A 72,089-nucleotide genomic window follows, 5' to 3' on the forward strand; every position below is an offset into this window, starting at 1 on the left:
TTTCAAAATGGGGAATCCCCATCATCGTTCCTGGATATATGCTGCAGCATGGAGGCAGTGCCATTTAAAGGATTTAGGGGGTCACGGGGAAGACATGTTGGTGGCTCCTCTTTGTAATAACTTCAAATGTTATTGCACCGTTCCTAGTAATTCAATGCCTCGTTGCCAAACTATGTTGAGTTACACATTAAACTTCCAAAAATAGTGTCACACAAAAACAGTTGCAATATGTCTTGCCCAGGAACACGAAATTTATTAAGATGAAAATGGGTTGAGGAAGATAGAAAAAGGAAGAGAGGTTTAGATACTGAAATAGAAAGAACAGACAGAAACCCAATAGCGAGAATTTTCCTTATCCAGAGGGCTCCTTGGAAGTCGGGGTCCCTGGTCAATGGTGCACCCTGCCCGTGCCTTAAAACGTCTCTGCATGGAGTGATTACCTCATTCACTAAAGTGAATTATATATTTATACTGGCCACACCTCGGCCAGTGCCTTGCCAAGACGGTGCCCTGCCAAGACGAAGGTCCATTGTGCTCTACTGTTTGTGAGGTATTGTGCACCTCAGTCCTCAGACGTTGCAGGACTCGGAGACCTGACCTGCACCAAGGCCCTCGTGTTCTTTGCACTGACTTCACAACCAGTGTCTCCCCTCGCACAAAGGAGAGTTGGGTTCTCATTTATCACATTATCTGTCAAACCAGCCTCTGTAGCTCTGCTGATGCTCAATATCTAACTCAAAATACTTAAAAAAAAACTGTTTAAAGAAAATATCTTTGAGTATTAAACCTGTGTTTGCTTTTAGACGCAGCCTGAACTTGAAAGACACCCTTGTGCATGCACGCTCCAAAAAGGTGATGACAACCTCCCAAATACTACTCTGGGGCTTACTCAAGGTGATAGATACCACACTACCAGTGTGGCTCAGGCGCAGTGTGTAACCTCACAGAACCTAGGACTCAAATTAATTTGGGCCCCTGAACCCCCTGGGAACCGCTTATCCAACTGCAATAACGAGGGTGTAATCTAAATGATCATTTGTTCTTTCCAGTTATGCTACATAGGTGTGACAATGAGGGAAAGTTGAATGAGGTTCACAGAACACAGGAGCAAATATGGTGTAAGTGTCTCACTATACAACTGACCGACCACTTTATTTTTCAAGGACACTCAGAAGACCACCTTAGTTGGACGGTGATTGCTAAACTGTAATTTAATGACCAGACAAATCTAATTTCCTACTAATGAGGGAACAATGTTGGCTATGCTTAGTACACTAACTTGTCAATGGATTGAATGTGAAATTCCATGGTTGTCCCTATCGCAAATGCGTTGAATAGTGCTATATTTTCATTGCTGCGTGTAATGCTTGGGATTATAAGCAGCTACAGTATGCACACAAATGTATATGATTGCAGCTTTTAGTTATAAAAGACGGTGAATGTTCAACACTTATAACAAGCTTTATAGTTTAGACTTCTGCATTTGTAATGACCAATATGTTTAGAAAGTTCTCCCCCCAACCCCAAACTACATTTTCTTAACATCCCAGAGTCTTGTTCACAAATGCAATCTAAACACTTTCGTGTAAGTTTACATTTTTTTGTCATTCACAAACAAGCAAATTAGTAATAAGTTTAGGACTTCGGAGACTCCTATAGGACATGCCTATCTTTCTATGTACGGAGTTCTCTGCCTCAACTCACTCATATGCTTACTATCAACTCGTAATTTGTGAAAACTAAATAAAACATAATCTTGCGAAAAAGTGTATGTTTATCTTTGGGAGCAGGACCCAAATGTTCGTATGGACACAATGTGTCATGGCATGTCACGTACAGGTGAGCCATGACATGTCACACAGAAACACACTACTACCTGCTATATACAGTCATCCCTGTTTCCTCGCAGCATCAAAAAATATGTATGTTGAAAACAGTCTTTTACAATTTCAAGAAATGTATGATAGTTTAGAACGTTTTTTTAAAGTAAAATTGTTTGTTGCTATTAATATTTGTGTGTTTTGGAGGCTGGATACATGCTGTTTTGAATATAATTATTTTATTTCATAGTTGATTTTGAATGATTTGGATATTAATTTGAAAGCAATTTTTAAAATAAAATGATTATACTTATTGTTATAGTTCGACTCTTTGTGTTAATTTAATTTATTATAATTACTATCTATTGTGCAATTTTCTTGTTGGGTTGAGGGGTTTATTGGTGGATTATATGGTTAGTGTCTTACATAAGATGTTTTAATTTATTAACATTTAATCTCATTTGCCCTAAGAATATTATACAATTCAGGGTTCATCAACAGGGAGGGATGAGGAATTACTGTGTCCGTTTCTTTCCCCGGGGTAGGAGTACAAGTTTATCAAAAAATGAAAAGGGACACTTGTTACACCTTACAACCTTGGTTTCAAGGAAGAAGAGTACCCTCAAAAGACTCAATGCAAATCTGAGTGCGGTATATGTGTTTCATCCGCCCGCATTGAAGTTCTGGCAGTTATCATTGGGATTTCTTCAGTGTGTTGGCTGCCAGCCTCATCCAGAGGCACCTCTGGGTTGTTTGGTGCAGTGCCCAGAGATAGAGGGTTTCCCCACTTGTGATGTGAAAAAAGGAAAAGTGCAAAAAAGTGAATTAAGAATTGAGAAAATAACCCCAAGGATTTATTGGGGGGTAGAATCCCAGTTAGTTTAAAAGAAGGTGGTACTTACTGCAGACCGAGTTACTGGGTCTGTAAGTATTAATGTTATTATAAAATCGTCGACATGTTTCAGCTCCTTAGGCCCGAGGGGTCTGTGAAGCTTTTGTCAGGACTTACAAAAAACACAAAGATATACTCACACTATTTGTGCAGTATCAGATTGATCATTTCGAGTTAGGATCAATTGTCCAATCCGGGGGCAGAGCCAGCACCAGTCAGGAAACCCTCCACACGCGGCTCTGCGCATAATAAGCGACCTCCCCCGCTGAAGCAAGAAGCTGTCCAAACTAAGAAAATTGGACAATTGACACCGTGTACCCCCCCCCACACCTCGCAGGGCCTTTGGAGAGAGGGGGCTCCGGCCCAGCCTCGCGTAGTAATTAGCAGGGAAAGGCCAGGCTGCTGGCTCCCTTTGTGCTGTTGAAGGAGAAGGCCACCAATTCACAGGACTATGGCTGCTGGGTGCAGAAATCTCATCGGGTTATTTCCCTAATTTTTTGGGTATGTTTTAAAAGATAGCAGTAAGAAGGTGTGAACATGGCTTAATTCGAGAAGTTAGAGACAGACATGCTAAATGCACCACACTGTTGGTCAATTTATTTGCGCTGCAGATTTTCCAAAGTAATTTTTTATTTACTACTTCGAAGCAAAGGTAAGCCATACACATTTAGACATGAAAATGCATATGTACAATGCTTATATCAGCTTTGTGATAATATAGCCTCATCTCCTCATTATAAAAAGCAGGAACGGAACTGTCTGTTATATTTACTCACAGTACATGATTTTTTTTCCTATGTTACAAAGAGAACGGTGACCCCGTGTATCTGGAGATAATGCGATATTAACAGTGCAGATTATCACCTACATTAAAGTGGGGGCTGCTCTCTGCACACACAGTGTGCAGAAGAGCTCTCTCCAGGTGACTGCCGCCTCTAGCTGCTGTGCCTGTCGGTGTGATAGTTAGCACCCTCTGTCAAGGCCTCTCTCTCCTGTAGCCTCTGCTTGTCCCTGTGTCTTTCTGTGTCCGCCCCTCAGTCTCACAGTTTCTATGACTTTGTCTGTTTATCTGTCTCGTGCCATGTTCCTCCTCAGCATCTGGCTGTCTTTCACTGTGTCTCTGTTTTTTGTCTCTGTCTATATGTCTGCTTTTCACTGTCTCTGTTAACTTTTCTGTATAGCCTGTCTCACTTCCCTTGTCTCGCTCTGATTCTGTTTATCCCTGTCTATGCTTGCGTATCTATCCATGCCTATCTGTGTCTCGCTCTCTCTGTCTCTATACACAATTTTCTATGTTGCTTATCTGTGTTTGCTTGTCCATGTGTTTTTCCATCTCCATGTGTAGGAAGGTGGCCTTTAGAGACACAGGGGCTAGCATCACCATGGTGGCTGACTGTATAGTCCCCTCTAAGCAACTTTTACCTGGTGCCACATACCAGGTGACAAACATTGATGGAATACAAACCAATCATCCCATGGCAGTAGTAAGTCTCAGCTGGGGAGGTGTCACTGGCCCAGAGAGAGTGGCAGTGTCACCAAACTTGCCTGTAGACTGTCTACTAGGAAATTATTTGGAAATCTCAGCCTGGGCTGAGGTTGAACAGCAAATCCATTCTAAAATGGTAAATGTCACTGAAAAGGTTAGTGGGGCTGTAATGGCTACAGCCCCAACTCAAGATGTCCTTACCCTCTACGCCGGGACTACCTCTAAACTCCAGAAAAAACTCCAACGAATCCAAAACGCCTCTGCCAGGCTCATATTAGACATCCCGCGTAAAGAACATATCTCTGGTCACCTGAAAAACCTCCACTGGCTTCCCGTCAATAAGATAATCACTTTCCGGCTCCTTACCCACGCACACAAAGCACTCTACGAAATCGGACCAGAATGCCTCAACACACGACTGTCCTTCTACGCCCCCTCCCTCCAGCTTCGATCTTCCAACCAAGCCCTTGCCAATGTACCTCGCATCAACAAGACCACCATGGGAGGTAGATCCTTCTCCTACCTGGCAGCTAAAACCTGGAACTCACTTCCCACCTACCTTCGCCTTACCCAGAACCACCTAGCATTCAGAAAGCAACTCAAAACGTGGATATTTGACAAGTGATTCCCTACCCCTCCTTAAGCGCCTTGAGACCCTCTGGGTATGTAGTGCGCTATATAAATTCTCTGACTTGACTTGACTTGACTTCCTGAAAAGGTTGGTAGGGCTGTGCAAGACTCAGCCCCATCTTTAGCTAACTCCCTTCCTGAAAAGAATAGCAGAGCTGTTATGATAACAGCCCATAACAAAACTGAGTCTCCTCCTGAAAAGGTTGGTGGGGCTGTGATGGCCACAGCCCAAACTCAAACTGATACCTGTGTTGTGAAGCCGGAAATGATGGATCACTCCACACAAACAGAGAGCATGGAGGAGGAAGAGAAATCTCCCCCTCACCAGACAGTAGGACAGGATCAGCCTCCTCAGGGAATTGCTCTTACCCCTGATGATGGAACTGTCCCAGAGGTTGTTAGGCCTGGCCTGACAGAGCCTCTGATGGCAGTGGACCCTTCTCAGGTGGGACCCAGTCTGGAGCAGGTAACCTGCCCCTCTCTGCCTTGCCCTAGTCAGCCCAGGTCTGCAGAGGACAAGAATGACAGTGAGCCCCAAAGGGCCCCCTGTCAAATAAAGCACCCCCCTCAACAGGTTAGGGGCACCGAAACTAGTAGCCCTAGTAAGGTGAAAACTTTTAAAACTCCTGAGGGAGACCCCTTAAAAGTAGTTAGGGACCTCCCACAGATGGATTCTGTTGGGCACAGCCAAACCTGGGACCCAAAGGGCCCACACCTGAACTGTCCCTCCAGTAAGCCAAAGCAAGGGACCCAGCCTCCAGCTTTAGGTAGCCAGAGGTTGACCCTGAGAGCACAGTGCAACTCAGTCGAAGAAAGAAAGGCACACATGGTGGAAGATAATTGGAGGAAGCTGAGCACTAAATTAGTGGAGCCTCACTTCAATACTCCATATCAAAACCAGCCTTTTACTTTGCATAAACACACCCAAGGTAGTGATTCCCTATGGTGGAGACCCACTAATACCCCAAAGGCGAGGGACTGCTTAGTGGACCATGAGACAGGGGGTACCCATGCTAGTGCAGGTACTTCCTTATATGGCCACTCAGGCAATATAGGCTTACCTGGCCAAGGATAGCCTTATCTCCTTTCGTTGGGGGGGGGGGGGGGTTGTGTAGGAAGGTGGCTACCTGACTATGGTTACCCCAGATTTTTTGCCCTGTGTTTAGCTGGGTTTCAACTTAGTTGGCCTGGTTCCCTGCTAATCAAGGCCCCAGGCTATCTGCTCTCTCTGTAAAATGGATTCCATGTACTCTAGGTGCGTAACTAAATTGGCTTGGGTCCCCTTATCAGCCCCTGTACAGTGCACTATAGGTGCCCAGGGCATAGGTGCATCCAAGGCCTACCAGGGGCTTCAGCATATCTTTTGCCACCCCTGGCTGGCTATCCAAAATTGACCCAACTGGCTGATCACTCAGCTGGGGCAAGGAGGTGTAATCACCCCTTGCTTAGATGTAGTATGCCTATATCTAAACCTATCTGGACACATATATACCTATCAGTCACTCCTATGGCAGGCCTTAAAAATCCTGGAGGCAGAGTGCTTGGTTTTATGTGAGATGGTGCTCTAGCATGAGCTGAGCCTGTCTGCAGCTGTTGGGACCCATTCCCTAAGCTGTTCCGGGATAATGCCATACCATATACTATTAAGTGCATTATAATCCTCGCGGTTATATGTTAACTTTGGTTTGGCTTTATCAAAACATGTCGTGTAAGGTGTCATACGATTTGGAATACTATCCCCTCGACAGTCCTGTCGACGGGGATAGCATTCCACCCCTCTAGAGGGAGACAACATGCTACTTTGCTAAAACGCGGTTGATTTTAAAAGGAGCCTCAGCACCACAAAATGGATGCTTCTGCCACAGACACGAGTCTGACCTCCTGCAGCTGACTGAAACTCAGCCAAGGAGGCCTGAACAAAGGGTTTCCTGTCACAGGGAGGTGTCACACCACCCTAGACAGGAGATAGTGGATTGTAGCAGGGAGGTTTGAAAGAAACCAGACAGTGCCTGGGGAGCACAAGGCTTCCCCTTGCATAATCCGGTCAAACCGGTTCTGGGGCCCACCAGCCCCAGTCCCAGCGCGACCTGGACAAAGGGAAAGGGGTGTAACCACCCCCTTCCTGGGTCCCACCCATAGGAGGGGACCTAGCAGGTAATCCAGCCCCCTAGATTGGTATAAGAATGGAAGCAGTGCCAAAGCACGCAGATTATCCTGACTGAAACTTATGAAACGAAACTCTGGACCCTTCGACATCCTACTCAACGTAGAAGACTGAAGAATCTCCCTTGTGGTCAAGGAGTGACCACCCTGTGCAAACAGGCACCATCCAGCACCTCAACGTTTGCTTTGTTGCAGTTACCGCCAGAACTCGAGCAACAGAGATCAAAAAGACCAAGCGTGCCTGCTTTCTAACAGCCCGATCCATAGTCCCTGCAGAGCTGAGACCCGTGAAGGCGACCGGAAGCGTGGGGCCCGCCATCTTGGAAAGACCACGAGGCGCTGACCGTGCAGCCCACAAGTGACCCTCGAAGCTGTACATCGGGGTTTGAGAAGCCCCAGCCCTGAGCCTCTTTTGCACCGAAGCTCACCCCTCTACACTCACCGAGTGCTGCGTGGGGCCCTTCTGCTTCTTTTGGCTCAACGCATTGGCCCGGTCACTTGCCTGTTGGCTTGTGGCCCCTGTGCCGATGAACTACGAAATCTAACTTGTGATTCTGGCTGCTCCAGACTTGCACTCGCTCCTCTGAAAAGGAGCACCCGCTCTGACCCTCCTGGTCTGAGTGAGAAGCAATCTTCCAGTCCTGCGTGGATTGCTCTTGCCAATTGTTGTTTGCTCCAATCCTGAAGCCGACACCGCCGACGGCGAGAACCTTTGTGGGACAGCTCGTGATCCACTCCTGGACGTCGCAGATGCCCTAGAGTCCACGTGGCAGCGGAGAGAAGCTCCTCGACAACCACCTGATTGCGCCCGACATTGCCTGGTTCCGTCCTGGTTCCACCCTGGTCACTGCTGAGTGACCCAGACTCTGTCCCCTCTGCTTTCAGGTACTCTACAACTCCGATCCACCCTTGGATCACACCGGACACTTCTCCTTCACACCCCCTGCAGCATCTTCAGCTCCAAGCACCATCAACCAGCGTGACAAAACCCGACACTACTTCGCACCTGTGCACCCGCTTCCTGTGGGTGAGGTAAGTCATCAACGCCGGTGTTCCCACACTGGTACACACCTCTAGTGTATGTGTCTAAAGTTTCATGTTGCTAGGTTAAGCGGAAGTCTCCTTAAACTATAACTTTATAACTTTTACGCACCATTGACTTTGCATTGGTGCATGCTTGTGCTTTAAGCGCTGCACCCGAATCCCGTGGACTTTTCCCGACTTCAGCATTGCTAGTCCCGACTGCTCCCAGCGGAGCACAACCCCTACCGAGAAAATCTCACTCTTTGGCGTCGCTTTATTGACGACATCCTTATCTTCTGGAAAGGGGACCGCCAGAGTTGTGCAGCCTTTTGTGAATGGATCAACCTACAGGACCCCTTCCTGAAATTCACGGGAACCATCTCGGAGACATCAATACCGTTCCTTGATCTGACGATCAAACTAGAATCTGAAGCCATAACCACCTCGCTGTACAAGAAAAACACTGACAGAAACAGTCTTCTCCTCTACCAAAGCCACCACACCAAAGCTCTGAGAGACAATTTGCCCTTCGGGCAATTCCTGAGGATCAGGAGAAACTGTAGCTCTGTCGAGGACTTCAGACAAGAGGCCCAGAACCTACAGCATAAGCTCCAGGATAAAGGGTACCCTACCCGTCTGCTGAAGAAATCATTCAAAAGAGCATTGAACAACCATAGAGATGCTCTTTTAGAGGTACACCCTAAAGAACCAGATGACACCATCACCTGTGTTACCTCCTACACCAGACGTTCTTCCTTCATCAAGAAAGCTGTGATGACACACTGGGGGATTCTTAACTCCACAGGGATGACACTGGCACGACCTCGTTTTGCTTTCAAAAGGACAGCGAACCTCAAGGACACTTTGATCCACACTCGCCCAAAGAAATCACAAACCCGACCAGTCAGGACTCTTTGGGATCTGCCCCCTGTTACGGGACATTACAAATGTGGCTCCTGTGTGGTGTGCCCCCAAACTATTCAAGGCAAAACAATCACACTTCCAGGAGACTTCGTCTGGACTTTTAACAAACATACCAACTGCAACAGCTCGAGATGTATATATATATTGATGTGCCCCTGTGGAATGATGTATGTCGGGATGACGATGCGCCCAGTTAAACACCGTATAATGGAGCACAACAGTAACATTCGATACTCCAAGACACACACCGGGCTCTACGAACACTGTAAAGAACACCAACATACCACCGATGATATACAGTGGACAGTTCTAGAGTGCCAACCAGGGATGAACCAACAATCCCTGTTCAGACTGGAGCAAAGATGGGTACATCGTCTACACACCGACGAACACGGCCTCAATGATGCGGTGCCTTGGACAATGCTCACCAGATAGCTGAGCGTTGGACCTTTTTGTCCTTAATATGCCAGGAATCACTGAAAGTCACAAAACAGAATGATCCTAATAACCAGTGGTACGTAGAATATATCGGTAACTGTGTTCATACAAGCACCCGAGCAGGATAAATACTGTGCTGTCGAATATCCACCACCCCCCTTAAAGATGGCGCTCATCGTGTCACCCTTCCAAGTCTTTCGAGTAAGGGCTTCCATTACTGGTTCGAACATCCACCCCCTTCAAAGATGGCGCCCATCTTCACAACCTTTTAGGTCCTCCAATAAGGGCTTCTTTAATGTTTACTAACCGGCACCCTCCCGCCTGGCCAACATTCATTGGCCACTTACTTTCCCTTCCCTCTACGTCTCCGAGCAAGGGAATCCTTGATATCTACTTCCGGCATCCGAGTGCCTAGCAACGCGCCTCGGCCACTCCCACCCCACCCCATTGGCTACGCAAATCCGCCTATAACAGAGCACCCGGTCGACTTCAGTGTTACCGGCTGACCTGCGGGATCACCCGCAGTGGGAGGGGTAGGTGACTAGACGCCCTTCGCTAGGATTCCTAAGGTAAGGCGCGAATGCTCCGTTTTAAAACTACCGCGTGCGTTCCACTCTGAGCGCTGCAAAGGGACCGAGCTCCAAGCGGCGGTTTGTCATTACTAGCTGCCCGCCTATCCCTAATCCGGCGGAAACGCTTCCTCCTTTCAGGTGATTTTCACCAAATCCTGGCCCCACCAGGTCAGCGCGAGGAAGCCTCCAGAGTCAGAAACACGGGTAAGAACGCTACCTTTTCAATCGGCACCAAAGTAAACCGGTCTCTTGTCTTACTATGGTTATTGTTAAGGGCTAATCACTGGCAAGACACCTACGCCACCTAGTGTCCTCCTTTGAATGTTTCAAAGTATATTTTGATGTTGTTTTTTCTCCCCACGAATGCTGTCTCAACTACTATTTGTAACCACGCATGCAAATTGGCACAGTGATAGCCCCTGATAGTTCATGGGTTTTTATTGCATGAATACCTTTCAGCAAAACCGTTTGGCCATCACTAAACATGCGATCACCTAAGGCAGACCAGAGGCATGCCCACCTACTGTAAAAATGTAAACAGTCACGGAAAAACGCGAGTTTTTCCACGTTCTTCACAACAGCTTGTGGCCTCTCTCTGATATCATCTTTTCTCCCCTTTCTCCCATGCAGTTCTGGGAAGGGCTTTGAGCAAGGATTGCCATACGCCACCTACCAGGTCGTATACTGGGCCCCCTGATCACTGGGGGTTCTTTGCAATTAGATGAGCACTTTTTGGTCCTGACGAATTGCCCCCCTGTGGCAAGAAACATGTTGACCATCCACTCACTTAGGGTCGAATGAGGCTGACTACCTTGAGCGTTCTGCCTCCATTCCCCTGATTAATTTTTAATAAAGCAGTGAGCCATACCAATTAAAAAACTCAATTTTGGACTCTACTGACTTTTTTTATCTCACCCACGCTCACTCTTGCACTTATACACTTCACCCCCTCGCGTAAGGCCCCTTACATCCACACACCCTTTGGCTAAGGAATAGAAGATCCCCGCCAAAGAGCAGCAATTCTTGTTGCCCGACAGGCATTGCACTGCCAGTCTGTCGCAGGGGCAGGGTACCAATGATGACGCTGGACGATCACCGGGTGGGATTACAAATGTAGTCCAACCGGCGACCTGTGTGAGGTACCCCTATAAATTCCGAGAGAGGGTTCACAACACTCACTTATTTCACCTCTTTCTTTGACTTTGTTAGAGAGAAGCCAATAACAGTCTTCTAGTTGACTGGACCCGGGGAACTCTGTATTTCTTCTTTGTTGATAGTGCTCCCAGCGATTCCCAGGCCCTAGGCCTAACCACTGTTTGATTGGTATCTCTTATACCACTTTTTTAATATATGGTTTGCGTGGCCCCCCGGCCTCATCCATAATTGTGCAACTTTCATATGTTTAATGTGCTTTTGTTTAAACGCTTGTGCCTCTGCACTCATAGAGAGTACAGAGGATTATTCTAGTAATAAATACATATATTTTTATAATATATACTTGTGTGGTGTCCTTTCATTTGATATTACAGGATTGTGATTGGTAAAACAGCTTGCTTAACACGACCTCTAGAGTTAAGCCTTTAAGGCTGCTTAGTCCATGCTACCATTAGGATTGCTTGTCTGTAAGGTTGACTTACAACCAGACACCATAAGGGATTGTTTGGACTGATACAAGGTGGTTGCAGAATTGGAAACATCATATATCAGGCCAACTTCTCACACCATGTTTTTCTGTCTCTCTGCCAGCGGTTATGCAAGATTCTTTATACAGAAAGAGAGAAGTGTATTTCTGAAGCAGTTTACGCACAAAGCATGTATACAGTGATTTCCAAAATAACCTTGCATGCCGTACGTGTACTCTGTGCTGTGTTGCAGTTGTGTGCACGTGCTTTGTGCTTGGCATGTTTTCTGTGCAATATACTACTACCTTGTGATTCGTGGCCTGCCTTGTTCTGTGGTCTCAGTGCTGTACATATACCGCCGTCTTACCTGTGTTTTACATGCCCCCTTTCTACCCATCGCTTTGCGCACACTAAGCTCTATGTATGTATTACCACAACAGGGCCCTACTGTGAACTCTGCTGTGCATATATTTTACAACAAATTGCCATGTGCTCCATGTGTGGTGTATATTCTGTGTTCTACACTTACTCTGTGCTATACACACATGCACTCTGCTCAATTTACACCATGTTTCCCGAGTTTTACATGTATTTGTGCTTACTGCAGGGGACTGTGCCTGACCTCATGGTCACAGGTCCAAATCCCGGCAAATTCACTCAGCCTTTCATCCTTTCTCAGGGCGAGAAAATGAGTACTGTTGAATTGGGTAACCAATAGACGTCTGTTATTCAGCGCCAAGATGCCCCTTTGCGGGTAAAAGTGTGCTTTAAAAATACATGTTATGTTATGTTACTATGATGAACTGCCCCCACCTAACAATTAAAACGATAACAAAAAAGCATTAGAACAGACAGGGGAAAATTGACAGCATTGCATAAACAAAAAAAAAACTAGAACACATTTTTGGTGTTAATTCTGGTTTTTATTAGGGTACTTCAGTTGAATTTAACATTTTCTACGTTATATATAAGGTGACAAATGGTTATAACACTTTCTTTATTATAACTTATAACTTTTAAACATGCTGCAGAACATTCACAATGGTCTACAACACATATTAAAAACGTTAACAAATCCAATAGTTCTGTCTAAACACTTATAAGGCCCTAAAGGCGAGACTTGTTGGCTATGCCAATGCTTGTTATTTCTATTGTCCATACCACAGTTTTCCACTCACTTTGGTGTTTGCTACTTGTCTGTCACAGAATTGTTGGCCTGCTCTTGATTTTCTTTCTCCATCACACCATCTCGAGACTTGACATTTAGTTATACTATCTCACACAATCTATTGTACACTCTGGTATCTGTCCCTTTCATCACAGCATCTTTCACACACCTTGTGGTTTGTTTCTCTTCTATGACACCATCTCTTACACAGTGAGCTTTTCATTCTCTATCAGATGATCTCTCATCGACTCTGGTGTTTGTATTTTTGTTACACTATCACTTGCACTCTTAGGTACTTGATCCCAACCAAATAAGCTCTTGCACGCTCTAGTGTTTTGTTCCTTATAACACAAGCTCACACACATAGATATTTGTTTCCTGTCTGTAACACAATCTGTGGTACACGATTTTGATTCTCTCTATGTTACTCGACGGCCCAGAAGGCATGTTGAGGCTTTGTTAAGGGTTGAGAAGGGCTTTACAAATGCTAAAACTCAATATTATTGCTCCCTTTCTAATAAGAAGTATTAATTCTTGCAATTGTTGCAAAGTGCCTCATGCAGGCATACATTTTTTTTCAGCTTGCTTTTGTACCAGTGTAGGGTGAGGCGTTATAGTGGTGTAGGTGTATCTTGTTTCAGTCTGAAGGTACTCTCATACTGATCGGTGTAAAATAATGGTCAGGGCCACTAGAATTATGTGGCAGGGAAGGACCAAATTATGTGGCATGGTTCATTAAGTTATGTGGCAAGAAAAGGCACATTAAGCAGCACCATGCAGCACATTTTGTGATAGCGGTAGGGTATTAGTCATTCCTGCACATTATCACTGTCTGGGCAAAGGTTACACCTCATTAGTACCAGTTTAATGCCTAAAATATAGCAATATCCAACTGAAGGGTGATCTGTGAGCCTTTGCGAAGGGGCTTCCACTGCGCGGCAACACGTTTCATCAAATCTCAAAAGGATTAGCACAGAACACCAGCAGCAAAGCATTATCACCATGTTTAGTTGAAGCGCGCCTTTTGACCACTGTGTTGATCTTTGGCATGGATCATTAGCTTTTGCAGCTGTACAGGTGCTACACCTAGTATCCATGTGGAGGGGAAGTGCAGGGAATTGTAGGCTATTGCCCATTGACAGAATCTCTGTTTTGGCTCTGTTTAGGCACAATCTGCTGATCCTCATCCAGGAGCATATGCCTCCAGGTCTTCAGAGAGATTGTGCGTGTGACGTGGGCCCTCCCACTACCTTGGAGATGGATCTGGGTGCCTTCCGAATAAATCTAGACACTGTAACACGTGTTGCCTGCTGTGTTGTACTGCAGTGGCCCATGGTGTTGTTTTGTGAGTGTTAGTATTGAATTGGGGCAAGAATTATCTTGATCGGATGCTTGTCTCTGCCTATACAACATAAGCCAGACCTTTTATATGCAGAGACACCTCTCAGATATCAAGCAAGCGCAAGTAAGTGGCTGGTAGGATGAATGGATACCTTATTGATTATGTTGCAAGTGTAGCTGTGCATGAGAGTCACAGAAGTGGGCACACACTTGATGCTGAGTGTGTATCAAGAAAAGGAATCAGGAAGATAGACTAACCTTTTATTAAATGAATTACTTCACTGCATCAGACATTGATATGACTGAATATGTATCCTCTAGGGTACAGAGAGTCAAACTGGTAAGTGGAATTGCTATGTTTTTATTGGTTTCTGGAAGAAGAGGAGCACTGGATCAAGTGGAAGCCACCTATGCCCCTAGGTAGCTGCTGCTGTCCTAGTCTAGTACGGACAGTAGAAGTTTCATAGATGCTTGCAACTACTGAGAGAACTCCTGAAAAGAGAATATGATGCTACTGTCCAAGATGATTCCAAGGCTCCTTACCCTGCTGATCGCAGTGAGCAGTTTTCAAATGTCACATGCCATTGAGTACATTGCTCTCTAGTTGACTTATCACTGTTGGCCTGATTTACATATTGTAGGACGGGTTACTCCAACACAATCGTTACAGATATCCTGTCTGTCAAAATATAAAAACCATAGGATATCATGGGATTTATATTTCGGCAAATGGGAGATCTGTTACCATTGTTATGGAGTAACCCATCAGCCAAGAACTAAATCAGGCCCATAGTCTTTCAACTTGAGGGTAGCTGGTCACAATAGCATGAGAGTTGAAAGCTGGCGATGGTATGTGCTGTAATAAACTCAAATATACAGATTGGAGTTGAGTTGAATTTAATCTTGATCAGCTACACAGCAGAGACAGCAAAGTCGATGGCAGTACAGCTGTATCCCAACTGTTCTCTCTGCTTGTTCAAAACCTAGAATGTCATGACAGTGCATCTATGCAACCACTAACATTCCACACGACAGAACCACTAACATTCCACATGACAGAACCTGGAATGCAGTACACTTTAACTAAAAGCCTTTATAAACATTAAAAGGTTAGAAAACTGTAAAGCAAATATATAAGAATATAGCTTTTTTAAATCAAATTTTGAAATGCACCGCTCAGGTAAATGAATCTCCACCAAATTTGGTTGATAGAGTTTGTAATCAAAAAATAGTTCCAGATGAAAAACGCTGAATCCGTGATTGCAAAAGAGTTCTTTTAATATTCCAAAAGAGAAACCAGCCAACGCGTTTCGTTCCGTCAGGCGGAACTTCTTCAGGGCTGTAAATCATAAAGTGAAACATACAAAGACCCGTGTAAGTTACTTCTAACAAAATTGTGTGCACCGTGATAAAAATATACAAAGACATTACATACACCAAAAAGCAAACCACAGTTAAAAACATCCTTTAGTTTAAAAATGCAGCATTCTCATCTCAACAATACATTGCATAATCATTTTCCTAAATTCCTATGCTACATCGACAATCTAAAAAGCAGGTCTCATTACAAACCCGCAACCGAACCCAAACATTGAGGTGATTTTATCGAGCAAAAATTATATACATTTACAGTTACTCTCATACTTTTTATAAGAAAACGAGTCATGCCTGAAATATTATTTGCGCAATTGCAGTTGACAGAAACAGCGTTATCCTTACTATCATTCATATTTGAGCATGACCGTAAACATGATTCCGCACCAAACATTTTGCTAGACCGAACAAATCATTTCATCATCCATGATCAGAGACATTTGTGTCAAAAGTTGATGTTATCAACATTATTGCAAAGAAAAAATGTATAGTCTCAAGAGAAGAGGTGACATTTATACATATGAATCTTATGGCCCATGTTGTGTAACCCTAAGTCATAGGTCAAAGTTTTGTCCCTGTTTACAGGGATTGATGTCTGAAAGGAACAATTGTTCTTAGAACGATAGGCCCAATGTTCATATACGTCTATTTATGTGAAAGTATACTAAGGATAATACTATATCCCCGTCATCAATGAGGCCAGCCCAAGTCACACAAGAAAGCGACAGCAAAAACTCTCCATATTAGTCTCTATAATTATAGATTGATAATATAAAAAGAATAAAGGTCTGGATATGTTTCCTACCGCAATGGTCATTAAGGAGCCACAAATGTACTCCAAATCAGGATATCGGATTGAAATAGGAGTCAAATCCCTCTATATGGGTGACGGTAAATGGGGTAGAATTCCGGCGGTATTTTGAAGTATAGTCTTCACCTAAAGATGCATGTAACAAACGTATATATAGGAGAAAAAATTACTGGTAATATCCGGATTTATTTACATACGTTCTAGGTAACTGTATCTACACTAGAGCCTTATTTTGTTTAGACAGAAATGATAAATATGTACCTTGTAAATTCAAGAAATATGACTCTCGAAAGGGCGCTCACATTTCTTCATTTAGATTTCTGGTGTGTTGCATATTCCTCTGTGCCATATTAGCCTAAAACGATATTAAAAATTAATTAAAGAAACTCAATCAGTCACGAAAATGTATAAGACCTGCATTAGTGGCATATTATCGCTCTTAAGAGTAAGGATCTCCCACTGGATCTGGCATGCTCAAGTGGCCTACCTTTAAATGATATGACGTGCACGTTTTGCACCATCACGTGTTCAATTTCAGCGGTCCTCGATTGACTCCAGGTTTACAGACCCGCGGCTACCATGTCCTGCCTGTTAGAACCCGGTGCAACAGCGCCGTGACCCATGTTTCCATAGAGAAGCCTAACATAGTCTCTGGATACATTTACTGTGTTCCCAAGGGACGATATAGGCGACATTTCGGAGAACTGACATCACGCTTATTTAAGGGTAGCGTTAGAGGCTAAGAAACCTGGAATAGTCTTATGAACTATGTATCCATTTTCCGTATGAACATGTACATTTGTATCGATTTGTAGGTAACTACCTCAAAGTGACTGTAAACCTGGAGTCAATCGAGGACCGCTGAAATTGAACACGTGATGGTGCAAAACGTGCACGTCATATCATTTAAAGGTAGGCCACTTGAGCATGCCAGATCCAGTGGGAGATCCTTACTCTTAAGAGCGATAATATGCCACTAATGCAGGTCTTATACATTTTCGTGACTGATTGACTTTCTTTAATTAATTTTTAATATCGTTTTAGGCTAATATGGCACAGAGGAATATGCAACACACCAGAAATCTAAATGAAGAAATGTGAGCGCCCTTTCGAGAGTCATATTTCTTGAATTTACAAGGTACATATTTATAATTTCTGTCTAAACAAAATAAGGCTCTAGTGTAGATACAGTTACCTAGAACGTATGTAAATAAATCCGGATATTACCAGTAATTTTTTCTCCTATATATACGTTTGTTACATGCATCTTTAGGTGAAGACTATACTTCAAAATACCGCCGGAATTCTACCCCATTTACCGTCACCCATATAGAGGGATTTGACTCCTATTTCAATCCGATATCCTGATTTGGAGTACATTCGTGGCTCCTTAATTACCATTGCGGTAGGAAACATATCCAGATCTTTATTCTTTTTATATTATCATTCTATAATTATAGAGACTAATATGGAGAGTTTTTGCTGTCGCTTTCTTGTGTGACTTGGGCTGGCCTCATTGATGACGGGGATATAGTATTATCCTTAGTATACTTTCACATAAAAAGACGTATATGAACATTGGGCCTATCGTTCTAAGAACAATTGTTCCTTTCAGACATCAATCCCTGTAAACAGGGACAAAACTTTGACCTATGACTTAGGGTTACACAACATGGGCCATAAGATTCATATGTATAAATGTCACCTCTTCTCTTGAGACTATACATTTTTTCTTTGCAATAATGTTGATAACATCAACTTTTGACACAAATGTCTCTGATCATAGATGATGAAATGATTTGTTCGGTCTAGCAAAATGTTTGGTGCGGAATCATGTTTACGGTCTTATGCTCAAATATGAATGATAGTAAGGATAACGCTGTTTCTGTCAACTGCAATTGCGCAAATAATATTTCAGGCATGACTCGTTTTCTTATAAAAAGTATGAGAGTAACTGTAAATGTATATAATTTTTGCTCGATAAAATCACCTCAATGTTTGGGTTCGGTTGCGGGTTTGTAATGAGACCTGCTTTTTAGATTGTCGATGTAGCATAGGAACTTAGGAAAATGATTATGCAATGTATTGTTGAGATGAGAATGCTGCATTTTTAAACTGAAGGATGTTTTTAACTGTGGTTTGCTTTTTGGTGTATGTAATGTCTTTGTATATTTTTATCACGGTGCACACAATTTTGTTAGAAGTAACTTACACGGGTCTTTGTATGTTTCACTTTATGATTTACAGCCCTGAAGAAGTTCCGCCTGATGGAACGAAACGCGTTGGCTGGTTTCTCTTTTGGAATATTAAAAGAACTCTTTTGCAATCACGGATTCAGCGTTTTTCATCTGGAACTATTTTTTGATTACAAACTCTATCAACCGAATTTGGTGGAGATTCATTTACCTGAGCGGTGCATTTCAAAATTTGATTTAAAATTGACTTTTCCCAGAGTTTATTTGGGATATACTCTTTGGACAGGGAGTATTTGAAACTGCACGCCATTTGAAAGAAATCTTTATATAGACATTGGTGATATATGGGTTGGTGCATTGAGGGTGTATAAGTGGTCCACTGTCCCCATTGTTTTGTACAAAACTATATAAGAATATAGCATATCCTCTCTTCTCAATAATAAAAAACCCAATAAACATAGAAAATAAAAAGTATAAAAATAACACTAGATAACTTTCATAAATGACAACTGATACCTTTTAGTAATGATTTTCAATCTAGTGCTCCTCCTAAGAGGAACTTGGAGATCATCAGTCTTGGGAGATAAAAACACATCTGAAGAACATGGAACACCTCTTTTAACCTTAACAACTTTTCCCACATTCCACCAGTTGCCTCCCTCAATCTGCACTGTTTTTTTTTCCTACACAGATAACTAGAACAGGTGGTCCATACTTGCTCTCACCTTTCTCAACATGGATGGAAGATTCAACACGAACCACATCCCCCACATGAACAGGTACACTTTTTGTAGACTTCTTCTTGTCAAACCAAGCTTTTTGTTTAGATTGAGAGACAAAAATATTTTCCTTTACAACTTTCAAAAGGCTGTCAACATCAGGAACAGACTTAATCCACTTATTCATCCAAGCAGGGTTGAAACTAGTGTTCGCTTTTCTCCCCCTTAATAATTCAAATGGTGAAATCTTAGTTTTAGAGTGTGGAGTGGTCCTATAGAGTTAGAGCATGCTATTTATAGCATTAAATATATCAGGGTTTGAAGATTTTGCCCATCTCCCACAACTCTATTCATGCGTTCCACAAGACCATTAGACTGTGGGTGGTATATAGAACTTCTTACATGCTTTATATTGAATGACTGCAAAAAAAATTCAAACACAGTGCTGATAAATTGAGTGCCATTATCAGTCACTAATGTTTGGGGAAAACCTCCCCACATAAAGACATCCTTTAAAAAAGCTATCACACTTGAAGAGGAAATATCTTTAACAAACTTTAACGCCGGCCATTTGGAAGTATAGTCAATTAAAACAATAATAAAACGACAGCCTCCTGGTAAAATTTCTAAAGGACCAATAATGTCCAGCCTCAACTTGGACAAAGGTACAGAAGGACATTCAATTGGGTGAACAGGGGGAGTGAAAACTTTCAACCCCTTGTCAGCAGACCTGGAGATAGAGCACACATCAACCACATCACAAACATCACTGTCCACCAAAAACAATCACAAACTCAACGTTTAGTAAGTGTCAAACCTAAATGTCCCTCATGGGCCTTAACAATGATGTTTCTTCTTAAACTGTGTGGAGGAACATGTTTGTCAGCACGTACCAAAACACCCCCATCCATTGATTTTTCAGATTCCACTTTCCAGAAAGGTTGCAAATAATGAGGCAAAACACGTTCTCTTGGCCATCCAACCCTCACATATTCACACACTTGTTGCAAGATTTCATCATGAGAAAGTGCATCCAACCAACTCTCTTCAGTGTCAAGACTATGCTCAGACAAATCAATGGCAGCAATAAAACAATCATCTGAATCATCTTCACTCTCGCCCACAATACCACATTCTTTTCTATTGTCACCCATAGAGAACCTAGAGAAAAAATCAGCTCTGATATTTCTTCCCCAGACACATGAACTACATAAATCTGATACTGCATCAGACGAGAGACCATCCTAATAATCCTGGGGGAGCAACATTTACTTGTGCCCGCACCAAGTGTATTAACAAGTTGTTTATGATCCGTCTTTAACAAAAAACGCCTTCCCCAGACATAGGAGCGGAACTTTTCAATGGCCCACAGATAGGACAGTAACTCCTTTTCTATTACAGAATATTGAAGTTCCCCATCCCTCAGAACTCTAGACGCAAAAGCAACAGTATTTTCACCACTTGGAGAATCTTGCGTCAAAACACACCTCAGACCTACTTGACTTGCGTCAACAGTGATACAGGTGGGAAAAGAAGGATCATAAGGTGTAAGAGCATTGCTGTTAAGAAGCCTCTCTTTAACAGAACTTAAGGCTGCAGCACAATGATCTGACCAACAAAAGGAAACATTCTTCCTAAGCAACGAACTATTAGGACGTACAATAGAGACATAATTTTGAATAAACGTAGAATAATATTCTAGTAGGCCCAGCAAAGGCTTGACACCTGTTTTTTCAACTGGAGCGGGAGCACCAATAATAGCATCTAACAAACCTTGTCTAGGCCTAATTCCCTTTCCAGGAATGTGTTGTCCTAAATATTCAATTTCATCACTAAGAAACTTGCATTTTTCTGGCTTCACAACTACACCGCAATCTTTGAAAATCTCAAAAACTTTCCTTGAGAGAAGATTATGTGATGCAATGTCTTTAGTGTGAATAAGAACATCGTCTTGAAATACAAGAACGCCATTAATACCCCCTAACATGCTTTGCATGACATGTTGGAAAACTGAAGCCGCCGAAGCAAGCCCGAACGGCATTTATTTATATTGAAATGTCCCCAAAGGAGAAATAAATGCTGTAAGGTGGCGAGATTCTGGTTCTAGCTCAATCTGATGATAAGCACTGGCTAGATCCAATTTAGAAAAACACTGAGACTCTCTGACACTTGAAAATAGATCATAAATCTTGGGTAGTGGGTGAGAGTCTACCCAAATCTCTTTATTGAGAGGTCTCAAATCCACACATACACGCAACTTCCCATAGTTCTTGCTTGCCACAACAAGGGGAGAAAGCCACAAAGAAGATTCGGTTGGCTCAATTATACCTTGTTCACACAAACATTTCAGTTTAGTTTCAAGATCCTTCCAAACACTGAAAGGCACCCCCCTTAATTTGTGTTTCACAGGTGAAGAACCTTCTTTGACAAATATTCTATGTTTAAACCCACGAATGGTTCGAAGCTCACGAGAGAAAATAGATGGAAAGTGATCTTCCCACTTGACGAGTTCTTCCCCCTCAGAATTTAGAAGCACTTGTTCAGCACGTCCCAGTTTAAGGATCATATCAAATAAGCCTTGGTGGTACCATCCCAAAATATTCAATCCTTTGACGGCAACAATAGATTTTCCCAAAAATGTTCCTACCTTTAAAAATAAGCTGATCTTCAAAATATCTAATAAAAGGTCTATTTTCCGACCTTCATAGGAGACAGGTGAGCGATCAGGAGGTAGAAGAGAACTGTCACCCCATGTTTCCAAAATCAATTCTTTAGTTAACATAGTAATTCTTGCTCCTGAATCTACTAGCAGATTTAGAGGTTTACCTCCTATAAAAATCTCTGCAATAGGATCAACACATTCAATGGGGTCTTCGACATAGGAAACGTGGTCAATATTTTCAGTCACTTCAGATACTATTTCAGAATCAGATTCATAATCTGACTCCAAAACACATGCAACAGATCTTTTCTGATCATTGAATTTTTTTTTAACAGCCTTTCGCAAAATGTCCTATTTTTAGGTCTTGCGACCTATCAATGCGCATGCGCATTGAGCGGAGCGAGAATTCAAGTGCTCAAAATAATCGTGAAACCAAGGGTTTTGTTCGTGCGGTTTTCTTTGAGTTCACGTGAATCACGTGACCTAACAAGCACGCGCATCAGCCTCCCTCCCTCCCTCCTAATTGCATTTTTTTCACGGCCGCCACCACATCAAAAGGCTTCTCCCAGCGTGCGCTCTGCGGCTTCTCCTCCCCTAATTATTCATGGCTGGCTGGTGGCCGGCCGTACTTTCAGTTTCCCGGCCGCTCTTGTTTGTTTAAAGCTTCAGCGCGAGGCGCACGCATTTGTTCACATTTGCTTTAAAGTAAAAACAAACACACATTATGACGTTGTAGGTAGTTCTTGTTACTTCAGTTGTTACACGGTACAGCTTATTTACTCTCTAAACACTATTATCTTTAATAATTTCTCCCATTGCAGGCCACAATGAGCGTGTCTCCATTCAGCCCCACACTGAGGCTCATTGTGCAGCTTTTCGGTATATTCCTCGTGATTAGGTTATTGTGAGACATGTCTTTATGTTCACTATTCTAAGGGTGATTTTGCGCCTTTTCGGTATATTTCTTGCTAAGATTCAAGTGCGCTCTCGGTAAATTTACCATTCTAATGTGTATTGTGTGCGTTGTCCCTATATTCGCCACTCTTGTGTTCTATGTACGTGTTGGCCGTGTTAGGGTTCATTGTGTATGTTTTCTGTGTATTCGCCGTCTTAAAGTCCATGGCCTGTGTTTTCGTCGAATTCGCCGTTTTAAGGTTCATTGTGAGCATTACCAGTATATTCACCTCACTAACTAAAATTCCTTGCTTGGGCTTTCGGTACCCATTCACTATTCTACAATTAATTGTGGGCGACATTGGCACATTTGACACGCTAAGGTTCGTTGCTTGTGTTTTCTGTTTATGGAGCACTGGTAGGGTTCTTTGTGTATGTTTTTTGGTATTCGCCGTCTTGTGTGTTTTTTGGTGTAGTTACCGACCTAAGGTGCATTGTGTGCCTTATCGATATATTTACCATACAAAATATAATTCCGTGTGTTCCGAGTATATTCCTTCAACTTTTTAGGGCTCGCCTGCTGTGCGCTTGCGCATAGCTGGCGAGCTATATTGCAGCTTAAACAGAGTTAAACCAACTCGGCGATTTCTTTGAGTGCCCGAGAGCGCGTGCACATCAAAGCCACCAGCCTCCTCGGGCATCTCAAGCTTCCCTCAGCCGGCATTTCTCCTCCCCTAATTAGTCATGCACGGCCGGCCGGTCAGCACATCAAAGGCTGCTGCTCCCGGCCCCTATTCTTCCCTTCTTGCCTCTCCCCGCCCCCCTTCCCACCACAGCAATGCAGAGGGCTTGTTTATATTGCAGCCCCTAACCATCTCGCATGCTGCTCTTGAAACAATAACCATTGTTGGTCATGATATAATAAACGCTCTAATTATTTTATCAGGGCCACACAGAATTTTATAAAGTCTTTTGCTGGCATTTTCGTTTTATGCTGATTGCTATTAACGCTCTAATTATTTTATCAGGGCCACACAGAATTTTATAAAGTCTTTTGCTGGCATTTTCGTTTTATGCTGATTGCTATTTTACACCTTTCACATGCTGGCGATTTGCTTCAAAGATATACATTCATCCTGAATCCCGTTACTAGAGCTTTCTCCTCTTCTGCTATATATGGGTTTTAGTTGAATTTCATTGATCTCTTTTACTAATGATTTATAAAAAGTGCCACCCACCACACAGCTCCACCTACACAGCTCCACCGATGTACCCACCACACAGCTCCACCGATGCACCCACCACACAGATCCACCGATGCACTCACCACACAGTTCCACAGATGCACCCACCACCCAGCTCCACAGATGCACCCACCACCCAGCTCCACAGATGCACCCACCACCCAGCTCCACAGATGCACCCACCACCCAGCTCCACAGATGCACCCACCACACAGCTCCACCGATGCACCCACCACACAGCTCCACCGATGCACCCACCACCCAGCTCCACCGATGCACCCACCACACAGCTCCACAGATGCACCCACCACACAGCTCCACAGATGCACCCACCACACAGCTCCACTGATGCACCCACCTCCACCGATGCACCAACCACACAGCTCCACCGACACAGCTCCACCGATGCACCCACCACACAGCTCCACTGATGCAACCACCACACAGCTCCACCGACACAGCTCCACCGATGCACCCACCACAGAGCTCCACCGACACAGCTCCACCGATGCACCCACCACACAGCTCCACCGACACAGCTCCACCGATGCACCCACCACACAGCTCCACTGATGCAACCACCACACAGCTCCACCGACACAGCTCCACCGATGCACCCACCACAGAGCTCCACAGATGACCCCACCACACAGCTCCACTGATGCACCCAAGACACAGCTCCACCGAGGCACCCACCACACAGCTTGACCAAGGCACCCACCACACAGCTCCACCGATGCACCCACCACACAGCTCCACCTATGCACCCACCACACAGCTCCACCTAAGCACCCACCACACAGCTCCACCGAGGCACCCACCACACAGCTCCAAATAGCCACCCACCACACAGCTCCACCGATGCACCCACCACACAGCTCCACCGAGGCACCCACCACACAGCTCCACCGATGCACCCACCACACAGCTCCACCGATGCACCCACCACACAGCTCCACCGAGGCACCAACCACACAGCTCCACCGATGCACCCACCACACAGCTCCACCGAGGCACCCACCACACAGCTCCACAGATGCACCCACCACACAGCTCCACTGACACAGCTCCACCGATGCACCCACCACATAGCTCCACTGAGGCACCAACCACACAGCTCCACCGATGCACCCACCACACAGCTCCACCGAGGCACCCACCACACAGCTCCACCGATGCACCCACCACACAGCTCCACTGACACAGCTCCACCAATGCACCCACCACACAGCTCCAGAGGCACCCACCACACAGCTCCACCGATGCACCCACCACACAGCTCCACCAAGGCACCCACCATACAGCTCCACCAAGGCACCCACCACACAGCTCCACCTACACAGCTCCACCGATGCACCCACCACACAGTTCCACCGAGCCACCCACCACACAGCTCCACCGATGCACCCACCACACAGCTCCACCTATGCACCCACCACACAGCTCCACCGAGGCACCCACCACACAGCTCCACAGAGCCACCCACCACACAGCTCCACCCATGCACCCACCACACAGCTCCACTGAAGCACCCACCACACAGCTCCACCGAGGCACCCACCACACAGCTCCACAGATGCACCCACCACACAGCTACACAGATGCACCCACCACACAGCTCCACAGATGCACCCACCACACAGCTCCACCGAGGCACCCACCACACAGCTCCACCGAGGCATCCACCACACAGCTCCACCGAGGCACCCACCACACAGCTCCACAGATGCACCCACCACACAGCTCCACAGATGCACCCAGCTCCACAGATGCACCCACCACCCAGCTCCACAGATGCACCCACCACACAGCTCCACAGATGCACCCACCACGTAGCTCCACTGATGCACCCACCACGCAGCTCCACAGATGCACCCACCACCCAGCTCCACCCACCACACAGCTCCACTGATGCACCCACCACCCAGCTTCACCGATGCACCCAGCACACAGCTCTACCGACACAGCTCCACAGATGCACCCACCACACAGCTCCACCGACACAGCTCCACTGATGCACCCACCACACAGCTCCACTGATGCACCCACCACACAGCTCCACTGATGCAACCTCCACACAGCTCCACTGATGCAACCACCACACAGCTCCTCCGACACAGCTCCACCGATGCACCCACCACACAGCTCCACAGATGACCCCACCACACAGCTCCACTGATGCACCCAAGACACAGCTCCACCGAGGCACCTACCACACAGCTCCACCGAGGCACCTACCACACAGCTCCACCGATGCACCCACCACACAGCTCCACCGATGCACCCACCACACAGCCCCACCAATGCACCCACCACACATGCTCCACCTATGCACCCACCACACAGCTCCACCGAGGCACCCACCACACAGCTCAACAGATGCACCCACCACACAGCTCCACTGATGCAACCACCACACAGCTCCACCGACACAGCTCCACCGATGCACTCACCACAGAGCTCCACAGATGCCTCCACCACACAGCTCCACCGATGCACCCACCACACAGCTCCACCGAGGCACCCACCACACAGCTCCACCGAGGCACCTACCACACAGCTCCACCTATGCACCCACCACACAGCTCCACCTATGCACCCACCACACAGCTCCACCGAGGCACCTACCAAACAGCTCCACCATTGCACCCACCACACAGCTCCACTGAAGCACCCACCACACAGCTCCACCGAGGCACCCACCACACAGCTCCACAGATGCACCCACCACACAGCTCCACAGATGCACCCACCACACAGCTCCACATATGCACCCACCACCCAGCTCCACAGATGCACCCACCACACAGCTCCACAGATGCACCCATCACACAGCTCCACAGATGCACCCACCACACAGCTCCACAGATGCACCCACCACACAGCTCCACAGATGCACCCACCACACAGCTCCACAGATGCACCCACCACCCAGCTCCACTGATGCACCCACCACACAACTCCACTGATGCACCCACCACCCAGCTCCACCGATGCACCCACCACACAGCTCCACCAACACAGCTCCACTGATGCAACCACCACACAGCTCCACCGACACAGCTCCCCTGATGCACCCACCACACAGCTCCCCTGATGCAACTACCACACAGCTCCACCGAGGCACCCACCACACAGCTCCACCGAGGCACCCACCACACAGCTCCACCGAGGCACCCACCACACTGCTCCACCGAGGCACCCACCACACAGCTCCACCGAGGCACCCACCACACAGCTCCACCGAGGCACCCATCACACAGCTCCACTGACACAGCTCCACCAATGCACCCACCACACAGCTCCACAGAGGCACCCACCACACAGCTCCACCGAGGCACCCACCACACAGCTCCACCGATGCACCCACCACACAGCTCCACTGATACAGCTCCACCAATGCACCCACCACACAGCTCCACAGAGGCACCCACCACACAGCTCCACCAAGGCACCCACCATACAGCTCCACCAAGGCACCCACCACACAGCTCCACCTACACAGCTCCACCGATGCACCCACCACAGAGTTCCACCGATGCACCCACCACACAGCTCCATTGAGGCACCCACCACACAGCTCCACCGAGGCACCCACCACACAGCTCCACCGAGGCACCCACCACACAGCTCCACCGAGGCACCCACCACACAGCTCCACCGAGGCACCCACCACACAGCTCCACTGATGCACCCACCACCCAGCTCCACCGATGCACCCACCACACAGCTCCACCGACACAGCTCCACTGATGCAACCACCACACAGCTCCACCGACACAGCTCCCCTGATGCACCCACCACACAGCTCCCCTGATGCAACTACCACACAGCTCCACCGAGGCACCCACCACACAGCTCCACCGAGGCACCCACCACACAGCTCCACCGAGGCACCCACCACACTGCTCCACTGAGGCACCCACCACACAGCTCCACCGAGGCACCCACCACACAGCTCCACCGAGGCACCCATCACACAGCTCCACTGACACAGCTCCACCAATGCACCCACCACACAGCTCCACAGAGGCACCCACCACACAGCTCCACCGAGGCACCCACCACACAGCTCCACCGATGCACCCACCACACAGCTCCACTGACACAGCTCCACCAATGCACCCACCACACAGCTCCACAGAGGCACCCACCACACAGCTCCATCGATGCACCCACCACACAGCTCCACCAAGGCACCCACCATACAGCTCCACCAAGGCACCCACCACACAGCTCCACCTACACAGCTCCACCGATGCACCCACCACACAGTTCCACCGATGCACCCACCACACAGCTCCATTGAGACACCCACCACACAGCTCCACCAAGGCACCCACCACACAGCTCCACCGAGGCACCCACCACACAGCTCCACCGAGGCACCCACCACACAGCTCCACCGAGGCACCCACCACACAGCTCCACCGAGGCACCCACCACACAGCTCCACCAAGGCACCCACCACACAGCTCCACCGATGCACCCACCACACAGCTCCACCGAGGCACCCACCACACAGCTCCACCGAGGCACCCACCACACAGCTCCACCGAGGCACCCACCACACAGCTCCACCAAGGCACCCACCACACAGCTCCACCGAGGCACCCACCACACAGCTCCACCGAGGCACCCACCACACAGCTCCACCGAGGCACCCACCACACAGCTCCACCGAGACACCCACCACACAGCTCCACCAAGGCACCCACCACACAGCTCCACCGATGCACCCACCACAAAGCTCCACCTATGCACCCACCACACAGCTCCACCGACACAGCTCCACCGATGCACTCACCACAGAGCTCCACTGATCCAATCACCACACAGCTCCACCGATGCACCCACCACGTAGCTCCACTGATGCAACCACCATACAGCTCCACCGACACAGCTCCAGATGCCCCCACCACAGAGCTCCACAGATGCCCCCACCACACAGCTCCACCGATGCACCCACCACACAGCTGCGCCGATGCACGCACCACACAGCTCCACCGATGAAGCCACCACACAGCTCCACCGATGCACCCACAACCACCGATGCACCCACCACACAGCTCCACCGACACAGCTCCACCGATGCACCCACCACACAGCTCCACCGATGCACCCACCACACAGCTCCACCGAGGCACCCACCATACAGCTCCACCGAGGCTCCCACCACACAGCTCCACCGATGTACCCAGCACACAGCTACACCGAGGCACCCACCACACAGCTCCACCGAGGCACCCACCACACAGCTCCACAGATGCACCCACCACACAGCTCCACCGATGCACCCACCACACAGCTCCGCCGATGCACCCACCACACAGCTCCGCCGATGCACCCACCACACAGCTCCGCCGATGCACCCACCACACAGCTTCGCTGATGCACCCACCACACAGCTCCGCCGAGGCACCCAGCACACAGCTACACCGAGGCACCCACCACACAGCTCCACCAAGGCACCCACCACACAGCTCCACAGATGCACCCACCACACAGCTCCACCGATGCACCCACCACACAGCTCCACCGATGCACCCACCACACAGCTCCGCCGATGCACCCACCACACAGCTCCGCCGATGCACCCACCACACAGCTCCGCCGAGACACCCACCACACAGCTCCACCGATGCAGCCACCACACAGCTCCACTGATGCAACCACCATACAGCTCCACCGACACAGCTCCACCGATGCACCCACCACAGAGCTCCACAGATGCCCCCACCACAGAGCTCCACAGATGCCCCCACCAGAGAGCTCCACAGATGCCCCCACCACACAGCTCCTCCGATGCACCCACCACACAGCTTCACCGATGCACCCACCACACAGCTCCACCGATGCACCCACCACACAGCTCCACCGATGCAGCCACCACACAGCTCCACCGACACAGCTCCACCGATGCACCCACCACCCAGCTCCACCGATGCACCCACCACACAGCTCCACCAATGCACCCACCACACAGCTCCACCGATGCAGCCACCACACAGCTCCACCGACACAGCTCCACCAATGCACCCACCACCCAGCTCCACCGATGCACCCACCACACAGCTCCACCGACACAGCTCCACCGATGCACCCACCACACAGCTCCACCGATGCACCCACCACACAGCTCCACCGAGGCACCCACCATACAGCTCCACCAAGGCACCCACCACACAGCTCCACCGAGGCACCCACCACACAGCTCCACCGAGGCACCCAGCACACAGCTCCACTGATGCACCCACCACACAGCTCCACCAATGCACCCACCACACAGCTCCACCGAAGCACCCACCACACAGCTCCGCCGATGCACCCACCACACAGCTCCGCGGATGCACCCACAACACAGCTCCGCCGAGGCACCCACCACAGCTCCACCGATGCACCCACCACACAGCTCCACGGATGCTCCAACTAAGCTCCACCAATGCACCCCCAAAACAGCTCCACTGATGCACCCGCTAAGCTCCACCGATGCACACACCACTCAGCATCTCTCAGTGCAACCACAGCATCACTCAGCGCAACCACAGCATCACTGGTTCAAATATGTTCTTTCAATGTTTCAAGCTGTTTTCAAGCTTTCACGCTTTATTACAAACCACAAAAAGATGTTAATATTTCACTTCTGTTCTTGAATTTTCGTCACAATAAAAAACACTGAACATAATCTTCACAAAAGTTATTTACAAAAGTTTAAGCTATTGCCATTACAAATTAAATAAATTATTTAAGTATTAATTATTTTTAAAAATTAAAAGCCATTGTTATTTGTAATATCAATACATCTAAGTCTCGTAAATACAAAACATGTTGCATTACAAATGCTATAGGTGTCACATTTGCGAAAGTTATAACTATTGGCATTGTAAATGACAAAGCTATTAATTTAGCTATTTAAAAAATAACACATAAATAAAAAAAAATTCATTTATAAGACCAATAGCTCAAACTTTCCCAATGCGAGCCCTATTGCATTTCCAATGCTTGTTTTATATTAATTGTATGTGTTTCCTGTGCATTCACCGTGGTTGCGTAGGTTCCCGGTATTAAGGGTCACTGCGCGTTTGCTGTATATTCGACACATTAAGTTACATCGCTTGTATTTTGTGTATGTATTCTCGACACACTCAGGTGTTCTGCTTTTTTGTGTATTCGGCACACAAACCATGCTTGTGTTTTCTGTGTATTCGACACAAGTAAGTTGCTTGTTTTTAAAGTAACTACAAACAACATTGGCACCAGGACACTTAGCACCGTTTTGATGTTGAAAGTTACCGCATCTGTTGCACATTTGTTTAACATTTTGAGCAATAGCTGTAATTTTCCCTGAACTCTGGTTTTTAAATGTAGAGTTTTTATTGGACGACTTACAACATTCATTTTGTTACTTCTTGGAGGAAGATGAAACTATATTAACAGAATCAACTTGTTTCTCCTCTAACTTTCAAAGACACTTGAGAAGTCTCAATACTTTTCGCAATTTTTATCGTTTCATCCAAGTCGGGATTAGCAAGCGATAACAGCTTCTGACTTATTTGTTTGTCCTGCAATGACAGACGAATTGGTCTCTGATCAATTGATTATTGAACGTATATCTTGCTGCCTCTTGAAAATTTGTGTCACGAAACCATCAAACTAGGTTGTTTGTGAAATCTTGTTTTTAGTTTCGTAATTGTATCTTGGTAATCATCAATATCATTCCCCTGGAAGATGGACAACCTCTGGAAGATGTTTGTAAGAGAACCTTCCTTTGAAACCTAAGGAGTGAAGAAGAAGAAATTTCATTGCTAAACCTAGATGCACCAATGGCTTCAAGTTAAGTTTGAAAAGCATCAAACCAAACCTCCCATCTAACAGGAGGATCCCCAGCAGGTTCGAGAAAGGACGGAGGTGGAGTTACGGATTGCATGTTCACAAAATGTTGTAAGTCCTAGAAAAAGGAGAAAAGTTACACAATATACACAAGTTTCTTTTTGAAAATAGAATAAATGTGCAAAACACTGTGTTATGATCTGCTAAAATAAAACACCTAAAAACTAATGAACTTTAAAATTATTAACAAAAATAAATAAATGAATAAATGAATGGTGTGCAGATCACCGTGTACCATTGCAAATGTTGAAGATGATTACATTTATTTTCGTGTGCGAATCACTGTTGTGGTCCGCATGAATTATGTGTTGTTTAAATGTGACAGATTCACAGCGACGTAAAGAATTTGGATGAAAATGTTAGTGTGTGCGAATCACTGTTGTGGTCCGCTTGAAACAAGTATTCTGTATAAATGACAGACTCATAGCAGGACTCTTTACCAGCTTAATTAGTAGCTTAACAAGTCTCAACGCACATTTTTCGAAATGCGAGTTGTCACTTAGTTGTACGAAACTCAGGACACTCAGCAGACACTACGTGCAACCAACATTGCGTTGCTAGGTAACTTGCTCTCAGTGATGTGCCACGCACACAATGCGTCATAAAAGGAACCATGCCGAGGTCAGGCAAGCAGGCAGCGTTGCGCGCATGCGCCAGAGTGAGAAGGCTGCGGTTGAATTGTAGGCCTCACTCTCGGGTTAGCACGGCCGCGCGGAGCTCCTTGAAACTATAAGACCACACCGTCCAAAGTCTAATGCAGACAGCATGAGTAACGCTACTTAGGTAAGAACATTTTAAGAATTCGTTGTTTTTAATCAGTCCTTAGTATTTCCTTTAAAAATGATTGTACGCTGTAAAATCGGTGTATAAATGTCTATGTTAAAAGAATACAGGAACAGTCTTACCACTTGTAATGTATTCTAGACTTGAAATGACTTGAACACGATGAGTAACTTGATGGTTGCGCTGAGCTTAAAATGATGCGGACGCTGGGTTCGTTATGGAGCTGTGTAGCATAAATCGTCGCCAATCAAATTGTTGTAATAAACTCAAATACACAGACTGAAGTTGAGTTGAGTTTAATCTTAATAAGCTACATAGCAGAGACAGCAAAGTCAATGGCAGTACAGCTGAATCCTAACTGTTCTCTCTGCTTGTTCAAGACCTAGAAAGTCATGACAGTGCATCTAGGCTACCACTAACATTCCACATGACAGAACCACTAACACTCCACATGACAGAACCTGGGATGCAGTACACTTTGACTAAAAGCCATTATAAACATTAAAAGGTTAGAAAACTGTAAAGCAAATATATACGAATATAACAGTACGCTTTACAGAAAATGGGTTAATAATTTGGCCAGTTGTACCCCTGCCAACTTAATAAACTCCATCTGGTTATGTCACAACATAGTTCTAAGAGAATCTCTGCTCAACTCCTGGTATATGGGCACAAAACTAGGCAGTTCCCCAGAGAAATACATGGTAAGTTCAAGCAGTACCAACAATTTCCAACTCATGAGAACACAGTAAAATTGCCAAACCAATTTAGTAAAATATAGAACATTTTAATCATAAAAGACACCAAAGAAACCAAGACAGAATAATGGGAACTCGAAATATGTTAAGGTAAAAAGTGCCAAGAAAACATAAAGTGGCTCTCACATATTTAAACATGTGGCTGACTGGGGTCCTGGCACAATTTCAGGCCGACCGCTGCGGAGTCAGGGGTCAAGAGAGACAATCAGGTTGCACTGGCTATAGTTTTCACTGTGGCTCTTTTTGGAGCTCCAAGTGTTCCAACAGAAAACAAAGCAAGAAGCTGAAGCAGGTGAAGGCCGCTTAAATTAAGACACTAAGTCATTGAGTACCTGCTGAAGCCATTGGTTTTGGGACTAAAACTCCAAAGTAGGACAAAGCTAGATTCTGTACCTGCTGACATCTCTTCAACACCACTTATAGATTTGCTGCTTCACTCATTTTTTTGTTCTCAAAATTCTTGAAGGCTGAAAGCTGTAGCCAGGCAGGGCTCCACAAGGATACCCTTATTGTAAGGTCCCACCATAATGTTTTCAGCTAAAAAGAAAGTTCCAAGTGGGACCAATCTGCTTAGCTTTTCTCCAGCTCCTGGGACAGTTCCACCTTGTCATTTCTGCACACCTCAGGGAAGGCTTCTAAGCACAAGGTTTATCTTATGCCAAGGATCCTGAAATGGTATGCTGACCCTTCTTGGAGTAAGGGAGCTTTCAGCTTTCTGTGGCCTTTTGTGGCCCTGTAGCAGGTAACAGGAGGCCAAGGATTTGACTCTTGGACAGTAACTCAAGGACATGGGTACCAGCAGGATTCAGGACCCCTTGGGCTTTCTCCTTCCAACAGTCAGACAGTCTTCTTCCTCCCAGATGTTTTATTCCCAGATGTAGGAATTTTCTGAGGAAGTGGTAGTGAGGTGCCATTCTTATCTTGTGCAAATAACTGGAAAATTTGATACACCAATCCCTATTTACAGTCTCACAGAACTCAAACATCATTTTCAACAATTCTCTCAGTTTAATGCTAACCATCCTAGAGTCCCTCAACCAAACCAGCTTAATTGTTCCTCCTCCTGAAGGAGATCTGGCCTTTTCACTAGCAACCACCAAATGGGGAGGAAGTGTCCTCACCTTTGTCAGCGCTAGAAGTAATTTTCCATCTTATTTGGGTTGGAGACAGAAAGTGTAGCTTTGCTCCGTATATCAATGGTCGCAGTACTTCACAGCCCCATCTGGAATTTCCAAACCAAATGAAGGCCTGTAATCACTCCCCATTATTTAGCAAGCTGGTGCTACACTACTGCCAGAAGTGTAGCACCAGCTGGCCACAAGGAGATGCCACCTCTGGCTTCCTTTTGCCAGAGGCCAAGCGTTTGTTAAGTAGGAAGATCTTTGACAAGTCAGTTGAGCAAGTGTATCTGGTCTCTGGGGCATGGCTGAGAGGCAACCCTGTTGTAAAAGAGTTTATTCTAGGGCAGCACAATGTATACTTTCCTAACCTACTTTTCCACCTATATTGTCAGTTAAAGTTATTTTTTAAAGCTGAGCAAAAAATAACTTTTAATTACTGCTGAAGTTTTTTTTCCCACACTTAGATATGAGGTAGGGATTTTTTTCATAACTAGGCTAGATTCTGGTAAATGCAGCTTCACCTTTACAGTAAAAAATATTTTTGTAATTGATCACTATGAAGGCATACTTTTTCCAGTGTCTAGTGTGCCCCGTTTTTATATGTTAAGAACCCAGCCGAGTGGGCTTACAAGTCTCCCTTAGAAGACCTTACCTAAAATATAAAAATAGATTTTTACACATGGCAAAAACACTTTTTCTCATCATATGCCCCTACAGTGCTTTTAAACTGCCACCCAATCAGAGTACAATGGCCTTCTCTAGAGCCATTCATATGTGTAATATATGTTGGTGGTGTAAATACACACTGCAAAACACACACATGGCATTTAGCTTCCAAACCACTGATGTATTTTCGGTGTCCACTTACAATGAACTTACTGGAGAGTTAAATACACCAATTAGTTGAAACCAATTTTACAGTTCTATTTTAAGGACAAAGTAGACGTGCCGTGACACTGAATTGCAGTGTCACAGAACACAGAGTCATAATACTAGAACAAAATATGCTCCTTAAAGGTAAAAATATGTTCTTTAAAAAGGCAAAACATCCTGACTGACCAAGCAGAAAAGCTGGATTCAAGGAAGCATTGAACAGCAGTGTTAAGATAGTGGAGCCTAGAGGAGAACCTGCTTTAGCACTGAGAGGTGATGACTCATTGGTTGGGAAGATGTTTATCTGTTGTCTCATGTTGAGGAACAATGTCAACCAGTTCACAGTAATCTCTTGGATGCTAAGATCCTCTAGCCCCTATAATCGAGTGGTTTGATAGACATCTTAGATTGGTCTACTGCAAACCAGAAGGCACCCTGATGGTAATCAGTGAGGATTCAATGTTGTACCTGGGGAGAAAGCCGATGTGGGAATGGGTGCCCCCGAGTTTGAAGAAGTCACATAGATGAGAGAATGGTGCCATTATCAATTTGCTTGCTTAAAACACATCCCTTGGTGATAGGTTACTATTTGGTTGGGTCGGTTTGGTGCAGTTCTCCTTTCACACAGTGGTATGTCATAAGCTATACTGAGGACACTGCAGATGGTTCCAGAGAGCAAAAAGCAGTTTATAATAATTTTAGCTGAAGATGGTGATTTGTTGACAAAGTTCTGCAGGATAGAAGGATTTGTTGCACAACTTTATGAAGTCTATAAAAACATAATAGGCAAGCAGAGAAAAACTACACAAATGGGCACCCAAGTCACCAAAGCAGAGCATAGTCTTTATGGTGCTTTATCCTGGAGGAAGGCATCATGGTGTGAAGCTTAAGTAAAGTAACACTATGTCTCAAAGCAGGTGTGAGTGAGTGATATCCAATGGTAGTGGCGTCAGAGTCCCTAAAAGCTCATCAGTAGACAATCAAATTCTGAGACGTGGTTAAGCTAGGAGATCCACTTCCATTTCCTAACAAAGGCCACAGAGACTCTCCTGTTGGCGACAATTTTTATCATACTTTGTCTAACCGCTTCAGTTTTCACACCTTTGTTCTAGTGCCCTGTGTTCTACCCTGATGGTCCTGTGTTCAGCAGTGCACCCACCTACATTTTAACAGCTTCCAAAAGACAGTTGTTCTTTGATGGGTATGAGTGCATTGTGGAGATGAAAATAAATTTCAAAGTCCTCAAGCAAGGCCTTGGGTTTCATCCTGGCACCCATCTCGGCATCTGCTCAACATCCTATGATTCTGGGCAAATCACTTAATCTCCCTGTGCCCATGGACAGCGCCTGGATACCCTTGTGGGTGATAAGTCATGCTACATAAATCTACAAATGTATCTGTATTGCTGCCTTGAGTAATATACTGTGATCCTTCAAGCATTTCTTCTCCCAGGCCCTGGCATGCCTCAGTTACGTATCAGAGCAGGATACACAGTAGGACTGAAGGGCAGAAATGTGTGCTTTTTGCCTTGTGTGATGGGAGTCAAAAACAGCACATCCCTGCCACAGGTGCTTGAAACATGGTCGGAGGTTCTTCTTCAATCCACATTGCCGAATCTCTGTCTCCATGGTTGCGTCTATACAGAGTGCTAAGTGCAGGAGATGGATGGTAATGTGGCTAGCATGAGGGATGTCAAGCATTGGCTCTTTTTTCACTTGCAATCCATTAGTCAGAAACTCCATTTTCTTGTAATGGTAGGTGGAGGTAAATGTATCTCTTCACCTAACCAAGATGGTTGTCTCTCCAGTATTTGCTGTCTGAAAATGTCAATCTAAGATGGCCTTTACCTTTGTTCCCGTGATATAATTTCATGCCTTACCCACATATAGGTAGGTTTGAACAGCACAATGCATATCATAATGCATTTTCTCAGATTTTTTGTCGCATTCATTGCCCTTTGCTTTTCATTTTCGTCCTCTTTCCATTATTTTTCCTGTGGATTTGACCATAAGGCATATTTATACTTGCTCTTTCTCAGCCCTGATTCAGAGTAGTTTTGGTGCCTTGCTTATCAATCTTAGTCTTTGCTTTCAACTACTATCAAGAACTATTGGAAATGTGCTCTTTCTGCAGAGTCACCCCAGGGTTTTTTGCCTTTTAATGAACCCTATTTTCACTAGGTATAGGACTCTATGCACGTTACCCCTGTTAACCAACGATAAGGTGCTTGTGCTCCTCCTTTCAATGTAGTGAAATTGGTATACAATTTAGTGGCCTATTTAACTAATCTATAAGATCCTAGTATATGGTACTGAGATATACTCGGGCCTGTAAGTTAAATGTCATGAGTGGACTGCCGCTCTCATTGTGCCATCCACTACATTGAGACTGTAAAACATGACTGCAAGCCTGCCATCAATAACCGGGCTTTGAAGGATTTAACTGATATTTTGACCAGCAAAGTAACCTCTTTTGGTAGGCCCAAGCCTTCCTTACTAGAACACTGACTCACCCCTCAAAGCTATTTTTGCTGTAGCAGGGTTGGCTGTTTCATATGAGAGCACTGGGATGCAACATTAAATACTAATGCTGTATCTTGGTAATGGTACTAGCTAGAAATAAATAACTATTTCTATTAGTTATTAAAATCCAATTCAATGCAAATCAGATTTTTTTCTAGATATTACCGAAAAGTAACTTGTAGACGGTTACTCTTGCCCTACCGAGGGTCCCTGGAAGCTAAATCTGTATTTTGATTTCCCACTTCATCCAGGCAGTAATTAGCATTTAAGTAGGTGTGAATTAGACATTTACTTGCTCACACAAACAATAGGGTGACCAGAATGGGCAGAGATGACCCATATGATCCTGACAGAATATGAAGGTGGGGCTGGAAGGATCCTTTTTGACAATAAAGTGCCAAGTCCTGCTTGAATGTCACATCCTAATTGACAAGTCTGCTGAAGTTTTTGATATGACACTTAGGGCGCAATTCAAAGAGACATCCCCTACCACAGGCAAATAATACTTGGCACTTGAGCAGGATCCTTGTTTGTCACTGCATCCAGTCAGGACTCAATCACAGTGGGCCTCTTTTTGATATTACAGTGTCACAGCCTATTTCAAATGACTGCTGGGATCACACATAATATTTGGAGTGCACTTCAAAGGGTGATGGCAGAATGTCAAAACAATTCTTGTGTATCCCATGTCTGATTGCTGAAAATGTTGCTTTGGTCTCCCAGACTTCTGTCTCTGAGGGGCTGTTAGATGTGGAAGGACACTGAGATTACCATAGTACAGTCTCCAACGCACACTCATAACCCTCAGAGCCCAAGTTTAGTGTGGATGAAGATTTTGGATATATGGGAAATGCGGGTTAGCTCACAAAACCTTTACCCCAGTGGTTGGTGTGTGCCAGGGGTCATTCCCACCAACTAGCTTGTGTCAGGCATAAATGTGCCATCTCCAGACTTCCACTTCAGAACACATCTGGACCTGTGGATGATCAAAAGAGGGATCAACTCCCTCTCTAAGACCTGAGAGGAGCCTAAAAGACTGGTCCAATACTCTCTTTTGCCCAGGACAAAAATGTGAAGGGTCATATGACTGATCTCCTCTTGAAGCTACAGGGGCATAACCTACAAGAAGCCTTTTCCTGAAAACTGCCTAGCAGTAAATTGGCAAATGGACCTGTTCTGGATCCCCCTGTTGGCCTCAGCCTGCCACCCTGTGAGTGTCTAGGTGCCTTCCCTGAGATTCTTGGGGACTTTAGAAGTCTTCTCCTTTGGTGGATTGGGACTTAAAGGACCTGGTTAGTGTACTTGGCCAGCGCATCAACGTGAAGGATGTTAAATTGCACCTAGTCCTGTTTTAGCAAATTCATTGACTATCATTAGCACTTTGTGCTTCTTGGAGCTATTTCTACTCAAATGTTTAAAAATGAATTTCTCCAGTTCCCCAAATTGGATTTTTGTGGCATTTTGTTTATTGCATTTTATTAAATTTTTCTAATTTGTTTTGGAATTTACATTTTGACTTTATTACTGTTATTGTACTTCATAAATACTTTACACATTGCCTCTATTTTAAGAATGTGTGCTCTGTCCCATAGCTACCAGGGGGTTGACCTCAGGTTTATTTAGTGACTTTAATGGTTCGTCCTGACAAGCAGTGTGATTAATATTTAATGTGAGTGCTCAACCCCCTCAACTAATATCCCAATTTTTTTACATTGGTGTTCAGTGAGGGTATCCAGGACTTGTTTTTACAGTACCACTCAGGTAACAAGATTCATAATCAGAAAAACCTTATCAGGAAAATTGGAGGACTAAGACATCATTTACAAAAAAAACAGCATGATTACACACTTCAGACACTTTACCACTGTAGAAAGTGCAAAGAATACTAATCAGTTGCTCACTGTTACATACTTCCAGGTCCTCCTTGCTGCTAATCCACAGATTTCTCTTCAAGTCCAGCCTCCACAGAGCATTCCTGGACTTCCTTGCCTCCCTTACTATGAATCCCAAAATTTGCAGACTCACACCCTCAACACCTGGTTTTACAAATCTGAGATGGCACAAATGAAATCCATCTCCTGCATCCCTGAAGCACTTGACCTGTCACAGATCACATCAGAAAGACCAACGCACACCACATGATACAACATGCAAACCATCTTTTCCTAACCCACAACACTATCAAACACTGGAAATTGAAGGATTTGTGGACCACCCAAACCATAACCTAGAAACTGGTATGTCAAAGCTTTCTTTGACCCACAAATAGGATGCTGTGAAGACCTAGTTGCAAGAAATGTCTCTCTAGTTTCCTTTTCACCTGCCTGAAGAAAGGGCGACTCATACCTGTAGGCACAGTGCCACCATGCTCTTCCAAAAAACCCATTAAAAGTGTCAAGTGTTGGGGGGGCGGAGCTAGCCAGCGTCTATGGCGGACGCGTAAGAGCAGAGCTCCGCGTCGGCGCCAACTATTATCCGACAAGGATCCTTGCTCAGCAAAGAAATCCCAGCGAAAACGGCAGGAATTGTCGACCCTACTCCTTCCGCAACTCCACCCGAAGTTTGGGGCCGATCCGCGCTCGGACGCACCATTTTTCAGCGGCTGCGAGGTGGCGAGAGACCAGGCCGCGATCCCCGACCTCGCTTGAGAGCCGAGACCGAGTTACGTGACCCGACGTGCGGCTGCGCGGACAAGCAGACCTAGACTCCTCCGGGTCCCGGCGAAGGCGGACCCCCAGACTCCACGCCACCTCATCGACACACGGAGTCACCAGCTGGCGGGGGTTCCCGGAGCCGTGAGACCCCAAAAAACCCCCTGGGCTAACTGCGGAGGAGGCGGCGAGCCGCGTGGCGCAGGTCGGGCCCTGACGAGGCGCCATTACCCAGGCCCGGTCGACAAACGAACCCCACAAGCCCTGGACAGGAGGACGGCTAGGTACCAACTCAGCCGGCACCCCGGGCGGTGCCCGCCACGCTTTCCCGACCTAGCGGCATACCCACGCACTCAACGAGGGCTACGTGCTGCTCACCCGCTGCACCCCCCAACGTGGTGCGGGCTATAGACTGTCTGGGACACGCGACAATGGTGAAGGGGGACAGGACCCAGTCGAAGCTGTCGTTCGACCAGCGCCGCCAGAAGGAACCAGGCCCTCCGGCCTCCCAGTCGCCAGGAGCGACCAACGACCCGGGCTCCTCGCTCTGCGCGGAAATAAAAGGCATGCTCACGACCATGGAGAAGGGCCTGCAGGAAGGTATGTCGGCCATTGGTAACAAGATCGACGCCCTGGCGTATCGCATGGACCGCATGACGGAGAGGGTGGATAAACATGCGGAACGACTCGACATGGCCGAACGCAGACTGACTGAGGCTGAAGAGGCGCAAACGGAGTGGGACGCCGATCGAAAGCAGTTTGGCCGCCTGCTTCAGGTGATACAGGAAAAGTCGGAGGACTTGGAGGCGCGCTCAAGACGATCCAACATACGAATAACGGGTGTGGCCGAGACGACCCAAACGGGTAAGATGGAACTTTTTGTCGAAAAACTACTTAAGACACTCTTGGGAGACGACATCTTTTCCCCAATGTTCATTGTAGAGCGCGCCCATCGCACCCTTGGACCTAGGCCACCCCCGGGCGCAAACCCCAGGCCGATAATTGCGAAGTTATTGAACTACAGAGACAGGGACACGGCGCTCCGTGCGGCCCGCGAGAAGGGGTCACTGCAACACGAGGGGATGAACATATCTTTATACCCTGATTTCACCACCAAAGTGCAGGAAGAACGACGACGATTTGTCCCGTACAAGCAACAATTGAGGGACCTTGGCCTGGACTACGCCATGTTATACCCGGCGCGGCTGCGCATCAACCGTCAGGGGCATTCTCACTTCTTCACGGATCCCAAAGAACTGCAAAAATCCTTGAAGGTGTGGATGAGGGAGAACAGAGGGAGCTCAGACACGCGTGCAGCGGAACAATCAGGAGCGGAGGACCTGGAGGAACAGGACTGAAGGGCGATAGCGCTCTCACGGACACATCGGCAGGCCGCAGCTTCAGGGGCACACATGGCGCTGCTCCACTTTGACACGATACGCTCCCCCCGCTCAGTCTGGACTGTGGAATTTCTGGACTCCCTGAGCGCCCTAGAGCGGGGGAGACCAGAGTGATTCGACTGGGTGCCCCTGGGCCCTCGCACTTGCGGCACACGGCAATCCTGTATGGGCTCAGCTGCCCTGGAACCGGACACGATGCAGGTCAGAGGCGGCTGGAGGGACGGGAGGGGGGGGGCTCGGACAGAGAGCCGAACCTTGTTATGCACTCCTTGCTTGCTGAGCTAAGCCTCTACGGCGCTGGCGTGAGGGCTATGTATGTACACTGCACGGAGATCCAGGTGGGACACTGGACGACGGACTGAACGAGCAGGCTACCTCTGCCCCAGCGCTGCCAGCAGTGCCGGCTCAGATTGAGCCAGTTTGTGGTGTTGTTGAATGGGATTGCTAGAGGGTGGGGGGGGGGGGGGACACAGGGGATTCGGTCACACCAGGTTGGGGTCGGTTGACTGTGGGAGGTGGGTGGGGGTTCTTGTTCTGGAATTCGGGAGGTTCGAGGGGGGGTCTCAACTGTGTTCTGCAATGTTTAATGGCCTGGAGGGGACTGAAGGTGGGGGCGCACGTGGGAGGGGGGGTTGTTTACCGCTGGTGCTCATTATATGTTGCCACTTTTCTAATGGCTGAATCGATACTAGGGGACCCACTGCTTAACACTGAAACCCTAACTGCGATGACATGGAATGTAAGGGGTTTGAACGACTACCGGAAACTCCGTAAGGTGCTGCACTACCTCCAAAGACACCATGTGGACCTGGCTCTGTTACAGGAGACGCACCTACCCAACACCAGTAGAATGCTCACACATAGAGGTCTTCAGGGCAACTCCACTTATGCGGGCTTCACCTCACACGCTAGGGGAGTTCTCACGTGGGTAAATCCTAAATCTAAACTTTCACTCACGCTACTCAGAGCGGACCCGGAGGGCCGATTTGTGTTAAGCAAATGCACGGGTAAGGGACATAATCTCCTGATCATGAATGTGTATGGCCCGAATTATGACTCCCCAGAATTTTATGCGGCGCTGGCGGGGCACGGTGCTGAATGGCCCACTGATAAACTGCTTTGGGGGGGGGACTTTAATTTCACCTTTAGCCCTGAACTTGATAGATCGGGGGGGCCCCCCAGGCGCCCAGCAGCAGCTGCGCAACAAATGCAAGCCGAAATGGTGAGACTGGGGCTGGCGGATGTCTGGAGGGAGCGGCATAGCGCGAGGGGGGGTTACACACATTACTCAGCGTACCACAACCTCCACACTAGGATTGACTACTGGCTCTCCCCTATTACTCTACTGACGATGGTGAGGGACTGCAGAGTTCTCCCGCGGACGCTGTCTGACCACTCCCCCATTCTACTGGTTCTGAACACACCACGACCTAGAATCCCCCCGTTCACGTGGCGCTTCCCACCGTACTCTCTATTAGATGAGGCATTCAGGGCAGAACTTGGGGAGGACATAGACACGTTCTTTTCCAGTAACGTAGGCACGGTGGATAGCTTCGGGACGGTTTGGGAAACCTTTAAAGTCTATGTTAGGGGTGTCGTCATGGCCAAGCATTCCAGTGTCCTCAGGGCTATCAGGAGTAGACTGTCACTGCTCGAGGGGCGAATTGCGGATTGTGAACGCCAACGACTGACGGACCCGTCCCCGGCGGGGGATGAGACGTTGCGGGGGCTCCTGACAGAGTTCCACGAGGAGGCGGACAGAGAGGTCAGGCACCTAGGGAAATACGCAACGGCCCGCGTATACGGTGAGGGCGACCGGCCGGGTTCTCTGCTGGCCAGGATTATGAAGGGCGCCAGACGACGCCAGGGTGTCACTGAATTGCGCTCCGCGGACGGGGAGACACTGACATCGCAGGGAGATATTCTGGCGGAATTTAAAGGATTCTACCAAGACCTGTACACCAGCAAGATCTCGGGTGTGGAGAGCCACATAGACAATTACTTAGACTACATCAAAATGCCGTTCTTAGAGAACTGGCAGAGGGAATTCCTGATGTCCCCTATACTCCGAGAGGAGATTGCGGACGCCCTAGACAGCATGAGGTCAGGCAGTGCGCCCGGAATCGATGGATTGACCGTCGCCTTTTATAAGGCGTACAAGGACAAGCTGCTCCCCTATCTCTCCACCCTCTTTGATGAGATCTGCGAGTATGGTGCGATGCCCCCTTCTATGAGAGAAGCACTCATAGTGACGATTTTGAAACCTGGCAAGCCGCCTGACCTCCCGGGGTCCTACCGCCCCTTGTCCCTTATCAACGTCGATGCGAAGCTGTACGCTAAGGTACTGGCAAATAGACTAGCGCTCGTCGCCCCAGAATTAGTTGCCCCAGAACAGGCGGGTTTCATCCCGGCCAGAAACCTCACGTATAACATCAGAACGGTTATGGGAGCCATCCAACACACCAAACACGACACCAAGGCAATCGCTGTCTTCTTAGATATGGAGAAGGCGTTCGACTCCGTTGAGTGGACGTTCATGCGCAAAGTCCTCAGGAAACTGGGACTGGGGAACCTTTTCCTCCAACTCCTCGGCGCACTTTATCACCAACCTACTGCGAGAGTTCGGCTGGGTGATGCCGTTTCGGAGGCGTTCGCTGTGAGCCGAGGCACGAGACAGGGCTGCCCCCTCTCGCCGCTACTGTATGGGCTGGTCGCCGAACCGCTGGCTTGCGCGATGCGGGAATACCACTCCTACGAAGCCATCAGCTACCCTACCTACAAGATCGGTATCTCCACGTATGCGGACGACACGTTGTTGTACGTCAGGGACCCGGTGAACAACCTCTCATCGGTCCTGCGGGAGGTGGTGAGGTTTGGGGCCCTTTCGGGACTGAAGGTGAACTGGCCAAAGTCAGTGGCTTTCCCTCTGACCCCTGTTACCGAACCCTTCGAGATGGACTACCCGCTACAATGGTCCACGGACCCGGTCAGATACCTGGGTATAAAGATACACACGGACCCAGACATAGTGTTACGCGAAAACTACGGTGTTGCCTATAGCAAACTAGTTGACAATGTAGAGCTCTGGATTAAGCTACCGCTATCTTTAATGGGCACCATTGCCTTGATGAAGATGGTGGTCCTCCCGAGATTTTTGTTCCTCTTTCATAACCTCCCGATTGTCCTCTCCAGGGCTTTCTTCACGACCTTAAACAAACTCCTTATCAGGCTCGCCTGGGCCGGGAAACAACCTAGAATCCAATGGAAGGTGCTTCAGCTCCCATACGAGCAAGGGGGGCTGGCCGCCCCAGATCTGGAACGTTACTATAGGATAGCGCAGGCCTCTCACCTCCATACCTGGATACACGGCGACCCGGATATCCCGCATGTGATTCTGGAGCGCCTTTTCGCGGCCCCTACCCCACTCCCGGCGACTATCTGTACCCCTGGCGACCGCAGGGTGGGCACACTGGATTCCATCCGTTCCACTAACCACGCTTGGAACTCCATAATACAGAGGCAAGATAAGATACTACTGTATGCTCCTAATATGCCGATACATTGGGCCCTTTGGCTTCCCACTTTGGCGGAACCTGGCGTACACAAAGCCCTAGCTGGTCTAGGGGCGCACACGCTGGGGGACCTTTTCCAACATGGCAAAGTTAAGACGTGGGATCAGCTGGTACGGGGGCTGGACCGCCCCTCCCTGCTTCATCGCTTCCAGTATCACAGGGTGCGTAGCGCCCTGCTGGACTTTCTAGGCCCCGATATGGAGGAACCCCCTGTGATACCAGAGCTAGAGTATGTCATTCACACAGAGTCACAGAAGAAGCTTACTTCTAAGCTCTACAATATGGGACACGCCCACACGGCGCTGCAGTACACTAGGGCGCGATTGGCCTGGCAGACCGATTTAGACATACACATTGACGATGGAATGTGGACGTACTGCTGCGCGGCCACCAGACGGATCTCGCTGAATGGGAGACACCGCCTTCTTCACTTTAAATTCCTGCAGCGAGTATATTATACACCTGAAAGATTGCATCGCTATGGGCTTCGCGACTCTCCCCGTTGCGAGAGATGCCGCGCCCCAGTAGCGGACTTCATGCACGTGGCCTGGCTATGTCCGGGAATCAGTAAGTACTGGACGACTATTTTTACGGAATTAAGCAAAATAACGGGACAGGAACTGGACGCTGACCCGGCACTCGCTCTGCTGGGCTATACGAGGAATGTGCCGGCGCCGGTGCGCAAACTGGTCAGCATGGGCATACTACTTGCCAAACGGGTCGTGGCCTCCTGTTGGATGAAGGGTCCGCTCCCGACTCTCAAGCGGTGGGCTAACGACATGCTATACTGTAACACGCAGGCGGAGACATATAGCGAATTGCTCCCTCCCCGTAGCCGCCCCAAAAACTTCTGGGAGCTCTATTGCACCTATCTCTGCTCCAGGACGGACGACGACGACTTGGCCTCGGGAGGGGATGAGGGTCAGGAGGGCGCAGCGAACATAGATCCCCCCTGATTCCAGCGGCAGTACCGCTTGCTAGACAGCGCTACTAAGTTAGGTAGAAGTTCAGCCATTCACAGTCTTACGGGATCATACATACACCTGGGCACTCAGCGGGAGATGCACACCACCACTCCACACACCTCTCCAACAGATTGCACCTTACACCACAGGGAACATGCAGACTAGAGACCGGTTACGAGAGGGCGGGGTTGGGGGTTGGGTTGTTAGTTGGGAGAAAATATAAAATTTTACAGATATGTCTACTATGCACAGCGCACGATGCAATGCCACTGGCATACCATCCTGGGACCTTCACCGGCCGGCCTGTACACTGGACAATTCCAAGCTGGGAGCTTCTTCTTGGTACCCTTGTTGTAAACACTACTGCCTCATTGGTAAGAAGACCTGGCCTACCGCCGGCCCGAGAAGGGATGTAGGTGAAAGACCCTGTACGCAATGTAATGTGCTATTGTTTGATAAATAAATTAATAAAAAAAAAAAAAAGTGTCAAGTGTTTCCTTAAGTGGGTCCCAATTATGAGGAAAAAGCCACACGAGTAACTCTCAAAATTTTGCAATGGGCAGTGGCCATTTTGAAGTAATAGAGGATACATTTATTGCACAGACTGCCCTTACTAAGCAATCAAGACACATTGTTGCTGTTGTAAGGACCTTGTTACCAGAATTCATGGATATCCTTGGAGATTTGTTGTTGTTAACATTTTTAAAAATGTGGTTGAAATCTAATCTGAATTCAAATATTTATCTTAGAAATCCAATTATATTGGGAAAACAAACTTCCATACTAATCAAGAGATAAACTTTAAGGAGAATGAACTCATATTTCTTTTTGAAGATGTCTTGATGATCTAGCTGGCCAACGGGAAGGATCCTCATCTCTTTAAAATATGTTCCGCGAGTTTTCTCCCAACACATGTATTGCAATAATGTTGCGAGATGATACTCGGGAATTGATTTTTTGCTGTCTGGGGGAACTGTATAATTTTCATGAATGATTATTGTGTTGCAGTTTTTGTTTGGACCACAGACCATGTGCAAACGAATTGAGGGTAATTGCCTTTGTCGGAAAAGGGAGTGAGATCATTCCAAAACTCTTAGGATCTTGATTACAAAGACATTAATCATGTTTCAGTTCCAGGAATGTCAAAATTCCACTAAAGTACAGGGAGACAGAGACTTAGAGATGTTATGATGATCTATTAGTTATAGTGATGTTAGATACTGCAAAATATTGATAACATGCTGTGGATGATAATTTTGCCTTTACATCCATGCTCACACTCGGTGGCCTTTGGTGCCCAGTGAAGTGGCAAGTTGGAGTGGCAATGTCAGGTGTCTCTGTTTTCTCTCATGCCCCATTCACCTTTCTCCGGGTCTACTGGTGTGTACTGGTTCTGCTCGCCACTCTTTGGTGGCTGCCTTTTTTAATCTTGTGATCTTACATATATTTCGATGTTTGTTTCTCACTAACTTGGCAAACTACCCACTCTGATGTTTCTTTCTCTTTCATCACACAATCTTTTGCACTCTGAATGGTGTGTTTTGCTTTTACTACGTGATCTCTTGCACACTGGAGTCTGTTCCTCTTCTATTTTATGGTCTCCTGTGTTTGTTTCACTTCTATAGGATACAATCTGACATGCTACAGTGTTTGTTTCTCTTTTCTTACGTGTATATTTAAAACACTATGGTGATTGCTTTTCTTTTGTCACATAGGTTCTCACAATCTCTAATGCTTGTTCTTTTCTTCCATACAAACTCTTGCACGCTCTAATGTGTGTTTTGCCCCCCCCCATGCAATCTTTTGCACACTCAGGCTTTTGTTTCTCTTTTATAGAATGATTAACATACTTTGATGTTAGTTTTCTCAATAATATGGTAATTCGCAGTCAGATTTCTGTTTATCTTCTATCACAGGATCTTTTGAGCACTTTTGTGTTTGTTGATCTCAAGATACATGATCTCTCACACACACTAGTGTGCTTTTAGGTCTTGCGCTAAGCGTTGCAGTGTGCAGCGCGAGACATTTAGTAGGTAAAAATGGGGTTTCAGAAGCTGACCTAGGAATGGCACTCGCACAAGCGTGTGCTTTTCCTTTTGTGGCACGCTATTGGGCTTTGCATGCGTGTTTTTTACCAAGAGAGCATGCAATAGTTCAAAGGTGGGCACATTGCTCTACCCATGGCCTATTGGTGTCTATTACGCGCACCGGCCGTCATGTGGTTTTAATTATCATGCCCAGACTTGGATGCGATAATTGAAACCACATGGCTCGCAGTGGAGCGCGCGCGCACCACTCGCGGGCTTGTTCTTTGTTGGATTCATTTCTCAGGGAAACAACCAAATGAAAGAAGCTGTGCTTTGTTTAGCGCCACTTTCATACCTCCCAGGATAGCGATGTTTATAAAACAAAGTCTACCTATTTTTATGTGGTTGGCAGACGGTGAAATCCTTAGCTTCACAGCAGACAACATTCGTAGCATATACTGTCAAAACCACAAGAACTCCTCAGGATCTCTGCGATGCTCAAAGGGGTTCACCTCCTGACATCCCCAACTCTGACTATAGAATATCAAGAGTATTGAGGCGATCAGGGGAGGGATAGTGATAGGGAAAGTGCAGCGTGGGAATGGGGATACCTGCAATACAAGAAACACACAATTACTTTTCAGTCAACAGTCTAACTACTCTCATATGTTCTCGCTATTCTTGTTCCACATACCGTGAATAATTCTTCACTGTTAGTAAGGATCATTTTCACGGTCTACAGGGAGGCTTTTCTGTAACTGGCTGCCTCTCTTATTGTGGAACAACCTGGACTGGTACCTACAAAATCCAAGCACAATTATCTCAGACTTAGTCCATTCAAAAGAGCAACAGGGAAACATCAGAGCACGCACATCATCATACATACCCTATGTCTTCCACCCCACTGCTGACACAAAAATAGCCAAAACCAAAGGAAAAATAGTCCATGAATTAAAGGATCATAATCCCAAGTAGCACCATCCTGTTGAAAGCACAGACGGTGCTGATCACCGAAACATGTTCTGATAACAGGAAAAGAACAGTATTTCCAGAACAAAAATATGAAAAGTCCCTTGAAATGTCATCAAATCTCCAGAGGTCACAGAACAAAAAGCGCACAGTACCTCCTCTTTGATGACACTCTTCAAGAAGATTCCTTGTCCCCACTTAGCACTGGATTCGCTCTAGAGATCCGCAGGCATGGCAAACCTGCTAGGGAACTTAGCGCTCGATGTCTGGACTGCCCTGCTACTCAGCAAGGCACAATATCCTGCAGCCGCAGACGGAAGAAATGCAAATGCCTCCATGAGTCTTGCGTCTTCAGCTGGACACGCACCAAGTTCACTCCGTGCAGGTTTGGGGCGAACAGAAACCAAATGAGGCCGGAGTTCCGCGTCTTAAACGTGAGACCCAGCGGAAGCTTGAAGAAACAAAACTGGAATCCTTTGTGCAGCGGAGCAGCCGACCCACTGCGGTACCTTTCGGGAAACAACCAAAATCATGTACAACATCTCCTGCGTGTATGTGATTGGTATAGGATCCCGCCTCCCAGAAGGACTGAACTCTGGGAATTGTAGTGCGGCCCAATCTTGGTAGGCACAACGCTGCTTCGGGGCCTGACATATACATTGTCACCCATGGAGGTTGCTTTGATCCGTGCCTGGCTTCCTTCCAGAATCACTTGTAGCAGATACCCAGACTGTGTCTCATTCTTCAGAAGGCAGATCTGCTCTTTAAGTAAAGTCAACAGCAAGGGCTTTTCAAAATCTGCAGGAAGACAACAGCAACCACAACAGGCACCACATTTCAGTGTTTTCAAGACCTGTTCTAAGTGAATGGGAGTAACCTTGATGACAGCAATGGGACTAGTGCTGATGAAAATTAAAATAGCGCTGATTATACCAATGGGACTAGTGCTCCTGACAAGAATGAGAATAGCACTGATGATACCAATGAGACTAGACTGATGACAACAATGAGAATAGCGCTGAAGATACCAATGGGACTAGTGCCCATGACAACAATGAGATTAGCACTGATGATAACAATGGGACTAGTGCCCATGACAACAATTAGAATAGCACTGATGATTAGAATGGGACTAGTGCTAGTGCGAACAATGAGAATAGCACTGATAACCATGGGACTAGTGCCAAATGCCAACAATGGGAATAGCACTGATGATAACAATGGGACTAGTGCCCATGCCAACAATGAGAATAGCACTGATGATAACAATGGGACTAGTGCCCATGACAACAATGAGAATAGCACTAATGATAACAATGGGACTAGTGCCGATGCCAACAATGAGAATAGCACTGATAACCATGGGACTAGTGCCCATGCCAAAAATGAGAATAGCGCTGATGATACCAATGGGACTAGTGCCCATGACAACAATGAGAATATCGTTGATGATACCGATGCGACTAGTGCCCAAGACAAAAATGAGAATAGCGCTGATGATAATATTGGGACTAGTGCCGATGCCAACAATGAGACCAGCGCTGATGATAACCATGGGACTAGTGCACATGACAAAAATTAGAATAGCGCTGATGATACCAATGGGACTATTGCCCCTGACAACAATGAGAATAGCACTGATGATAACAATGGGACTAGTGCTCCTGACAACAATGAGAATAGCACTGATGATAACAATGGGACTAGTGCACATGCCAACAATGAGAATAGCACTGATGATAACAATGGGACTAGTGCCCATGACAACAATGAGAATAGCACTAATGATAACAATGGGACTAGTGCCGATGCCAACAATGAGAATAGCACTGATAACCATGGGACTAGTGCCCATGCCAAAAATGAGAATAGCGCTGATGATACCAATGGGACTAGTGCCCATGACAACAATGAGAATATCGTTGATGATACTGATGTGACTAGTGCCGAAGACAAAAATGAGAATAGCGCTGATGATAATATTGGGACTAGTGCCGATGCCAACAATGAGACCAGCGCTGATGATAACCATGGGACTAGTGCCCCTGACAACAATGAGAATAGCACTGATGATAACAATGGGACTAGTGTTCCTGACAACAATGAGAATAGCACTGATGATAACAATGGGACTAGTGCCAATGCGAACAATGAGAATAGCACTGATGGTAACATTGGGACCAGTGTGGATGCCAACAATGAGAATAGCACTTTTGATACCCATGGGACTACTGTCGGTGCCAACAATGAGAATAGAGCTGATGATACCAATGGGACTAGTGCTGATGCCAACAATGAGAATAGCGCTGATAACCATGGGACTAGTGCCCATGACAACAATGAGAATAGCTCTGATGATATCAATGGGACTAGTGCCCCTGACAACATTGAGAATAGCTCTGATGATATCAATGGGACTAGTGCCCCTGACAACATTGAGAATAGCACAGATGAAAATAATGGGACTAGTGTTCCTGACAACAATGAGAATAGCACTGATGATAACAATGGGACTAATGCTGATGCCAACAATGAGAATAGCGCTGATGTTACCAATGGGACTAGTGCCCATGACAACAATGAGAATATCGTTGATGATACCGATGTGACTAGTGCCCAAGACAAAAATGAGAATAGCGCTGATGATAATATTGGGACTAGTGTCGATGCCAACAATGAGACCAGCGCTGATGATAACCATGGGACTAGTGCCCATGACAACAATGAGAATAGCGCTGATGATACCAATGGGACTATTGCCCCTGACAACAATGAGAATAGCACTGATGATAACAATGGGACTAGTGCTCCTGACAACAATGAGAATAGCACTGATGATAACAATGGGACTAGTGCCCATGACAACAATGAGAATAGCAATAATGATAACAATGGGACTAGTGCTGATGCCAACAATGAGAATAGCCCTGATAACCATGGGACTAGTGCCCATGCCAAAAATGAGAATAGCGCTGATGATACCAATGGGACTAGTGCCCATGACAACAATGAGAATATCGTTTGGTGATACCAATGTGACTAGTGCCCAAGACAAAAATGAGAATAGCGCTGATAACCATGGGACTAGTGCCCATGACAACAATGAGAATAGCTCTGATGATATCAATGGGACTAGTGCCCCTTACAGCATTGAGAATAGCACAGATGATAATAATGGGACTAGTGTTCCTGACAACAATGAGAATAGCACTGATGATGACAATGGGACTAGTGCTGATGCCAACAATGAGAATAGCACTTATGATAACAATGGGACTAGTGCCAATGTCAACAATGAGAATAGCACTGATGATAACAATGGGGCTAGTGATAATGCCAACTATGAAAATAGCACGGATGATAACAGTTGGACTAGTGCCGATGCCAACAATGAGAATAGCACTAGTGCCGATGACAACAATGAGAATAGCACTGATGATAACAATGGGACTAGTGCTGATGCCGACAATAAGAATAACACTAGTGCCGATGACAACAATGAGAATAGCAATGATGATAACAATGTGGCTAGTGCCAATAACAATGACAATAGCGCTGATGATACCATTGGGACTAGTGCTCCTGACAACAATGAGAATAGCACTGATGAAAACAATGGGACTAGTGCCCATGACAACAATGAGAATAGCACTGATGATAACCATTGGACTAGTGTCAATGCCAACAATGAGAATATCACTGATAACCACATGACTAGTGCAGATGCCAACAATTAGAATAGCACTGATGATAACAATGTGACTAGTGCTGATGCCAACAATGAGAATAACACTGATGATAACAATGGGACTAGTGCCCATGCCAACAATGAGAACAGCACTGATGATAACAATGGGACTAGTGCTGATGCCAACAATGAGAATAGCACTGATGATAACAATGGGACTAGTGCTGATGCCAACAATGAGATTAGCACTGATAACCATGGGACTAGTGAACATGACAACAATGAGAATAGCACTGATGATACCAATGGGACTAGTGCTGATGCCAACAATGAGAATAGCACTGATGATAACAATGGGACTAGTGCCGATGCCAACAATGAGAATCGCACTGATAACCATGGGACTAGTGCCCATGACAACAATGAGAATAGCGCTGATGATACCAATGGGACTAGTGCCGATGCCAACAATGAGAATAGCACTGATGATAACAATGGGACTAGTGCCGATGCCAACAATGAGAATAGCACTGATGATAACAATGAGACTATTGCTCATGACAGCAATGAGAATAGCACTGATAACCATTGGTCTAGTGCCCATGACAACAATGATAATAGCCCTGATGATAACGAGGGGACTTCTGGTGATGATAACAATGAAAATAGCTCTGATGATAACAATGAGACTAGTGTTCGTGACAACAATGAGAATAGTAAAGCGGAAGGGAGCTCGCACAGCTGGAGTTATTGCAAGGTAATCGCCTTTGTAGAGGTGTAGTGTGCTACGAGAGGAAACACTGTCTGACCAAGCAGTGTGAAAACCAAGGAACTCATACAAAGCTCACTCTGTTGAGAGCACCTCTGTGCACAACAATGAGGACCCGTAGGTCTGATTCAATTAAACATCAAAGATTAATGGTGATAGAGCGACAAATAGTTTTTTTTAGCATTCACCATTTATTCAACAGTTGTTGAAGTTGCTGCTTCATAGTTCAATCAGCATAAGATATCCAAAAATAAATTTCCATCATCAGATAGGTCTTTTCAAAGTAAATTATCACAAATCCCGATGCATTTTGGGCCACGCCCTTCTTCAGGGGATTACTCTACAAAACAATCCAAAAGAACAATTCAAACTTGTATCTATATGAATACAAAAAAACTCACTAAACGAGGTGCTCACAAGCAAAACTCTGTGCCCAGAAATGTGTGGTCTTAAGAAAAAAGAAAAAAGTGTCAACCTGAGTAAAGAATCTAATATGTGTAAACGATAAGCAGAGGAAAGATCAGGTTTCCGCCTAATGCAAATGCCTGAAAGAAATCACACAGTGTAACAGAGAAGTCTCTGATAGACCAAGTGTGTACACACGCTGAAAGAAATCGAGCGCATCCATAAATGTGTTAAAACAAACGTGCAGCAACACACAGTGGGGTCGATTCACCGGAACCCGAGTGAAAAAATATATAAGCAGGGTCTCAAAATGTCCCAAGGTGGGTACTTACTTCAAGCAGTAGTGTGTAGCACTTCGCGGAGTACCGCGAAGTCAGTGTTCAATCAGCAAAGACGCTGTAGCGGTGCAGAGTAAAGAGGGTGGGAACAGAAACATAGAGGAAGGACTAAGAGTCTAACGTAGCTAGGAAGGAAACCAGAGACAAGGAAGGTGGATAGGTGGAGGCCATATTAGAAAGGAGGATAACCAATGAAGAACAGATACATCGCTTAGATTGATAAAGATGAAAAAGTAAAATGCAGGAAAAAGTGTGAGCACAAAACATCTGTATAACAATACATTACAGGTAGCACAAAAATTCCATGCGATCATTGAGACCATTCGGTGCCATAGTGGACATGAGGCGGATCCAAAAGTTCTCTCTTTTTAAGAGGGTGTTCTTATTGTTCCCAGTGACTTTAACTTGTTCAAGTATTTGAAATTTTAATTGGGCCACACTATGTCTGTTTTCTAAAAAATGAGTAGCCACACTGGATTTCAAATTTTGTGTTCGTATGTTACTTTTGTGTTCGAGAATACGAACACGTATCTTTCTCTCAGTATGTCCAATGTAACATTTGCCACAGGGGCATTTCAACATGTAAATGACGTTACTGCTGTTGCATGTAGCGTTCACCTTGAGTTTAATAACATGTCCTTTCATAGGATGGGTGATTTTGTTTCCAGGGATACAGTTACTGCAATTGCTACAGTTGTGACAAGGTTTTAAGCCAGTGTAAACAGTAGGAGTTGTGGTTGAAGTGGTTTGACCCAATATTTCTTTTACATTGCGACCTCTGGTGAAAGCAAACATAGGAGGTTGACTGAATAGACCGTGAAAATCAGGTTCCATTGTTAATATGGGCCAATGTTTGCGGATGATATACTGGAACTGGTTGGACATCTTAGAATGTTTGGAAACCACAACCATGCGGTCTGATGTTTTTTTAGGTTTGGGTTTAAGTAGTTCCAATCTCACACATTTATCAGTCCTCTCCATGGCCAGATCCAAAATGGGTGTAGGATACCCACGTGCTTTTAATCTCTCCAGTGTGATTCTGAGTTCGTTCTTGCTTTCTTGTTCATTGGAAACGATACGTTTCACTCTTAATAATTGGGCAAACGGTAAATTGTTCTTAAGATTGGGTTGATGAAAGCTTTTATAGTGTAGAGTGGAGTTCCTGTCTGTGGGTTTCCGATAAAGGGTGGTGAACCAATCATTTGGTTCTCTATGTATTTCAACATCCAAGTAGTGGATGCATTTGTCACTGTAATCCCAAGTTGAATTGGATTCGATCATTCACTTTGTTCCATGATTCCAGGAAGTTGACTAGGGTATCAGAAGACCCTTCCCATAACAAAAATACGTCATCAATGTACCGTAGGTACAATTTTCCATGTTGTAGCCAGCTGTTTTGGCACAGAATGTGTGACTCTTCAAACACTTTCATATAGATGTTGGCGTAGCAAGGAGCTGCCGAATTTCCCATGGCAGTGCCATTCAGCTGTAGTATCCATTTGTCTAACACAGTGAAATAACTATGATACAGCGTATACATAGTGAGTTGCATAAGAAACACTTTCAAGTCAGAGTCCAAATCTGATGTGATCAATGTTTGTTCGATTGCTTCCATTCCGCCGCCATGAGGGATGGAAGTGTAAAGTGAACATACGTCCACCGTACACATGATCAATTCCGTGTTTTTGAGTTCATTCATGATGGGTTCAAGCTTGGACAAAAAGTCTGTGGTGTCACGTACATGTGACTGGGTTTTGAGGACAAATGGTTGGAGATATCTGTCAAGGAATTTGCCAGTGTTCTCATGTATGCTTCTTCTAGTAGATACAATAGGCCGAAAGGGGGGTTAAGTAGGGTGTTTATGCATCTTGGGAAGCATATACATAACTGGAGGTCTGGGGTTAATGGGGGTCAAAAATCTTCTCGTTCTGTCATCAATAGTGCCATTATCGAATGCTGAATTGATGATTTGGATCAGATATTTGGAAAACTCCAAGGTTGAGTCTCCCGGTAATGTATCATAAGTGTTAGTGTCATTGATATGGGCCTCAATCTGTTGTTCGTAGAAAGTGGTGTCCATGATCACCAGCGCACTGCCTTTGTCAGCATTTTGACAAGTGATATTAGGGTTATCCGCCAATTTTTTGAGAATGTCTCTCTCTTTTTTAGACAAATTCCCATGTTTCATGGTGGATTGAAACGGTAGACATGAGGTCTCCTGTTTAATCAAATTCTCAAAAGAGTCAATAATCTTGTGGCTTTGAGGTGCCAAAAAAGTACTGTGAGGGCGAAGTCCTCTGAGCATGTCTTCTTCCAATGCGGTTGTAGGTCAGATATTCTGAAAATAATGTCTCAGACGGATGTTCCGTACTAACTTGAAGGCACTGACTTCTAGCTCCAATGTGTTAGAGAGAGTGGTAGGTACGAATGATTGTCCCTTTTGTAGGGTGTTGATCTCTTGAGTGGATAAAATAGTAGAGGAAATGTTGATGACTAGATTTTCCTCCGGATTTATCGTCTTCTGTTTGTCTTCTTTACTTTTGTTGCTGGTGGAGTTTTTTCGGATTCCTCGGTGGGTTTTTCCCCCCCGGGTTCTTTTTGTTGGTCTTGAACTGATTCTAAAAAATGAACCGCAGGATCGGTGGATGTGCTTGGTGTTTGTGGTTCAGCATTTGGTGTCTCACGGGTCGATCTTTGTCGGTTATCATCCTCGGAAGAAGATGTCTCATTGCCAGAGAAAGGATTGTAAGCTTTGTTGGGGCGTCGGCGGGCGTACACCTCTGCCCAGGTGTACACCTCGCCGAGCTTATAATCAATGGTGTCTCTCTTAAACTTACGTAACTTTCTTTCCTGTGTCTCCTTGGTGTGTTTGTCAATTTGGATGTTCACGTCCTCCAACATTTTGGAAAGTTCTTCAACTGGCATGGCTTCGTCCAGCTCTTTTTTTACGCACGTGATCTCTTGGGATAGTTCTTCCAAAGTCTTAGATAGCTCTTCGACGATCAGGAGGATCAGATCGAGAGAACACTTGTTGAGGATGGAATACCATCGCTCAACAAATTTCACATTGTTCTTACAAAGCAAAGGTTTTAAAGGGACTCTCAGTCCCCGGGGGATCCGTTGAGCCCGATGGTACCGAATCAAGGTGCTAGCATGTAGTTTCTGGTTGGATTGTTTTTTTAATAAGTAGAGTAATTGTCTGATGTTACTCTACACACTGCGAGAGTTCCTTCTGGAGGTGATGTCATCTTGGATGAGGCCGTATATTTTATCAACATCTTCTACTGTGAAGGCAAACGTACTCGCCTTTAGATCGGTCATGCCAGAGACCGAATCGAAATTCATAGTCAGAGCGTGCTGAGGTCCGGGGACAGAAATCAGTAGATACTAAAGCGGAAGGGAGCTCGCACAGCTGGAGTTTTTGCAAGGTAATCGCCTTTGTAGAGGTGTAGTGTGCTACGAGAGGAAACACTGTCTGACCAAGCAGTGTGAAAACCAAGGAACTCATACAAAGCTCACTCTGTTGAGAGAGAGCACCTCCGTGCACAACAATGAGGACCCGTAGGTCTGATTCAATTAAACATCAAAGGTTAATGGTGATAGAGCGACAAATAGTTTTTTTAGCATTCACCATTTATTCAACAGTTGTTGAAGTTGCTGCTTCATAGTTCAATCAGCATAAGATATCCAAAAATAAATTTCCATCATCAGATAGGTCTTTTCAAGGTAAATTATCACAAATCCCGATGCATTTCGGGCCACGCCCTTCTTCAGGGGATTACTCTACAAAACAATCCAAAAAGAACAATTCAAACTTGTATCTATATGAATACAAAAAAACTCACTAAACGAGGTGCTCACAAGCAAAACTCTGTGCCCAGAAATGTGTGGTCTTAAGAAAAAATAAAAAAGTGTCAACCTGAGTAAAGAATCTGATATGTGTAAACGATAAGCAGAGGAAAGATCAGGTTTCCGCCTAATGCAAATGCCTGAAAGAAATCACCCAGTGTAACAGAGAAGTCTCTGATAGATCAAGTGTGTACACACGCTGAAAGAAATCGAGCGCATCCATAAACGCGTTAAAGCAAACGTGCAGCAACACACAGTGGGGTCGATTCACCGGAACCCGAGTGAAAAAATATATAAGCAGGGTCTCAAAATGTCCCAAGGTGGGTACTTACTTCAAGCAGTAGTGTGTAGCACTTCGCGGAGTAACGCGAAGTCAGTGTTCAATCAGCAAAGACGCTGTAGCGGTGCAGAGAAAAGAGGGTGGGAACAGAAACATAGAGGAAGGACTAAGAGTCTAACGTAGCCAGGAAAGAAACCAGAGACAAGGAAGGTGGATAGGTGGAGGCCATATTAGAAGGGAGGATAACCAATGAAGAACAGATACATCGCTTAGATTGATAAAGGTGAAAAAGTAAAATGCAGGAAAAAGTGTGAGCACAAAACATCTGTATAACAATACATTACAGGCAGCACAAAAATTCCATGCGATCATTGAGACCATTCGGTGCCATAGTGGACATTAGGCGGATCCAAAAGTTCTCTCTTTTTAAGAGGGTGTTCTTATTGTTCCCAGTGACTTTAACTTGTTCAAGTATTTGACATTTTAATTGGGCCACACTATGTCTGTTTTCCAAAAAATGAGTAGCCACACTGGATTTCAAATTTTGTGTTCGTATGTTACTTTTGTGTTCGAGAATACGAACACGTATCTTTCTCTCAGTATGTCCAATGTAACATTTGCCACAGGGGCATTTCAACATGTAAATGACGTTACTGCTGTTGCATGTAGCGTTCACCTTGAGTTTAATAACATGTCCTTTTATAGGATGGGTGATTTTGTTTCCAGGGATACAGTTACTGCAATTGCTACAGTTGTGACAGGGTTTTAAGCCAGTGTAAACAGTAGGAGTTGTGGTTGAAGTGGTTTGACCCAATATTTCTTTTACATTGCGACCTCTGGTGAAAGCAAACATAGGAGGTTGACTGAATAGACCGTGAAAATCAGGTTCCATTGTTAATATGGGCCAATGTTTGCGGATGATATACTGGAACTGGTTGGACATCTTAGAATGCTTGGAAACAACGACCATGCGGTCTGATGTTTTTTTAGGTTTGGGTTTAAGTAGTTCCAATCTCACACATTTATCAGTCCTCTCCATGGCCAGATCCAAAATGGGTGTAGGATACCCACGTCCTTTTAATCTCTCCAGTGTGATTCTGAGTTCTTTCTTGCTTTCTTGTTCATTGGAAACGATACGTTTCACTCTTAATAATTGGGCAAACGGTAAATTGTTCTTAAGATGGGTTGATGAAAGTTTTTATAGTGTAGAGTGGAGTTCCTGTCTGTGGGTTTCCGATAAATGGTGGTGAACCAATCATTTGGTTCTCTATGTATTTCAACATCCAAGTAGTGGATGCATTTGTCACTGTAATCCCAACTGAATTGGATTCGTTCATTCACTTTGTTCCATGATTCCAGGAAGTTGACTAGGGTATCAGAAGACCCTTCCCATAACAAAAATACGTCATCAATGTACCGTAGGTACAATTTTCCATGTTGTAGCCAGCTGTTTTGGCACAGAATGTGTGACTCTTCAAACACTTTCATGTAGATGTTGGCGTAGCAAGGAGCTGCCGAATTTCCCATGGCAGTGCCATTCAGCTGTAGTATCCATTTGTCTAACACAGTGAAATACCTATGATACAGCGTATACATAGTGAGTTGCATAAGAAACACTTTCAAGTCAGAGTCCAAATCTGATGTGATCAATGTTTGTTCGATTGCTTCCATTCCGGTCTATCAGAGACTTCTCTGTTACACTGGGTGATTTCTTTCAGGCATTTGCATTAGGCGGAAACCTGATCTTTCCTCTGCTTATCGTTTACACATATCAGATTCTTTACTCAGGTTGACACTTTTTTATTTTTTCTTAAGACCACACATTTCTGGGCACAGAGTTTTGCTTGTGAGCACCTCGTTTAGTGAGTTTTTTTGTATTCATATAGATACAAGTTTGAATTGTTCTTTTTGGATTGTTTTGTAGAGTAATCCCCTGAAGAAGGGCGTGGCCCGAAATGCATCGGGATTTGTGATAATTTACTTTGAAAAGACCTATCTGATGATGGAAATTTATTTTTGGATATCTTATGCTGATTGAACTATGAAGCAGCAACTTCAACAACTGTTGAATAAATGGTGAATGCTAAAAAAACTATTCGTCGCTCTATCACCATTAATCTTTGATGTTTAATTGAATCAGACCTACGGGTCCTCATTGCTGTGCACAGAGGTGCTCTCTCTCAACAGAGTGAGCTTTGTATGAGTTCCTTGGTTTTCACACTGCTTGGTCAGACAGTGTTTCCTCTCGTAGCACACTACACCTCTACAAAGGCGATTACCTTGCAATAACTCCAGCTGTGCGAGCTCCCTTCCGCTTTAATATCTACTGATTTCTGTCCCCGGACCTCAGCACGCTCTGACTATGAATTTCGATTCGGTCTCTGGCATGACCGATCTAAAGGCGAGTACGTTTGCCTTCACAGTAGAAGATGCTGATAAAATATACGGCCTCATCCAAGATGACATCACCTCCACAGGGAACTCTCGCAGTGTGGAGAGTAACATCAGACAATTACTCTACTTATTAAAAAAACAATCCAACCAGAAACTACATGCTAGTACCTTGATTCGGTACCATCGGGCTCAACGGATCCCCAGGGGACTGAGAGTCCCTTTATAACCTTTGCTTTGTAAGAACAATGTGAAATTTGTTGAGCGATGGTATTCCATCCTCAACAAGTGTTCTCTCGATCTGATCCTCCTGATCGTCGAAGAGCTATCTAAGACTTTGGAAGAACTATCCCAAGAGATCACGTGCGTAAAAAAAGAGCTGGACGAAGCCATGCCAGTTGAAGAACTTTCCAAAATGTTGGAGGACGTGAACATCCAAATTGACAAACACACCAAGGAGACACAGGAAAGAAAGTTACGTAAGTTTAAGAGAGACACCATTGATTATAAGCTCGGCGAGGTGTACACCTGGGCAGAGGTGTACGCCCGCCGACGCCCCAACAAAGCTTACAATCCTTTCTCTGGCAATGAGACATCTTCTTCCGAGGATGATAACCGACAAAGATCGACCCGTGAGACACCAAATGCTGAACCACAAACACCAAGCACATCCACCGATCCTGCGGTTCATTTTTTAGAATCAGGCCAAGCCCAACAAAAAGAACCCGGGGGGGAAAAACCCGCCGAGGAATCCGAAAAAACTCCACCAGCAACAAAAGTAAAGAAGACAAACAGAAGACGATAAATCCGGAGGAAAATCTAGTCATCAACATTTCCTCTACTGTTTTTTCCACTCAAGAGATCAACACCCTACAAAAGGGACAATCATTCGTACCTACCACTCGCTCTAACACATTGGAGCTAGAAGTCAGTGCCTTCAAGTTAGTACAGAACATCCGTCTGAGACATTATTTTCCGAATATCTGCCCTACAACCGCATTGGAAGAAGACATGCTCAGAGGACTTCGCCCTCACAGTACTTTTTTGGCACCTCAAAGCCACAAGATTATTGACTCTTTTGAGAATTTGATTAAACAGGAGATATCACGTCTACCGTTTCAATCCACCATGAAACATGGGAATTTGTCTAAAAAAGAGAGAGACATTCTCAAAAAATTGGCGGATAACCCTAATATCACTTGTCAAAATGCTGACAAAGGCGGTGCGCTGGTGATCATGGACACCACTTTCTACGAACAACAGATTGAGGCCCATATCAATGGCACTAACACTTATGATACATTACCGGTAGACCCAACCTTGGAGTTTTCCAAAAATCTGATCCAAATCATCAATTCAGCATTCGATAATGGCACTATCGATGACAGAACGAGAAGATTTTTGACCCCCATTAACCCCAGACCTCCAGTTATGTATATGCTTCCCAAGATGCATAAACACCCTACTAAACCCCCCTTTCGGCCTATTGTATCTACTAGAGGAAGCATACATGAGAACACTGGCAAATTCCTTGACAGATATCTCCAACCATTTGTCCTCAAAACCCAGTCACATGTACGTGACACCACAGACTTTTTGTCCCAGCTTGAACCCATCATGAATGAACTCAAAAACACGGAATTGATCATGTGTACAGTGGACGTATGTTCACTTTACACTTCCATCCCTCATGGCGGCGGAATGGAAGCAATCGAACAAACATTGATCACATCAGATTTGGACTCTGACTTGAAAGTGTTTCTTATGCAACTCACTATGTATACGTTGTATCATAGCTATTTCACTGTGTTAGACAAATGGATACTACAGCTGAACGGCACTGCCATGGGAAATTCGGCAGCTCCTTGCTACGCCAACATCTATATGAAAGTGTTTGAAGAGTCACACATTCTGTGCCAAAACAGCTGGCTACAACATGGAAAATTGTACCTACGATACATTGATAACGTATTTTTGTTATGGGAAGGGTCTTCTGATACCCTAGTCAACTTCCTGGAATCATGGAACAAAGTGAATGAACGAATCCAATTCACTTGGGATTACAGTGACAAATGCATCCACTACTTGGATGTTGAAATACATAGAGAACCAAATGATTGGTTCACCACCATTTATCGGAAACCCACAGACAGGAACTCCACTCTACACTATAAAAGCTTTCATCGACCCAATCTTAAGAACAATTTACCGTTTGCCCAATTATTAAGAGTGAAACGTATCATTTCCAATGAACAAGAAAGCAAGAAAGAACTCAGAATCACACTGGACAGATTAAAAGCACGTGGGTATCCTACACCCATTTTGGATCTGGCCATGGAGAGGACTGATAAATGTGTGAGATTGGAACTACTTAAACCCAAACCTAAAAAAACATCAGACCGCATGGTCGTGGTTTCCAAACATTCTAAGATGTCCAACCAGTTCCAGTATATCATCCGCAAACATTGGCCCATATTAACAATGGAACCTGATTTTCACGGTCTATTCAGTCAACCTCGTATGTTTGCTTTCACCAGTGGTCGCAATGTAAAAGAAATATTGGGTCAAACCACTTCAACCACAACTCCTACTGTTTACACTGTCTTAAAACCTTGTCACAACTGTAGCAATTGCAGTAACTGTATCCCTGGAAACAAAATCACCCATCCTATGAAAGGACATGTTATTAAACTCAAGGTGAACGCTACATGCAACAGCAGTAACGTCATTTACATGTTGAAATGCCCCTGTGGCAAATGTTACATTGGACATACTGAGAGAAAGATACGTGTTCGTATTCTCGAACACAAAAGTAACATACGAACACAAAATTTGAAATCCAGTGTGGCTACTCATTTTTTGGAAAACAGACATAGTGTGGCCCAATTAAAATTTCAAATACTTGAACAAGTTAAAGTCACTGGGAACAATAAGAACACCCTCTTAAAAAGAGAGTACTTTTGGATACGCCTCATGTCCACTATGGCACCGAATGGTCTCAATGATCGCATGGAATTTTTGTGCCACCTGTAATGTATTGTTATACAGATGTTTTGTGCTCACACTTTTTCCTGCATTTTACTTTTTCATCTTTATCAATCTAAGCGATGTATCTGTTCTTCATTGGTTATCCTCCCTTCTAATATGGCCTCCACCTATCCACCTTCCTTGTCTCTGATTTCTTTCCTGGCTACGTTAGACTCTTAGTCCTTCCTCTATGTTTCTGTTCCCACCCTCTTTACTCTGCACCGCTACAGCGTCTTTGCTGATTGAACACTGACTTCGCGGTACTCCGCGAAGTGCTACACACTACTGTTTGAAGTAAGTACCCACCTTGGGACATTTTGAGACCCTGCTTATATAGTTTTTCACTCGGGTTCCGGTGAATCGACCCCACTGTGTGTTGCTGCACGTTTGTTTTAACGCGTTTATGGATGCGCTCGATTTCTTTCAGCGTGTGTACACACTTGGTCTATCAGAGACTTCTCTGTTACACTGGGTGATTTCTTTCAGGCATTTGCATTAGGCGGAAACCTGATCTTTCCTCTGCTTATCGTTTACACATATCAGATTCTTTACCCAGGTTGACACTTTTTTATTTTTTCTTAAGACCACACCTTTCTGGGCACAGAGTTTTGCTTGTGAGCACCTCGTTTAGTGAGTTTTTTTGTATTCATATAGATACAAGTTTGAATTGTTCTTTTTGGATTGTTTTGTAGAGTAATCCCCTGAAGAAGGGCGTGGCCCGAAATGCATCGGGATTTGTGATAATTTACTTTGAAAAGACCTATCTGATGATGGAAATTTATTTTTGGATATCTTATGCTGATTGAACTATGAAGCAGCAACTTCAACAACTGTTGAATAAATGGTGAATGCTAAAAAAACTATTCGTCGCTCTATCACCATTAATCTTTGATGTTTAATTGAATCAGACCTACGGGTCCTCATTGTTGTGCACAGAGGTGCTCTCTCTCAACAGAGTGAGCTTTGTATGAGTTCCTTGGTTTTCACACTGCTTGGTCAGACAGTGTTTCCTCTCGTAGCACACTACACCTCTACAAAGGCGATTACCTTGCAATAACTCCAGCTGTGCGAGCTCCCTTCCGCTTTAATATCTACTGATTTCTGTCCCCGGACCTCAGCACGCTCTGACTATGAATTTCGATTCGGTCTCTGGCATGACCGATCTAAAGGCGAGTACGTTTGCCTTCACAGTAGAAGATGCTGATAAAATATACGGCCTCATCCAAGATGACATCACCTCCACAGGGAACTCTCGCAGTGTGGAGAGTAACATCAGACAATTACTCTACTTATTAAAAAAACAATCCAACCAGAAACTACATGCTAGTACCTTGATTCGGTACCATCGGGCTCAACGGATCCCCAGGGGACTGAGAGTCCCTTTAAAACCTTTGCTTTGTAAGAACAATGTGAAATTTGTTGAGCGATGGTATTCCATCCTCAACAAGTGTTCTCTCGATCTGATCCTCCTGATCGTCGAAGAGCTATCTAAGACTTTGGAAGAACTATCCCAAGAGATCACGTGCGTAAAAAAAGAGCTGGACGAAGCCATGCCAGTTGAAGAACTTTCCAAAATGTTGGAGGACGTGAACATCCAAATTGACAAACACACCAAGGAGACACAGGAAAGAAAGTTACGTAAGTTTAAGAGAGACACCATTGATTATAAGCTCGGCGAGGTGTACACCTAGGCAGAGGTGTACGCCCGCCGACGCCCCAACAAAGCTTACAATCCTTTCTCTGGCAATGAGACATCTTCTTCCGAGGATGATAACCGACAAAGATCGACCCGTGAGACACCAAATGCTGAACCACAAACACCAAGCACATCCACCGATCCTGCGGTTCATTTTTTAGAATCAGGCCAAGCCCAACAAAAAGAACCCGGGGGGGAAAAACCCGCCGAGGAATCCGAAGAAACTCCACCAGCAACAAAAGTAAAGAAGACAAACAGAAGACGATAAATCCGGAGGAAAATCTAGTCATCAACATTTCCTCTACTGTTTTATCCACTCAAGAGATCAACACCCTACAAAAGGGACAATCATTCGTACCTACCACTCGCTCTAACACATTGGAGCTAGAAGTCAGTGCCTTCAAGTTAGTACGGAACATCCGTCTGAGACATTATTTTCAGAATATCTGCCCTACAACCGCATTGGAAGAAGACATGCTCAGAGGACTTCGCCCTCACAGTACTTTTTTGGCACCTCAAAGCCACAAGATTATTGACTCTTTTGAGAATTTGATTAAACAGGAGATATCACGTCTACCGTTTCAATCCACCATGAAACATGGGAATTTGTCTAAAAAAGAGAGAGACATTCTCAAAAAACTGGGGGATAACCCTAATATCACTTGTCAAAATGCTGACAAAGGCGGTGCGCTGGTGATCATGGACACCACTTTCTACGAACAACAGATTGAGGCCCATATCAATGGCACTAACACTTATGATACATTACCGGGAGACCCAACCTTGGAGTTTTCCAAAAATCTGATCCAAATCATCAATTCAGCATTCGATAATGGCACTATCGATGACAGAACGAGAAGATTTTTGACCCCCATTAACCCCAGACCTCCAGTTATGTATTTGCTTCCCAAGATGCATAAACACCCTACTAAACCCCCCTTTCGGCCTATTGTATCTACTAGAGGAAGCATACATGAGAACACTGGCAAATTCCTTGACAGATATCTCCAACCATTTGTCCTCAAAACCCAGTCACATGTACGTGACACCACAGACTTTTTGTCCAAGCTTGAACCCATCATGAATGAACTCAAAAACACGGAATTGATCATGTGTACAGTGGACGTATGTTCACTTTACACTTCCATCCCTCATGGCGGCGGAATGGAAGCAATCGAACAAACATTGATCACATCAGATTTGGACTCTGACTTGAAAGTGTTTCTTATGCAACTCACTATGTATACGCTGTATCATAGTTATTTCACTGTGTTAGACAAATGGATACTACAGCTGAACGGCACTGCCATGGGAAATTCGGCAGCTCCTTGCTATGCCAACATCTATATGAAAGTGTTTGAAGAGTCACACATTCTGTGCCAAAACAGCTGGCTACAACATGGAAAATTGTACCTACGGTACATTGATGACGTATTTTTGTTATGGGAAGGGTCTTCTGATACCCTAGTCATCTTCCTGGAATCATGGAACAAAGTGAATGAACGAATCCAATTCAGTTGGGATTACAGTGACAAATGCATCCACTACTTGGATGTTGAAATACATAGAGAACCAAATGATTGGTTCACCACCATTTATCGGAAACCCACAGACAGGAACTCCACTCTACACTATAAAAGCTTTCATCGACCCAATCTTAAGAACAATTTACCGTTTGCCCAATTATTAAGAGTGAAACGTATCGTTTCCAATGAACAAGAAAGCAAGAAAGGAATCAGAATCACACTGGAGAGATTAAAAGCACGTGGGTATCCTACACCCATTTTGGATCTGGCCATGGAGAGGACTGATAAATGTGTGAGATTGGAACTACTTAAACCCAAACCTAAAAAAACATCAGACCGCATGGTCATGGTTTCCAAACATTCTAAGATGTCCAACCAGTTCCAGTATATCATCCGCAAACATTGGCCCATATTAACAATGGAACCTGATTTTCACGGTCTATTCAGTCAACCTCGTATGTTTGCTTTCACCAGTGGTCGCAATGTAAAAGAAATATTGGGTCAAACCACTTCAACCACAACTCCTACTGTTTACACTGGCTTAAAACCTTGTCACAACTGTAGCAATTGCAGTAACTGTATCCCTGGAAACAAAATCACCCATCCTATGAAAGGACATGTTATTAAACTCAAGGTGAACGCTACATGCAACAGCAGTAACGTCATTTACATGTTGAAATGCCCCTGTGGCAAATGTTACATTGGACATACTGAGAGAAAGATACGTGTTCGTATTCTCGAACACAAAAGTAACATACAAACACAAAATTTGAAATCCAGTGTGGCTACTCATTTTTTGGAAAACAGACATAGTGTGGCCCAATTAAAATTTCAAATACTTGAACAAGTTAAAGTCACTGGGAACAATAAGAACACCCTCTTAAAAAGAGAGTACTTTTGGATCCGCCTCATGTCCACTATGGCACCGAATGGTCTCAATGATCGCATGGAATTTTTGTGCCACCTGTAATGTATTGTTATACAGATGTTTTGTGCTCACACTTTTTCCTGCATTTTACTTTTTCATCTTTATCAATCTAAGCGATGTATCTGTTCTTCATTGGTTATCCTCCCTTCTAATATGGCCTCCACCTATCCACCTTCCTTGTCTCTGGTTTCTTTCCTGGCTACGTAAGACTCTTAGTCCTTCCTCTATGTTTCTGTTCCCACCCTCTTTACTCTGCACCGCTACAGCGTCTTTGCTGATTGATTACTGACTTCGCGGTACTCCGCGAAGTGCTACACACTACTGTTTGAAGTAAGTACCCACCTTGGGACATTTTGAGACCCTGCTTATATAGTTTTTCACTCGGGTTCCGGTGAATCGACCCCACTGTGTGTTGCTGCACGTTTGTTTTAACGCGTTTATGGATGCGCTCGATTTCTTTCAGCGTGTGTACACACTTGGTCTATCAGAGACTTCTCTGTTACACTGGGTGATTTCTTTCAGGCATTTGCATTAGGCGGAAACCTGATCTTTCCTCTGCTTATCGTTTACACATATCAGATTCTTTACTCAGGTTGACACTTTTTTATTTTTTCTTAAGACCACACATTTCTGGGCACAGAGTTTTGCTTGTGAGCACCTCGTTTAGTGAGTTTTTTTGTATTCATATAGATACAAGTTTGAATTGTTCTTTTTGGATTGTTTTGTAGAGTAATCCCCTGAAGAAGGGCGTGGCCCGAAATGCATCGGGATTTGTGATAATTTACTTTGAAAAGACCTATCTGATGATGGAAATTTATTTTTGGATATCTTATGCTGATTGAACTATGAAGCAGCAACTTCAACAACTGTTGAATAAATGGCGAATGCTAAAAAAACTATTCGTCGCTCTACCACCATTAATCTTTGATGTTTAATTGAATCAGACCTACGGGTCCTCATTGTTGTGCACAGAGGTGCTCTCTCTCAACAGAGTGAGCTTTGTATGAGAACAATGAGAATAGCACTGATGATAACAAGCATTGGAAATGCAATAGGTCTCGCATTAGGAAAGTTTGAGCTATTGGTATTGTAAATGACACTTTTTTTTATTTATGTGTTGGTTTTGAAAGTAGCAAAATTAATAGCTTTGTCAGTTACAATGTCAATAGTTTTAACTTTTGCAAATGTGACACCTATAGCATTTGTAATGCAATGTGTGTTGTATTTACGTGGCTTAGATGTATTGATATTACAAATAACAATGGCTTTTAATTTTGTAAATAATTAATACTTAAATAAAAGTTATTGTAATTTATAATGGCAATATCTTAAACGTTTGTAAATAACTTTTATGAAGATTATGTTCAGTGTATTTTATTGTGACGACAATCCAAGAACATTGCATTTGCACCTACACACACAGAGCCACACACATGTAGATGTGGTGGTGGTGGATCTGGGGGATATGGTGGTGGTGGATGTGGTGGTGGTGGTGGATGTGGTGGTGGATGTGGTGGTGGTGGTGGATGTGGTGGTGATGGTGGTGGATGTGGGGGTGGATGTGGTGGTGGATGTGGGGGTGGTGGTGGATGTGGTGGTGGTGGTGGAGGTGGTGGTGGTGGTGGAGGTGGTGGTGGTGGTGGTGGAGGTGGTGGTGGATGTGGTGGTGGTGGTGGAGGTGTTCGATGTGGTGTTGATGTGGTGGTGGTGGATGTGGTGGTTGTGGATGTGGTGAAAGTGGTGGTGGATGTGGTGGTGGAAGTGATGGTGGTGGGTGTGGTGGATGCGGTGGTGGATGCGGTGGTGGATGTGGTGGTGGTGGATGCGGTGGTGGATGAGGTGGTGGATCAGGTGGTGGTGGATGCGGTGATGGATGTGGTGGTGGTGGTGGATGTGGTGGTGGTGGATGTGGTGGTGGTGGATGTGGTGGTGGTGGTGGATGTGGTGGTGGATGCGGTGGTGGTGGATGCAGTGGAAGTGGTGTATGTGGTGGTGGATGTGGTGGTGGATCTCATGGTGGATGTGAAGGTGATGGATGTGATGGTGGATGTGGTGGATGTGGTGGTGGATGTGGTGGTGGGTGTGGTGGTGATGGAGGATGTGGTGGTGTTGTGGTGGATGTGGTGGTGTTGTGGTGGATGTGGTGGTGGTGGATGTGGTGGTTGTGGATGTGGTGATTGTGGTGGATGCGTTGGTGGATGAGGTGGTGGATGAGGTGGTGGATGAGGTGGTGGATGAGGTGGTGGATGTGGTGGTGGTGGATGCGGTGGTGGTGGATGCGGTTGTGGATGTGGTGGTGGTGGATGTGGTGGTGGTGGATGCAGTGGAAGTGGTGGATGTGGTGGTGGATGCGGTGGATGTGGTGGTGGTGGTGGATGTGGTGGTGGTGGATGCGGTGGTGAAGTGGTGGTGGATGTGGTGGTGGTGGATGTGGTGGTGGATGTGGTGGTGGTGGATGTGGTGGTGGATGTGGCGGTGGATGTCATGGTGGATGTGGTGGTGGATGTGGTGGTGGTGGTGGATTTGATGGTGGATGTGGTGGTGGATGTGGTGGTGGTGGATGTGGTGGATGCGGCAGTGGTGGTGGATGCGGTGGTGGTGGTAGTGGCGGATGGGGTGGTGGTTGCAGTGGATGTGGTGGTGGGTGTGGTCATGGTGGGTGTGGTGGTGGTGGTGGTGGATGCGGTGGTGGTGGATGCAGTGGTGGTGGATGTGTTGGTGGTGGATGTGGTGGTGGTGGTGGCTGTGGCGGTGGATGTCATGGTGGATGTGGAGGTGATGGTGAATGTGTTGGTGGATGTGGTGGTGGATGTGATGGTGGATGTGGTGTTGATGGTGGATGTGGTGGTGGATGCGGTGGTGGTGGATGGGCTGGTGGTTGTAGTGGATGTGGTGGTGGATGTAGTGGTGGTGGTGGATGTGGTGGTGGTGGATGCGGTGGTGGTGGATGTGGTGGTGGCTGTGGTGGTGGATGTCATGGTGGATGTGGAGGTGATGGTGGATGTGTTGGTGGATGTGGTGGTTGTGGTGGATGTGGTGGTGGTGGTGGATGTGATGGTGGATGTGGTGTTGATGGTGGATGTGGTGGTGGTGGATGCGGTGGTGGTGGTAGTGCTGGATGGGGTGGTGGTTGTAGTGGATGTGGTGGTGGATGTAGTGGTGTTGGGTGTGGTGGTGGATGCGGTGGTGGTGGATGCGGTGGTGGTGGATGTGGTGGTGGTGGATGTGGTGGTGGATGTGTTGGTGGATGCGTTGGTGGATGAGGTGGTGGGTGAGGTGGTGGATGAGGTGGTGGATGTGGTGGTGGATGTGGTGGTGGATGTGGTGGTGGATGTGGTGGTGGATGTGGTGGTGGTGGATGCAGTGGTGGATGTGGTGGTGGTGGATGTGGTGGTGGTGGATGTGGTGGTGGATGCGGTGGATGTGGTGGTGGATGTGGTGGATGTGGTGGTGGATGTGGCGGTGGATGTGATGGTGGATGTGGTGGTGGATGTGGTGGTGGATGTGGTGGTGGATTTGATGGTGGATGTGATGGTGGATGTGGTGGTGATGGTGGATGTGGTGGTGGATGTGGTGGTGGATGCGGTGTATGTGGTGGTGGTGGATGTGGTGGATGCGGCGGTGGTGGTGGATGCGGTGGTGGTGGTAGTGGTGGATGGGGTGGTGGTTGTAGTGGATGTGGT

The sequence above is a fragment of the Lissotriton vulgaris genome, chromosome 11 (assembly GCF_964263255.1).
Source record: "Lissotriton vulgaris chromosome 11, aLisVul1.2, whole genome shotgun sequence".
Taxonomy (NCBI): domain Eukaryota; kingdom Metazoa; phylum Chordata; class Amphibia; order Caudata; family Salamandridae; genus Lissotriton; species Lissotriton vulgaris.